This window comes from Betta splendens, chromosome 10 (assembly GCF_900634795.4).
Source record: "Betta splendens chromosome 10, fBetSpl5.4, whole genome shotgun sequence".
Classification (NCBI taxonomy): Eukaryota; Metazoa; Chordata; class Actinopteri; order Anabantiformes; family Osphronemidae; genus Betta; species Betta splendens.
In genome coordinates, this window is record NC_040890.2 from 406,721 (window position 1) to 478,809 (window position 72,089).

Below are 72,089 nucleotides of genomic sequence, written 5' to 3' on the forward strand. Positions count from 1 at the left end.
AAGCTAATGACTAACGGCATCGAGCGGCTACAGGCAGGGAGCGGTGGGTCTAGCGTCTGTCCTTTTTCTGTAATCTCATACACCTGCGGGGAACAGCTCATCGTTATCGCCCTTCCAGCGGCGACAGACAGGAAGCAGTGGATCTAGCTCGCTGTAGTAAGTTTGTGCTTGATACTTGTGATATCTAAATATGTTAGTTGGGTCTGTTTAAAATGCAGTAACCCACGTGTGAGAAAAGCTAATCGCTAGCGTCGCTAACGGCTACAGTGAGTCAACTGAGCCTTTGTCCCTTTCAAATGTGCTACTCTGAGTTGGCACCTGTGTGTGTGTGATGGGCCTTCGATTGGCGACAGGCAGGAAACGGTGGATCAAGCTTTTGTCCTGTTGACGTGCTGCCGCTCCTGTTTGTGTTGCGTTAGCCGTTAGCATGTCTTTAGGCCTTTGCACTTTAGAGCTACAGCTGGTCAATCGCTACAAAAAGAACCTGCAGATGAACGCGGTTGTGTTTGTTATTACCCCGTCCTGTGTCAGAGCCTAAATCAACTTGTGATTTGGGGTTATGTCATTGTTCTATCAAATTCTAACATGATTAGTTGGAATGATTACTGTGTTGTGTTGCAAGCTTAGTTGCTAATTAGTCACATCTCTACAATAACTGCTGCTTATCTGGTCAGTTACCTATAGCTTGTACCATAGCCATTATATTTGTAGGACCAATACAATTTACAGTAAATGTAACAGTCTTTTCTATACTGTAGGGAGCCACATCCCAGTTACCTACATGCAACGAGGCTGTCAAACAGAGAAATCACTGCAGACTGTTGGTACACAGGCATCTGCTGCCCAGCTCAGGAGTAAAGGTATGTAAGTTTGTATGTACCAACAGTAAGATAGGCAATAGAAGATTTTAATTGGTATATACTGTTTAGATTTTATATTTGAATTGTAACAACTGTTTATCTGTTGTTTTAGCACAGACAGGCCTGTCCTCTTGTTTGGTTTAATTTTTTTTCTGGTATTGTGTGTTCTTACATTAGAGAAGGTTTTGACCTACATAATAATGAACATTTCACTAATCTACAATTCTGATTGCAGTACCTTTTTGTTTCGATGAGGTGATGCTGAGGACAGCCACAGCTTCCATCTGGTAGAGGACTGCTTCCGCTCAGTCTTCCAAATAGTGATGAGAACAAGGATCACCACATCTCCCTGTTTACCCTACTTTCATGCATTTCGTCTGCAAGGCCCTGCAAAAGCTTCTGTCCTCAAACCCCCAGACTTCTTAATTAACTCAGTAACCTATACATTGCACATTGGAGTGTGAAGGTAACAGTTTGTTCTAGCTTTGGAGTAGTGGTGCATTTTTTTGGTTTACAATAAAGTTGGCTTTAACTATTATGTATTTCACTGAACTCTGTTTCTGAAGGGAAAACACTTTTATTCAGGAAATCATAGTATTGAAATTACATGTTTTTTCTCTTTCTAATATGGTAAGCTATAAAGTTGAAGCGGCCATAAATAAAAAGCATATAAATTATATATAAATAAAAAATAAAAAAATTCTTTCAGTATTGCACTCACAAAAAACACATTTTTACTCAAATGGTAAAGGAGTTATTCCACAGGTGGTTTACATCCATCATACAATGAGTGTTTTAGTGTTTTATCCATCAGGAAACTCTGCCTTCATCTACAACCCAAGCATGAAGAGATGGCAACTCGGATTCTTCACCCTAGGAATCCTCAGCACCAGCCCACTAGCCTCTGTAGATTAGATACCTGTAACAACTTCAGATACAGAGACATATTACTGTCAGATTTAACAAGAATGACAAAAAACATAATTAAAAGCAGTAAAAATACTTTAGGTCAATATATAATTTGAACCAATGCTTTTTGTTCCCAGGTAGGTCATGCAGTGATTGCTCTAAATATTAATGCACATTTTTAAATAAAATTACGTCAGAGCAGCAGCCCAAGTAAGACAAAAACAGTGAAATGTGTAAATGTAAAATGTATTTATATTATTTCAGCTATGCTCTCAAACTTTTATTTATTTGTATAATGTAAGCTAAAGTAGTGTTTTCTATTAACGAGAGTTTTCCAGGTAAGTCGTGTTGTGAATATTGAAGCTGCACACGCCATTTAGCATACGCATTAGCAACCGCTAGTCACTTTGCAAATTACATAAATCAATTAAATTGAAGTAAATGCGACATTACCAATGAGACACATCTTGCATCAGCCGAAATGTGGCGACTTCAACAGCCTCCTCTTCAGCTTCAGGGTCAGATTCGGGATCGTAGACGTATGGTTCTACTACGCTACGAACTAGCTGGCTGGCTAACGTCGTGCAGTTCTGTAGTGGGTCGTCTTCTTCTGTGGAGGATGGCGGTGGATTGTATTCTCAACGTCGCACTACTGCCACCTATTGTATCCTAACCGTGCGGTGGCTCGTATCCATGGAGCCAAAAAACAACAACAACAAAAAAGGTATGCGCTTCCGCACAGAGGTGTGGTGAGCAGCTTCGCTTGCGACACGCCCAGAAAACACAGCGTTTGCTGATGGGGAGTGAAAACAACATATTGACAGGGGCAGTGTGGACGATCTAAAGAGTTTTATGGAATGAAAATTTACAGAGACCTTACTGAGACATTAAAGTCCAATATTCTTTAGAGTGAAAAGCTGTATGATCAGGGAGCTTTAAAGAAAGGAGAGGTGTCCAGCTGACAGATCCACGGTGGTAGTGTTAGGTCTAGAACAACAACAGACACCATTGGAGCCTTCATAATTTCTTGCAAAGAAACAGATCTTCAAAGGAATAAAAATATAAGTACACCGTAATTTCGGGGCTATAAAGCGCAGCCGAATTGAAGCCGCACCCATTAGATTTTAAATTTTAAAAATTTCATACTCAAACCGCACCTGTCTATAAGCCGCAGGTTTCCACATTGTAACATGAGATATTTACACAAAAAGAGAATACACAAAGATTTTTCTAACTTTTAATTAAATACGGTAAATGTTTTTTTTTTTTTTTTTGCAGTGTCTGTAACACATCGGGTAAAGAAAACTAAAAGGTACAGCAACGTAACACAAAAGTCATTGATCACCATCCATCAGCTGTCACAAAGAGGTCCACACACGACAGTTCTAATTTAAATGTTTATTTAAACACAAGACAAAACCAAACAAAGAGAACTTAACCACAAGTAAATCAGTAATATCAGTAATGTAAAGTGTGCGGTAGTGATGTGTCGTTCGTGAACGATTTGTTCAATATGAACTAATCTTTTTATGACTCGGGAAGAACGAGTCCTGTCAGTAAACGACTGGTTCAGTTCCATGCAGTTCCTTCTCTCGCCACATGGCTGCAACTGCTTAGGCTCAGTCAGCAGGATAGGAAAGTTTGTTTGTGATTCATTCCTATGTATTCTTATGGATCGTTCGTTCGTTCTTTTGTCACGTGACAGCTGTGGCTCAGCTACGGGCAGTGTGGACTGATAAACAAGGTGTCGGGTTTAGGCAGATGTCGGACCCACATGCACAGCGCCAGACAAGATTGTAGTTTAACTGAAGACAGGGTTTATTGATACAAACATGGTCAGGTCAGGAAGGTTCATACACGAGGAAGCTTCAGTGACAGAACAAAGGCAGCGGGCAGGTTCAGGTCCAAAAAACAGGCGAGGTCGTCAACAGGTAAGCACGGGAGAGGTACAGATAAGGATCAGGCGGTCTCAGGTCAAAGGTACGTTACCAGGTTATCTTAGCAGAGGTACAGACAAGGAGTAGGCAGGAATCAGGAGTAACGAGGTTCAGGAACAAGGTCAGGATCAAGGTAAGCTAACACGGCAATGCTGGAAAGAGGTGAGTATACACGCAACAATCTGGCGTTTGACTGCTGGCTGAAGTGGTGCTTAAACACTGGCGGTGATTACTAACTATTGACAGGTGTGCACGGTGAACCGGAGATAACATAGGAAACAGGTGTGATCTGGCTGAAACAGGTAGTCCTTCAAAATAAAACAGGAAATACAAAAACGGCCCCAGGAATCATTACACAAGGAAATGAACGATGTCTGATTTCTGGCGTTTATTTAATTGTCACCTGACAGCCGACTTACATTATTTATTAATGGAATCATAATTAATTAGTGGCCTTTAATTCTTGTAGATGTGTGTAGTTTTATTTTGTGGATATAATGTATGTATAAAGTGTGTTTGTACAGTGAATCAATACTTTCGAACATTAAATCAACATGTTGATTTTGTGGTCCTGTATACTTTGCCACAATCATAAAATATAATAATAATAATAATAATAATAATAATAATAATAATAATAATAATAATAATAATAATAATAATAATAATAATAATAATAATAATAGTATTTAAAAATAAAAAAGTTTAGTTTTTGCTTCTCACTAATTGTGAAATTAAATTTTACTTTCACTTGTTCACTACCAGCCATCACATAAAATGCAGCTTGGGCTGCACAGTTTAGTTCATCGTTCTCAGTTCAGGCTCTGTGGCGAGCCCCAAGTATTACACTTATTTTGGGATTCGTTCATATGGATCGTTCGTTCGTTCGTTCACTTTTCATGTCACAGCCGAGCCGCGCAGGCTCTGTAGCGAGCAGCAAGCGCTCCAGTTCATTCCTGATTCGTTCATAGGGATCTTTACGGATAATTCATTTGCTCGTTCGTTCATTCGTCATGTGACCGCTACTAAGACTGTTGTGCTGTTAAACAACAATGGCAGGCAAGATGTAGGACATAAGTCACTTTAATGTGGTGCGTATTTGCTAGGTTTTCACATGGCTTCAGTTTCTTGTGGCATTTTGTGATTATAATTTGTCAGCTGAAGCGAACCATGCTGTCTTCAGTATATAGTGTTTGAGAACCGTGACCATTTTTACAACGACCTCAGCGCCACCTGCTGTAAATGAAAGAAATGAACAAATGACTCGAAATGATTCGTTCACTTTATTAATCGAGAGTTAAAAATCCGAGTCAGTTAAAAGAACCCAACTTCCTATCTCTACTCTTTTCACAGATTCTGTTACAAACACAGAGCTAGGGCACACTCACAATGAGCGAGGAGGAGTGGCTACTAAGGCCAGGGACAAAATTAAAGCTGCTCTGGCCTGCTCCATTGGGAGCCTAAGACCAGACAACAAACAAAATTGAGGACCCAAATGCACAACCCATGGCCTATGCTGAATTAAACAAATAAATATATACAGTAATTACATAATTGAGAATTAACACAAACAGGACCAAACACAAATTAACTAACTTAAAACCCAGCTTAGCGGGAAAACATATGTGGAACTCAAAATTCACTATGTACATGCAGGGCAAAATAACTTAGAACAAGATAAGAAAGATCTGAACATGTCAGTACACGTATCTCCTTGAGAAAGTCACAGTTGCTATATTAGTCCTGTGTCCTGTGCAGGCGAACTGTGTGGAGTTATGGAGCATGTCTTCAACCTGAGCCTTAAGCTGAGGGTGGTACCACAGCTCTGGAAGACCGTGGTACCAGTGCCTAAGAGACACCGCACGCCAAAGACCCCAGCAGCTTCAGACCAGTGGCTCTGACATCACACCTGATGACGACACTGGATAGACTGGTCCTGGGTCACCTCCGCTCTGCGGTGGGAACCTACCTTGACCCACTGCAGTTCGCCTACCGACACAGCATAGGAGCAGACGACACCGTCATCTTCCTCCTACATCGAGCTCTTTCCCACCTAGAGAAGCCCGGCAGCACTGTGAGGATCATGTTCTTTTACTTCTCCAGTGCCTTCAACACCATCCAGCCGATGCCTCTGAAACACAAACTGGAGGAGGCTGGTGTGGACCTTCATCTGACGGAGTGGATTATGGACTATCTCACAAACAGGCCTCAGTTTGTGAGAGCCAGGGACTGTGTGTCTGACACTCTGACCTGCAGTGTGGGGGCCCCACAGGGGACTGTACTGGCCCCCTTCCTTTTCACCCTCTACACGTCAGACTTCAGACACAACACGGACAGCTGTGTTCTGCAGAAGTTCTCTGATGACTCTGCGATCGTCGGACTGATCACCGATGATGACGATGCAGACTACAGAGGACTCACTCAGAACTTTGTGGACTGGTGCCAGCGGAACCACCTCCTGATCAATGCAGGGAAAACGAAGGAGATGGTGGTGGATTTCCGCAGACAGCAGCCTGCTGTCTTACCACCGATGCACATCCAGGGAAGGGACATTGAGAGAGTGGACTCTTACAAGTACAGAGGCAGCCGGTAAAAGTGTCTACCCCCACCGTGTTTGGGTTTCAAATCTGCCGCGTCAGTGCCGGGTTTGTACTGCGGGATGAGTGTGTTACGTCCTTCTGGCCTGAAGGTGGCGATTGACTCCCACTTTTGGTCCTAAAACATCGTAGTTGCTTACGTCATATAGCCTCTTGTAGAACAACCAATGTTCAGGTCTTGGGTGGCCTAGTGGTTAACATGCATGGCCACAACATTTTTTTTTGTCCGGGGTTCGAGTCTGAGTGGAAGCAGTTTTTTTATTTTAATTATTGGAAAAACAGCGTCTCATCATCATCATGTGATCACGAGATGACAACGTTGTATTACTTAGTGCATGGCTCGCCAAGACAATGAACCGCTGGTCGCGTTATAGTATGAAGTTATGAACGTAAGTAAATTATGGCAAATTATGGCAGTTTAAAACCGAAAATAAGAAGCTGAACGGTGCGCCCTCCCGCGTGCAGCGTTCGATTTATGGCAGACAAGCTACTGTAACCCTGATTTCTCGCTGTTGGTACGGGCAATTTTCTTTACGTGGAATGCTTCTTTAATGCACCACACGGCAAGACAGTACGGCACATGTACACTTTTTTCTTTACGCCGCTCTTATCCAACGCGCGTCACATTTTCCTGTCCCCCGTCAACAAGGACAGGTAGGAACTAATGTTGATGACAAATAAAATCACAGTAGCTGAAATGTCACGTTTCCCAAACATAAAATTAAAAAATAAAAAGGAATACTAACTAAGGTTACACTACTACAATTTAAAAAAGTGAATAAGGATGATCTAGACCAGAGGTCTGCCACCGGTAACACCCACGTTTTAAATGAAAAAAAACAAACACTGGGAGCCGCGGAGGGCGGCAATATTATATTATTTGAGAACATTCAACATTTGTTTTTTAATCCAAAGAAGACATAAAAGTCGGGGCTCAGAGATCTAACCGATGATAAAACATTGTCAAGGCATCGACAAGGACAGCTAACTCGCTTTTCCCTGCTTCAAACAGCTGTTTTAACTGAGAGCAACCCGTGCGGCATCACCGGTCAATCTGTAAATGTATTAATTTTTTTTGTAAATAAAAATAATGTTTGCCCTGTTCAAACCTGCATGGGGAATAAAAAAGATTCTGATTCTGAAAGCGGCTGAGCAACTTCTTAGGAACACATTTCATATGGTAGAGGTGAAAGGGACACTAACAACCCAACGCAGCGAGGCTGTAGCAGGCAGAGAAACGCAGATCTTTGTCCCGCGTGTTGATGCGTGTTCCCCCTTCCCCCAGTGTCCCTGCTCTGGGACGTGATGGCCACGCCCACTTTCATTCACCAGACGGACATGAAAGAGGGAATAACGAAATAAACAGCTGGTTAACTTCGTAGGAACATGGCTGTAGCTCTGCAATGACTTTATGTGGGACAGGTGAAAGGAGTAATAACGAAATAAACAGCTAGTTAACTTCGTAGGAACACCTTGTAGTAGGAACTGGTATATTTAGAAAACCCAGTAGTCCTAGTGTTAAGGTGTGTGAACTGGGGAGGAGACGGCAGCAGCGACTGAAGAGCAACTGAATAGAGTTGATGTCTTCCCCGCTGACAGGCGCATTCATTTGATAATGCACGTACCTTGGTTGACAGTTCAGTTGAAAAACACACTGAATCTTTACAAACCATCCCTGAATAACATCTATGAACTGCAGTTTCTTCCTTGATTATCCATGATTATTATGAAAGAAGCGCAAATCATCGCCAGGCCAAATCGTGCAATTAATACTGTGTTTACAATAAAGGTAATAAATAATAATAATAGTATTTTCATTTTAAAATGCACTGCATATTTTAAACGAATGTCGAAGTGCTACAAATAACTTAGATCAGAAAGCTACAATAAATACATACGTTTATTTTTGCAGAGTAAACGTATGTAGAACAAACTACTTGCTGCATTAATGAGTCTTAGACCTGCAGCTGATCACGCCGCCCGATGCTTCCCAGTCTCCCACGGAGCTTTGTCCTGAAGCTGAAGTATTTCTCACCTGCTGATCGAGTAGCAGCAACACATTAGCATGTCTATGCGCCTCTACGAAGGAGGGGGGAGGGATGAGAGGTTTGCCTTTGCGCCTCTGAGCAAACAGGAGACAAACAAAAGCTTGATCGAACTCAGATCCAAGTCATCTGAGTACGAAACACATCACATATCATTCAATCTCGTGTTTCATTCGAGCGGCAGTCTGGAGCTCTCTGCTAAGACTGCTGCCCCACGACCCGTCCACGGATGAGCTTCGATTAAAAATTAAAAGCAGAGGTTTTTTGTTTTTCGTTTTTCTCTAAACGAAAAAACAGCTTTAAATTCAAGTCCGTGTGTTTTTGTTAAAAATATTTTTGTTCGGTTTATTGGTTTGTAATGCGGTGCTTTTATTCAGGATAGATTGACGGACTGACTGACGGACTGACTGACGGCTGACTGACGGCTGACTGACGGTAAGCGTATCGCGTCACTTCCGGTTACTGAGGTTTGCTGCCGCTGTGTGTGTACAGCGTTACTCTCCGCTCTTTTCTAAATATTATCGTTTTATATCCGATAGCGACTGCTAAAAGTTTCAAAACAAGCTTGTAACACTCAAGCATCTTTTCCTTTCATTAAACGTCCTGCTAATTTACACTGTTATCTAAGTGTTTTCTCCGCTAGCGTAGCTCCTAGCTTACTTTCCTGCTATGGCTTCCCCCTTTTCCTCTCCCTCTCGCTCTGTTCGGTGCTCGGTGTGTCTTATGTTTAGCTTATCGTATCTGTAATAGGTGTACGCTAGTTGCAGGGTTGGAGGCGAGGTTGTTAGACTTAGAGTCTCGGCTTCGCACTTTAGAAAACAGGCCAGCTTGCCAGGTCCCTTTAGCCGGTGCGGAGCCTCCTAGCTTAGCTGCTACCAGTCCCCCGGCAGGTCCCAGGCAGCTGGGCAACGACTGGGTCACGGCTCGTAAGAAACGTAGCTTTAGGCAGGCGCCCACGGTGCACCACCAACCGCTTCACGTTTCAAACAGATTTTCCCACTCAGCGACACACCCGCTGAGAAACCCACTCTGATCATTGGTGACTCCATAGTCCGAAACGTGAAGTTAGAGAATCCAGCGGTCACAGTTAGGTGTTTGCCTGGGGCCAGAGCGGGCGACATTGAGTCTTATCTTAAGCTCCTGTCTAAGGATAAACGTAAGTACGCTAAGATCGTAATACACGCAGGAGCTAATGACGCCCGGTTACGCCAATCGGAAGTCACTAAAACTAACATTGAGTCGGTGTGTTCGTTCGCCAAAACAATGTCGGACTCCGTAGTTTTCTCTGGACCCCTCCCCAATGTGACCAGCGATGACATGTATAGCCGGCTGTCATCGCTCCACCGCTGGTTGTCTAGGTGGTGTCCTGCAAACGATGTGGGCTTTATGGCTAATTGGAGCACTTTTTGGGGAAAACCTGGGCTGATTAGAAGAGACGGCGTCCATCCCACGTTGAACGGAGCCTCTCTGCTTTCTAGTAACATGGCCATGTTGCTTAGTCCCCCCACTCCGTGACAACTCAGAGTGGAGCCCAGGACGCAGAGTCGCAGTCTTACACGCCTCTCTGCATGTTCTCTACAGCCGCGACCCACTCTTAGTCTTAGTTATCGCATAGAGACTGTGTCTGCTTCTCGACCACCTAAACTATACAAGTCACAAACAAATCAAAGAGGAGTGACTTACCAGAATTTAATAAACATCAAAACAGTTCCTCTTACGGAACAAAGTAATAGTAAGCTAATGAAGTGTGGTTTATTAAATATCAGATCTCTCTCATCTAAATCCTTTTTAATAAATGACTTGATAAGTGACCATCACATAGATCTGTTCTGTCTCACTGAAACCTGGCTGCAGCAGGATGAATATGTTACTTTAAATGAGTCGACTCCAATGAGTCACATCAACTATCATGTTCCAAGAAGTACAGGTAGAGGTGGAGGAGTAGCAGCAGTTTATAAATCAGATTTATTAATTACTCCTAAACCTAAACATAGTTATAACTCATTTGAGAGCCTCACTCTGAGCCTTTCTCACCCAGACTCTAAAACTCAGAAACCAGTTGTGTTTTGTATTGTTTACCGTCCTCCTGCTCCATATTCAGAGTTCTTAACTGAATTCTCTGAATTCTTATCTGACTTAGTTCTTAGCACAGATAAAGTCATTGTAGTGGGAGACTTTAACATTCATGTAGATGTTGACAGCAACTGTCTCAGCACTGCTTTTAACTCCTTAATAGACACTATTGGTTTTACACAGCAGGTAAATGAACCCACTCATCGTTTTAACCACACTCTAGATCTTGTCCTGACATATGGAGTTGAAATTGATAATTTAATAGTTCTTCCCCAAAACCCTCTGTTATCTGACCATTTCTTATTAACTTTTGAATTTAGCACAACTGACCCTATAACAGCTGGAAAGAAATGTTACTATAGCAGATGTTTATCTGACAATGCTGTTGCCAGATTCAAGCAGATGATTCCATCATCTTTTGCCTCAATGTCTTGCAGATACACAGAGAACAGTCACCTTAATCCTTATGAACAGGTTGACTGTCTTGTAGATGATGCTGCAGCTTCTCTACGTACAATGTTAGACACAGTGGCTCCTCTGAAGAAGAAGACAGTGAATCAGAGGAGGTTAGCTCCGTGGTATAACTCAGACATCCGCAGTCTAAAGCAAAGGACTAGACAACTAGAAAGACAGTGGCGTTCCAACAAAATAAATGTAAACTGCATTGCATGGAAGGACAGTCTAATGAAATATAAAAAAGCACTTTGTGCTGCTAGAAAAACATATTATTCCTCCCTAATTGAGGAAAACAAAAACAACCCCAGGTTTCTTTTCAGCACTGTAGCCAGGCTGACAAAGAGTCATAGCTGTATTGAGTCTACTATCCCCTTAAATCTCAGCAGCAATGACTTTATGAACTACTTTACTAATAAAATTATTATCATTAGAAAAAACATTCAGCAGCGACTTCTTCCAAATGACAGAAAGCACTGTCTAGATCCATTAACTTTAAATTTATTAAATCCTCTGTCTTACCTAGACAGCTTCTCCCCCATAACTCATATGGAGTTAACCTCAATAATTAACTCTTCCAAGTCGTCCACTTGTCTTTTAGATCCAATCCCAACCAGATTACTCAAAGAAGTTCTACCTTTAATCAGCTCATCCATATTAAATCAAATCAACCAATCTTTACAACTAGGCTATGTACCACAGGCTTTTAAGGTGGCTGTGGTCAAACCTCTATTGAAAAAACCAACCCTTGACCCTGGACAACTAGCCAACTATAGGCCCATTTCAAATTTACCCTTTATTTCCAAGATTCTGGAAAAAATCGTGGCTAAACAATTATCTGACCACCTTAGTGGGAATAACCTGTATGAAGATTTTCAGTCAGGATTTAGAAAACATCATAGCACAGAAACAGCTCTGGTTAGAGTCACTAATGATCTTCTATTAGCTTCGGACAATGGTCTAGTTTCTGTCCTTGTCCTGTTAGATCTTAGTGCTGCATTTGATACAATTGATCATCACATTCTATTACAGACACTAGAACATAGAATCGGGATTAATGGAACAGCATTGGGATGGTTTAAATCCTATTTGTTGAACAGATTCCAGTTTGTTCATGTTAATGATAAATTCTCCACACGCACAAGGATTAGCTATGGAGTTCCACAGGGTTCTGTGCTGGGTCCAATTCTGTTTAGCTTATACATGTCTCCTCTAGGTGAGATTATTAGAAAGCATTCTATTAATTTTCATTTTTACGCAGATGATACTCAGCTATACATGTCCTTGGAACCAAATGAAACAGATCAACTAGTCAAAATTCAGGGTTGTTTAAAAGACATCAAATCCTGGATGTCCCAAAACTTCCTTCAACTAAACTCAGATAAAACCGAGATTCTTATTGTTGGGCCTAAAAATCTGAGAGAGACACTATTGAGTCAGATAGCCACCCTGGATGGCATAACATTAGCTTCAGATTCTACTGTGAGGAACCTTGGTGTCATGTTTGACCAGGATCTCTCTTTTACATCATACATTAAACAAATCTCCAGAACCGCCTACTTCCACCTTAGAAATATAGTTAAAATCAGAAGCATCCTCTCTCAGAGCGATGCAGAGAAACTGATCCATGCATTTGTTACCTCTAGGCTGGACTACTGTAACTCCTTACTCATAGGATGTCCTAACAGCTCCTTAAAAAACCTACAGCTCATTCAAAATGCTGCAGCCAGAGTTCTGACAGGACTTAGAAAGAGAGATCACATTTCTCCTACATTAGCTTCTCTGCACTGGCTGCCTGTGTATGTGAGTAGGAGAATTTTAAATTCTATCCTACATTTTAAAGTACTCAATGATAAAGCACCTTCTTATCTTAAAGACCTTATAGTTCCTTATGCTCCCAGCAGAACACTTCGTTCTTAGAGCGCTGGGCTACTTGCGGTTCCTAGAGTGTTTAAATGTAGAACAGGGGGCAGAGCTTTTAGCTACCAAGCTCCTCTCCTCTGGAACCAGCTCCCTCTTCAGGTTCGAGAAGCTGACACACTCTCCACCTTTAAGATTAGGCTTAAAACCTTCCTTTTTGATAAAGCTTATAGTTAGAGATGGTTCAGGTCACTGGCAATTATTGTTAGTCACAGGAACCATGTCTTAGTTAAGCTGCAATAGACATAGACTGCTGGGGGACTTAATTTATACACTGAGCTCCTCTGTTTCCTTCTACCTCCTCTGTCCCATAACCTCCCATCATTGTCCCATGTTTAACTAACCTTGTCTCTTTCTGTCCAGTAGTTGTGCTTCTCTCCTCTCTCCCCCCCACCCCCACTCTTTCTCCCTCTCTGTCCTCACCCACAGGTATCATTGGACTCAAAGTTTGGTGTCTGTGATGGGCAGCTGCGGATCCAACCATCCTGCCTGCATCCAGTCCCTGGTCCTACCATCCTGCCTGTGCTCTGTTGTTGCTTGTTGTTGCTTGTTGCTGTTGCTGTGCTTTTCTATCTCTCTATCCTCTCACCCCAACCGGTCGAGGCAGATGGCCGCCCACATCCAGTCTGGTTCTGCTGGAGGTTTCTTCCTCGTTAGAGAGGGAGTTTTTCCTCTCCACTGTTGCTGTCAAATTAAATGCTTGCTGTATGTGGGATTTGTTGGGTTTAGTTGTGTGAGGTTTTAAACCTTACTTTGTAAAGTGCCTTGAAATAACTTTGTTGTGATTTGGCGCTATATAAATAAAATTGAATTGAATTGAATTGGATGTGAAATCAAAGTTTTGAAACATACACGGGCCGAATAAGTCACATCAGCCACTCATTCAGTTACAATGACACGCACAGTCAAAACAAATTCTCACTACATCTAGTGCACCAGTCCCCCGTTCCTCTCGTAGCCTGCATTTGCACATCCATACATTTGTGTATTGGTCACTCTCTGTCTGGACACATGACTCCGAAACACGTCACGTGCTTGTGTAAGAGTTTGATGTCTCCACCAAATTATAAGCAGAGGTAACGATAGAACGACTTTTTGTTTTCCGTTTGTCTCTAAACAATAAAAACATATTACCTCCAATTCCGTGTCTTTTTGTAAAAAACAAATATTTTTGCCTGTTTTATTGGTTTGTAAGGCGGTGCTTTGATTAAAATCCGTTTGCAGCTCAACGAAAGACAAACGAAAACGCCGGTGAAAGTGGCTGGATGGACGGATGGGAAATGAAAATGTTGAAACGTACACGGGTCGAATAAGTCTCTCAGCCTCAGTTACAATGACACGCACAGTCAAAACAAGTCAAACTGCAGTCCTGCAGACACAGAGTAAACGCGTAGGAACAAACATGTTGCTGTAATGCGTCACTGTAGATCTGCTGATTTCTGGCGTCCTGTCAAAATTACGATCGACAACTGCTGTAAAACAAATTCCTATGATTATTACGGTTATTTACGTAAAATCTACGACTATTGGAAAACATTCATTAACAAGTCGTGGAAGTTTAAAACCTAAATAAGCGGCTGTAGTCGCAGATGGACTGCGCTCTACGTCTTTACTTGCGCATTCAAATTATATTAATTAAACCGCGACGCATAATCATGGTATTATGTGAAGTCAATGTGTTGTATCAGATGTTAGAGCGGTGGGTGTGTACATATTTTTAAGAGACGCCTTGTATTTAAAGACACGAATAAGCTGAGGAGAATAAAAACAAGAACGTGTTGCTGCTGTGGCGCTGCCTGTTTTAAACCACACAGAACAATTATAACTTTGCAGTGAACATAAAATAAGTAAGCCATCAACAAGTTGCTGCCCTTCATACTCCCCATGTTTTAGCACACAACAGATACTTAATAGTAAAAACTTAATAGTAAAATAGGTGTCTCTGTCCATTGAGACTTGGTGCTCCTTCCTCACAGATAGTTGGACGTCAGCGATGCAGGTGTGAGAATGTAAATATCTTCACACACACGGCGACAGGGAGGAGATGGTGTATGTAATTTGATTGGGTTAGAAAGACATTCCACCCTAGTCGGACAGAGAAGCTAAAAGGCAGAAGCAACTTGAGGATCGTGGGCTCTTTGCATCACACCTTCGTGGTGTGTGCACTGATCTCCCCAGCTGGTTTTTGGTTTGTTGATGTACACAAACAACATCCATGCTTTTTATTTGCTTTCCCCATTATTTGTATTTTCTTTATTATTTCAATAAATCGCACAAAAGGACAACTCTCTCATCTGCTTCTTTATGGAAAATTTCCACCACACTTCCCAACATCATAATTCCACACTTATCCACTTAGGTCTGTGAGATCTGGAGGCTGCTTTCCTGGGGGACCAGTGGATAGGGCCTTTGTTTTGATGGCTCTGTCATATGAACTCTGAACTGGCAGTCTTGCGGAGTTCCTCATACTTTACTGCACATACGCATACATTTAGACCCGAGGGTTGGACTCTTTTACTTGAGCCTAGAGGTGAGGCGATCTGTGGCCTTACCTCCTGATACGTCCTGGTACAGAAGATCACCACTCAGTTTTAACTACACAATAGACATCTAAGGCTGGGAAACACTGTCCAGGAGACCCATCGTCAGCCAGCAGTTGTGCTCCTGGGAATCCCCATCATATTTAATGCACTCTAGTTCCACACACTCACATTCAAGCTGGGCTGCATGGCCCTGGGGTGCCTCTCCCACTGTTCCCCCTGCTTCTCCCTGCTCTGAGAAGGGGGGGCACAGCTCAGGAGGTGCTGCGGTCCCTGCCTGAGGACACATGGGCAGCAGGCCAGAGACCTACCCTCCCCATGAATGAGATTAGGGGAATCGATTGGGTGTGAGCATGTATGCAAGAGTGCATGGGTTCACGTATTATTGAGTAGATGTTTGTGTAAGTGTATGTGGTAGTGTGTGTGTGTGTGTGTGTGTGTGTGTGTGTGTGTGTGTGTGTGTGTGTGTGTGTGTGTGTCTCCGCTCAGGGTGCATGGATCCACTGCCTGGGTGGTCTCTTCTTATGCCGACTGCTCCGGCCTCATGTTTTGGGCCCAACATGGTGAAAGGGGATACAGTCGGGCTGATAAAGGGGGCCCCACTTTGCTCTTGTGTGGGCGGCGGTGGCATCTTTGTGGCTGCGGTGGCTCTGCCTGGGGGGTTCTGTGCGGGCGGCTCGGATTGCGACGCCTGCCCTCCTGATACTGGGGGTATGTGGGCTTCCTGGCTACTAGGATTCTTACCTTTGCTCGTTTGGCTGGATGTGGCAGCTGGGCTTCTCCCATCACTCTGGCTTTCACAAGTGGCATTGTTCATGCACCACTGTCTGTCTCAACCTTTTGGTGAATAATATTGTGTAACAGCTTTACTAATCTTGTACATGGGCACACAAAAATCGATAAACCAACTGCCTAAACTTAGCTGTCATTTACTGTTATCACTATAAATAACACTTGGTGATAGCAGTTGCAATATTATAATTCAATTCAATTCGATTTAATTTGATTTTATTTTTATAGCGCCAAATGACAACAAGGATATCTCAAGGCACTTTACAAGGTAAGGTTTAAGACCTGACACAACTAAATCCACATAGGGCAAGCCTTTAATTTGACAGCAACAGTGGAGAGGAAAAACTCTGTCTCTAACGAGGAAGAAATCTCCAGCAGAACCAGGCTGGATGTGGGTGGTCATATAAAGAGAGAAGAGCACAGGCAGGATGGTTGGACCAGGGACTTGACTAGGCTGTTTGAAGTGACGGATCTCTGAAGAATCTTCTGTTTATGTTGTTCACAAATGTATCTGGTTACATCACATCAGGTAACAGCAGGACTCTGATGCTTTGGGCAGAAGGGGGTGGTGTGAAACCAGTTGGGTGAAACCGGGGACTTTTGCCTCCTCTACGTGCGGGACACATGGGATTCCTGGTCCCCCGTGTGTCTGGAGCCTCTTTCCATCGAGGATGCAGGAATGTATTCATATTTTGGACTTTGATAACCGGGCTACAGGCATGATTGGCTTTGGTGGTGCCCTGCTTTATCTGAAGATTGGAAAGATTGGAAAATCTGCGGCCAGCTCATTGACGTGTCCACCGGCCGTGGAGCTACAAACGCCGATTGGGGCCATGGTTACTCGGCTGACGGGATTACACCAGAGGATGGCCCGGATTGAAGGACTGATAATTAACATCTCAGCTCGTTCGGATGATTTGCATCAGAGGATGACCCGGATGGAGGGACTGATTGGTAACATCTCAGCCCGTTCGGATGCCCGGATTGCAGGACTGACTAATAAGATCTCAGCCCGTTCGGAGGAAGACAAGAGACAGATGGATAACATCTGCAGACAGACTGAACACTTGGTAAATATGGTTTTATATGGTATATATGGTAAATATGGTGCAAAAAATTTACATTTTAACATAGCTAAGTATAATCTGCATAACAATGAAAATGAATAGAATGCTTCCTAATAATATCCCCTAGAGGAGACATGTATAGGCTGAACAGAAATGGACCAAGCACAGAACCCTGTGGTACTCCATAACTAATCCTTGTGCGTGTGGAGAATTTCACTTAACATTAGAGAAAGGATAGGATTCATAGGATTCAAAACATTCCAATGCTGTTCCTTTTCTATGTTCTAGTCTATGATTTTATAATCAATTGTTTCAAATGCAGCACTAAGATCTAACAGGGCAAGGACAGAAACTAGACCATTGTCTGAAGCTAAGAGAAGATCATTAGTGACTCTAACCAGAGCTGTTTCTGTGCTATGATGTTTTCTAAATCCTGACTGAAAATCTTTTTAGTCCTTCAACATAAAACAGGAAGTGAAACTGGAACCAAAAACATGACAACTAAGTCCCTTCACAACAAAAGCGGAAACTAACACAATGAACAGAAACCGGAAGTGTTACAAAATAAAACAGGAAACAAGGGCAAAACCTGACAAATTTAAAGTTGATGGATCTAGACAAATAGATAAGCATAACAATAGAAGCCTCATTTCAGACAGAACGGCCAATATACAGATCTGGTCAGACTGTTTTTTCACCCTCACCTTCTCCCCAAGAGAAGATTCCTACAGTGTTATTGTTACATGAATTGATTTTGATTTAAAATTAAATACACTTCTATTAAAAGGATACATTTGAGAACATTACGTGACTCAAATTAATTGGCAACTCATTACTGAACTATCCATCCATCCATCCATCCATTTTCTTTCGCTTATATGGGGCTGGGTCACGGGGGCAGCAGTCTGAGCAGAGAGTTCCAGACTTCCCTCTCCCTGGACACTTCCTCCAGCTCTTCCCATAGGACCCCAAGGCGTTCCGAGGCCAGCCAAGAGACATAGTCTCTTCAGCATGTTCTGGGGCCTTCTCGGGGCCGGTCTCTACCGGTGGGATATGCCAGGAACACCAGGCGCCGAGGAGGCATCCGAACCAGATGCCCGAGCTACCACAACTGGCTCCTCTTGATGTGGAAGAGCAGCGACTCTACCCAGAGCTGGTGACAGAGCTCCTCACCTTATCTCTAAGGGATCGCCCAGCCACCCTATGGAGGAAGCTGTTGGGGGACCTCATGTGTATAAACGGTTATTAACATAATCAGTATTAAGATCCCACATGCATGCCCCCAAACAAAGGAAATTCTGTGGCCTGCATGTAACTTCTTCACCCTGAAAGTAGTGAGTCAAAACAAAGAGACTTCAAATCTGAGCGCCAAAACCAGGCACCAGCAGAGAAACTTGGACGTTAGCCATCCTGATTGGATCACACAATGGGATGGGCGTGACCAAAAACACGGTTATAAAAGCCACCGTGACCAAAGACTCGCCCCTTGTCTTCTCGCCTTCGAGTCCACTGCAGACCTTTTTTCTCTCTGTCCACAGAGCTTTCCTCTGCCCTCGGCACACCTGGAGCCTCCACCGCAGCCAGCAGCTGAACCAACGTGGACATCGTCACAGAGAACGGGCCTGATCACCCATCTACTTCCAGCCACCCGGCAGGAAACTGCCAGCTTAACCGCCTCACTTGCCGCTGCACCAGCTGATCACGACGCGATCACCGCGACGCACACCTGGACCAGACCGCAACAGCGCAAACACGCACGCAACACAGGATCTTCCCACCAGGATTGCGCAGTAAGGCAGAGGCATTCTTACGTTTGAGCAGAGTAGAACTCTTAGAGGATCAGTAATTGTTTTATTGTTGTGTTATTTCTTTTCCTGCACACGCAATCTGATCACTGTGTATTTCCGTGATCATGTTATTATAGATCTGTGTGAAATTACAGCACATTGAAGTGCTGTAATTTGTGATTGTGCTAGTTTAAGTGCTTTATTGTGGTACTAAGCCGTGCTCTGTTTCTGCTGCGACCACGCCAAGCGCACGTTTCAACCACTGCACGCTTCCGCGATCACGTGACTATATCGCCGACGCGTTTGTGAGACGGCAAGCCTTATTCACGCTAGTCCCACTTCACATTCCTTTACACACTTCTTTCCCTGTGAGCGCCAGGCACGCGCGCTCCATTCAAAGGGCTCACCGGCACACGCGCGCAGCTGTTCCACCTCACCACGCCCCTAAAGGGGGCGCTCTCCCTCCTCTTTTCTCCTTTCTCTCTCTCTCTCTCTCTCTCTCTCTCTCTCTCTCTCTCTCTCACACACACACACACACACACACACACACACAGACACACACACAGACACACACACACACACACACACACACACACACACACACAGACACACACACAGACACACACACACACACACACACACACACAGACACACACACAGACACACACACACACACACACACACACACACACACACACACACACCTTGTATCTCAGGTAACGCGCATACACATACAGTACGTCCAGATGAACACACCATAAGATTAAGTTTTGATTTGCTGAGTTATTCAAGGCAGTGTTGACATCAGAGTTAATATTGTTTAATAAAGCGTTCATAATTTAATTGATCGTTGTCTGTGATTATTTGTAGATGGTTTTACAGCACTGGTGAATTGAGTCGGCTATGGTACGGAGCTCATCATTCAACCAACTTAAATACAATTGAGACTGTATTGGCTATTCCAAATTGGTTATTGGTCCCAGGCAACAGGGTGGTGCCCCGTAAATTTAGTAATTATTAATTCCATTAATAATTTTTTAATCAATAATAGTTAAGTGTTTCACTAACCAAACTATAGACTTTTGTCATATAGTTATATATGTTGTGTCCGCACCAGCGCACAACAGAACAACATCATCTGCAAAATCAGAGATGCTACCTGTGGTCCCCAACCTAGGAATTATGTCCATAAAAATATTGAACAGAATCGGTGACAAAGGGCAGCCCTGGCGAAGTCCAACATGCATGGAACAGGTCTGACTTACTGCTGGCAATGTGAACCAAGCTCTTGCTCCGGTTGTACAGAGACCAAACAGCCCTTTGCAAAGAGCCTTGGACTCCATACTCCCGGAGCACCCCCCACAGGATGTCACAAGGGACGCAGTTAAATGCTTTCTACAGGTCCACAAAACACATGTAGAACTGGTTGGGCAAACTCCCACAAACCCTCAAGCACCCTGCTATGGCTATAAAGCTGGTCCAGCGTTCCACGACCAGGCCGAAAACCATATTGTTCCTCCTGCATCCGAGGTTGGACTATCAGCCGAATTTGAATCCCAATTTTGTTGGAACACACTCTCCTGTCCCCCTTTTTGTGAAGAGGGACAACCACCCTTTCCAAAGGAAATATTCCTCTTGTCCACGCAATGTTGTAGAGGCGTGTCACCCAAGACAGCCCCTTACTGAACTAATTTGTATATCATTTTTAACCAAAACAACAATTTAGAATAATTTCTAATCATTCAAGTAATATTACATGCTTTATGTCACGTTCCGTGTCATGTCCTGTTTTATTTTGTAGTACTTCCTGTTCCTCAGTTCGGTTCCCAGATCACTCAGCACACCTGTTATCAGTTAGTAATCAGCACCAGTATATAGCCCCACCGTTCACAGACTCAAGTTGCCAGATTGTCGAGTTTCCTGAGTCATAGCACTTCTGCCCAGCGTTTCGTGTATTGCTTCTCGTGTCTTGATCTTGTTTTTCCCTGATTACCGAATCCTGCCTGAACCCTGCTTGCACCGTTACCTGGATAAGTACCCTGCTCGAACAACTGACCGTGAGTGTTGCCTAGCCCTTGTCTGTACCGTCACCGTGATCTTTTGTGCACCGAACCTTGCCTGTATACTGGACCTGAGATTGCCTGTTCCCTTCTGTACCTCGTTACCAAGCTCTCCGTGTATGACCTGGACCGTCTGACTCTGCTTACCGAAATAAAGCCTGTATTAATCCTTACCCTGTCTTTGTGCTGTGCATGTGGGTCCGACGCCTGCCCAAGTCTGACAGGACAATCTGGCCAAACTTGGACCCTGCCAGCACTCAGTCGCCGTTCAGGTCAGTGACTGTTTGTTTCCTGTTTTTTTTGCGGCGAGCCTCATTCACCTGGGGTGAAAATATGGAGTTTACATGCGCCGAGCTACCCAGCGACCTACGCAACTATTTTAAAATCCTCGCGGAGGATTACCGAAGGGCGCCCAACCCGGAAATCCAGCGCAGCGCCGTGGAGGTGGCGGTATGGACTTTGGAGGACGAGGACAGCGTGCTAGAGCGCCCCAGTGTTCGTCGCCTCTATGAGCGATTGTGTGCACGACTCGGAGAGTTAAGCAGCGCGCTCCGTACCACACCAGCCCCCACGCCGTTTGCTCGGATTACGCCAGCCCCGGTCGCACCGCCGATGGTTTCGGTTTCCTCCTCCCAGCCCCGTCGGACCGTCGTGTCTGCACCAACCTGCCCAGCTCCACGTTTGCTCCGCTGGACTTCCTGCACTCATGTGGTCCCCCGTCTCCGTGCTCTGTTCAGTCTCCAGTCCAGCAGTGCTCTGTTCAGTCTCCAGTCCAGCCGTGTCCTGTTCAGTCTCCAGTCCAGCCGTGCTCTGTTCAGTCTCCAGTCCAGCCGTGTTCTGTTCAGTCTCCAGCCCAGCCGTGTTCTGTTCAGTCTCCAGCCCAGCCGTGTTCTGTTCAGTCTCCAGCCCAGCCGTGTTCTGTTCAGTCTCTAGTCCAGCCGTGTTCTGTTCAGTCTCCAGCCCAGCCGTGTTCTGCTCAGGTCTCAGTCCAGCCGTGTTCTGCTCAGGTCTCAGCCCAGCCGTGTTCTGCTCTGGTCTTAGCCCAGCCGTGTTCTGTTCGGGGTCCAGCCCCAGTTCGGCCGGGCCCTGCTCTGTGCCCAGCCCCAGTTCAGCCATGCTCCGTTCAGACTCCAGTCGCAGCTCAGCCTCGACACTCTCAGGTTCCAGTGCAGCCCTGTCACGCTCAGGCTCCAGTGCAGCCCTGTCTCGCTCAGGTTCCAGCCCCAGTCCAGTGAAGCCCAGCCCAGGGCCCAGTCCAGTCGAGCCCAGCCCAGGTTCCAGTCCCGGTGAGTCTAGTCCAGGTTCCAGTCCAGTCGAGTCTAGTCCAGGTTCCAGCCCAGTCGAGTCTAGTCCAGGTTCCAGCCCAGTCGGGTCTAGTCCAGGTTCCAGTCCAGTCGAGTCTAGTCCAGGTTCTAGCCCAGTCGAGTCTGGTCCAGGTTCCAGCCCCGTCGAGTCACGTTCCAGCCCAGTCGAGTCTAGTCCAGGTTCCAGCCCAGTCGAGTCACGTTCCAGCCCAGTCGAGTCACGTTCCAGCCCAGTCGAGTCACGTCCAGGCCCCAGTTCAGTCGAGTCACGTCCCAGTCCAGTCCGGTCACTCTCCAGCCCAGTCCGGTCACGCTCAGGTCCAGTCGAGTCACGTTCAGGTCCCAGTCCAGTCGAGTCATGTTCATGTTCCAGTCCAGTCGAGTCACGTTCCTGTCCCAGTCCAGTCCAGTCCAGTCACGTTCAGGCCTTGTCCCAGCCAGAGGGCACCATCCGTTTGACGAGTGTTAGTCACACCCAATCAGGCCCGACGTCTACTCCGTCGAGCTCGGCAGCTGCAAGCAGTCATGCCGGCTCCGGAGAGGACGCCGTCCCGTTCCTGTCGGCCATGTTGCGGCCGTTCCTGTCGGCCATGTTGCGGCCGTTCCTGTCCCTGTTCCTGTCGGCCCTGTAGCGGCCGTTCCAGTCCCTGTTCCTGTCGGCCTTGTAGCGGCCGTTCCAGTCCCTGTTCCTGTCGGCCAAGTAGCGACCGTTCCAGTCCCTGTTCCTGTCGGCCACGTAGAGGTTGTTCTAGCCCCGTTCCTGTCAGCCTCGAAGTGGCATTTCCCGCCGACCTCCAGGCGGAGATCGTGCCAGCTGGAGTTGCTGCCGCGGTCCACGCCGACCTCCAGGAGGAGGTCGCGCCAGCTGGAGTTGCTGCCGCGGTTCCCGCCGACCTCCAGCAGGAGGTCGCGCCAGCTGGAGTTGCTGCCGCGGTTCCTGCCGACCTCCAGTCGAGTCACGTCCAGGCCCCAGTTCAGTCGAGTCACGTCCCAGTCCAGTTCGGTCGCGCCAGCTGGAGTTGCTGCCGCAGTCCACGCCGACCTCCAGGAGGAGGTCGCGCCAGCTGGAGTTGCTGCCGCGGTTCCCGCCGACCTCCAGGAGGAGGTCGCGCCAGCTGGAGTTGCTGCCGCGGTTCCCACCGACCTCCAGGAGGAGGTCGCGCCAGCTGGAGTTGCTGCCGCGGTTCCCGCCGACCTCCTAGAGGAAGTCGCGCCAGCTGGAGTTGCTGCCGCGGTCCCCGCCGACCTGGAGGTCGCCCCTGTCGTAGTTCCAGCCGACCTCCGAGAGGGGGTCGCTCCTGTCGTAGTTCCAGCAGGCCTCCAGGAGGAGGTCGCCCCTGTCGTAGTTCCAGCCGACCTCCGGGAGGAGGTCGCCCCTGTCATAGTTCCAGCCGACCTCCAAGGGGAGGTCGCACCTGTCGTAGTTCCAGCCGACCTCCAGGAGGAGGTCGCACCTGTCGTAGTTCCAGCCGACCTCCAGGAGGAGGGGCTCTGGCCGCACCTGCATCTGTTCCTGGCGGCTCGGCTCTGGCCGCACCTGCATCTGTTCCTGGCGGCTCGGCCCCGGCCGCATCTGCGTCGGTTCCTGGTGGCCCGGCCCCGGCCGCATCTGCATCGGTTCCTGGCGGCCCGGCTCCGGCCGCGTCTCCACGTCTGTCTTCTTCTCTGGTTCCTGCCTCGTCTCTGTCTCTGCTGCCGGACTGGTGGCCTCGCCCTCGGCGCATCCGGCTGTTTGGATGGCGCTGCCTCCTGCGGCGACGTCCGCCTCGACTCCTCAGCCTCCTGGATCGGCGTCCGCCTGGAGGGCATCGCCGTTCGGGGTGGTCCCTGGGGACGTTGGCCCAGCTCAAGGGCACTAAGGGTGCCACCCTGCCTCAGCGGCGGCTGAGCAGGATCTTGCCGCGCCTCCACCCTCCGTGAGGGAATCACTGGACTCTGTGTCTTTTTCCTGGTCGTGGACTTGGTTTCTGTCTTGTGAACTCCTGCTTTGACCCTTGCTTTGACACAGCCCGTTTGAAAACGTGTGAATTAAGCTCTCATCCACAACGCTCTGTTTTCGGAGTGTATCGCAAGCGATGTTGATCGGCACACCCCTTTGAGGAAGCGCATAGCCGTGATCCGTCGCGGGGATCAAAAGTCACAGTCACTGAATCCATTGTAACAATGAAACTGCTACCTCGTCGTAGTGGAGTTCAACCATACGTTTGATCCAAAATCTGACTCTGAAGTCGAATGGGAGGCTGTTGAAGTGGTTACACCTAGACTGGCGCAAGATACGTCTAACTGGCAATTTCAAATTCTATTTAATTTACTGATTTATATAATACGCAACTTGATTAGCGTATGCTAACGCTAATACTAATGGTTGCCAATAAGCAGCGTGAATTATTACAACAGAATATTCATAACACGACTACAGCCTGTTTGGGAGCATAGCTCGATAAGCTAATATAAAGTCATTTTTAAACGCTTTTGTCTTTCTTGTGCTGCTGCTGTGTCAAAATAATTTCTCCATAATGGAGTCTTTAGCTGCAGCTTAAATTTTGCCGTATTTGTCTGTAAATAAGTGCCAATGTAGGAACAGTGAATGCCTAGAGGCATGGCGTGACAGCAACTGTTGCTGTCATAATGTTGCATGTGTTTATTACTTTTATTAATTAATTAAACTAAAATTTTGATAAATCTTACCTTAAGACGCCTGAACCAGTTGCCAAACCTACTGTCATGTATGGTTGATGATCCAGGACTGAAGCCAGTATGATTGAATGTGTATTCATTACAGAATACATTTAATATACAGTATATCAGACAATTACACATGCATGGAATAAATCAGTATCTCCGAAATTAGACAATTTTAGAACATTTTACTATTTACAGATTAATTGTAACGTACCTGGTAACTCTGGTTTACAAACATAGTTTTTGTTCCAAATACATATTGACCTAATATATTTTTAATTGCTTTTAGTAAGGTGTATGATATATAAAGTGCTAATATATAACTAATAGAAATGTAGTTATTGTTTTTTTCTTCATAAATTTGACAGTACTATGTCTGTGTGTATCTCAAGTCGTTGCAGGTACTGTATCTAGTCTAGAGAAGTCTTGTCAGCTGGTGCTGGGGACGTCTAGGGTGAAGAGTCCAAGTTGTCATCCCATTTTCACTGGTCTGGATCAGGGCAGTGTTTCCGGAGGGACAAGGCACCAATGTTGGACTCAGGCCACCTGTGAAACACCTAAATTATTGTTTTCGTGGCAATAGATTAACTGTGAGTAGTGCTTCTAGTTTGATACCATGCAATCACAGATGTACGGTATGCTTTCCAACAGTTGTTAAGGTTTACAGGCAGAGGAACACGACACCAACACTCAATTAATAGTGGAAATAGTTGTGTCTAAAGTAAGAGTAAATTTTTTTTACTAAAAACTTTGTTTTTTAGAGTCCTTTTTTAAATTGAGTTGTTACTTAAACTTGAATTAGGTAGTTTACAAGCCTCATCTCATCTATGTGCCTGGATCAGACATCACTGCTCCACCTGGTGGATTAATGCGTTATGCTAGCAGAGAAAACACTAGATAACATAACAAGATTAGCAGGACGTTTATTGAAAAGAAAGCATGCTTGAGTATTCCAAGCTTGTTTTGTAACTCTTAGCAGTCGCTGCCAGATAAGGCGATAATATTTAGAAATGAGCGGAGAGTAACATCGTACAAACACAGCAAACCTAAGTAACCGGAAGTGACGCCATACGCTTACCGCCAGTCAGCCAATCAAACCAGCATCAGCCAATCATACCAGACATTGTATGCCGCAGCTATTAAGTATTATGTGATCAAGTGTTATAATATATATATGCAGAGGTGTAGGTATATTAATGTATTTATATATTGGTGTATGCACACACCTTAAAATCATTACTATTCATATCTTGTTGTTTTGCCTCATTTTTACATGCACAAACTCAACCTCTCCACCAATTCTGTTAAATCCCAATACTTAGGATGGACTAATAAAAACAAACAAAAAAACATCAATCAAGAGGAATTCATTACTTATATACTCCTCCTGAAAAAGCAAAACTATCATGAACACTTGATGAATATGGTGACAGCCTTGTCTGACAGGCTTGAGGAGATGTCATGGGTACCCCATGGTCCCACAAGAGGCGATGAAGCCCTGAGTTCTGACCGATTGGACTACTGATTTAGACAAATGAATCATGGATTGTTAAAATGTACTAGAATTGGCTGTGTATTATTCTGTCCTTTATTCCTCACCCCTCCCTTCCCGGGTCCAATCTAGTTCAACAGCTGTGCCTCTATGTTCTTTCCCTTATTGTGCCTCTTACTGTGTCTTCAAGGACAACTGTTGGACTGGCTTGTAAAAATCTTGGTCGGCATACATCTATGAACAACACTTAGCTATACTGATGCAGATACCCCCCTCCCCCTAATCTTACCTTCTGCTCTCCGGCCTTTAAAATTCCAGCAATTTTCCACTTGTACTGTGCCTACTCCTGTATTGTATTGTTTTGTTTTTGTATCGTACTGATTGTATTGTAACTTGCTTAACTTGCTTCAGGAATGACAGCGCGCACAGTTGCAGAAGCCCCTTGGCAATTCCTTGTTTGTCCTGTGCAACCTTGGCGAATAAACTGATTCTGAAACTGATTCTGATTTCAATCTGATATCGGAAAATAAGTTATTTGTTTTAGTTTCCTTGTTGTTTCATTGTTTTACTCTTAGAGTTTCCACTTGATCTTTCTGGATTCAAAGTGAAATTAGAAGTGAAATTAATTTGAATTTAGTTCACTAATCATAAAAGACTATAATATATAACATTCTTCAAACTTTGATTGACAGCTGTCAAACTGTCACCCTCTTCCCACCCTTTTCTGCCATAATTCTGACCCAGAATATTTTTCATAAAGGCCAATACAGTTAAACTCTGAACCTGAATTCAGCGAAAAAAGAAGAGGCAACCTGCTCTGTTGGCCCCACTCTGGCCTTCCCTCGTACTCAGTAATGATGTTAATGTGAAAACCCGTAAGCGCAAAAATGTGGAATCTTCACCTCCTCATTGGTTTGTTTTGTAAATAAAAAACAAGTGAAAAAGAGTTTATTGAACCATATTTTTAAAGAACAAACATTCATACAATCATCGGCATGATCAGTTATTCATTCATGATATCTTTCTGCAAAGTCTGATACAACAAGATAATTTCTGACAACATTGGAGTGGTACAATCTTAATACACTTTGAATGAATAAGCTGCGAGCCCTGTTAAACAAATAATATATGCAATGCTGACCACATACTACAGACAAAGGATGTTGCAGCTGTTTATTATTATAATATATGATCCTATATATAAGATCTTTTCTGCAGAAAATGTAAGATTGAGCGTACGTTCTACTGTCCCTCCTGGGGGACACCTGAGGGCATCATGCGAGTTATGACTGTGTACAATCAAGCTGCTAAACCTCAGCGACACAAGCTGCACACCGTTGGAAAGCTTAGACTTTCGTCTTTCCGACCATATAAACCATTTCCAGCTACAACCACCACAGCGCAGTCATCAAATGTTTAAAAAACAATAACCATAAATTTATAAATTTTCCATAACTTACTTTTGACGACTTCTGAGCTTCAAATCGCACTCAATCACGTCGTGTGTGGTCTCTTTACGTTCGTTACGATCCAGAGAATGTAATCCAATAAAGCGTTTCGGTCCAAAACACACGGTACATCCACATTGGTCCAAAAACTACAAGTGTTCTGCTCCAACTCGTGAGCGAAAAATATTTTTTTCCAACTTCTGTGAGCCATAACTCGCTAAATTCAAAAGCGAAAGTAAGGGGAACTTTTCAAGATGGAGGCTGCCGGGCTTCGGCTTTGGCCCCACCATGGCAACCCCTAGCACACGTGGTCCACCCCCCCCCCTCCCTCCCTCCCTCCACTCACAGGCCTCTAGAGTTAACCTCGTAAATGCTGGAACAAAACGGACACTGCAGCCGTGTAGCAGAGAAAGCGCTGATTCCGTAGATATACGATGAGTGGGGGAGGGGCGCTCAGCCTGCCGTAACCAGCCAGGTCAAAGGCCCAAAAAGTGAAGCCTGCTCTTTCCTAACTAGGATTTTTTGACCCAGATTGTTACATATATTATATTAGGTTATAGTGAACGCAAATATAGCATTATAGGATATTTTTACAGCCTGTAAGCTTTTATTTGAGCCCTCCCTGGTGTCTCTGGGTTGATCCAGGCCAGAGATGTGACCTATTAGGGTTACCTGAGCCAGGCGGAATTTGGTGTGGAGGGGGAGTATTTAATTAATCATAAAAGTAATTAAAAAATGTCCCATTTACTGGTTTTTAACATTATTTGATTTATTTCTTCATTTATAAATGCGAAAGGCTTCATTCTTTTATATCCCTTTTGTTTTGTTTTTTCCTGAGACCAGTCACCAGGGAGATATTTGCTTATATCTATAATGGGAAAAATCCAGGCGAGGGCTTATCAAAAAATTATTTAAAAAATATTTCAGTTTTGTGTTTCTTTTATTGTTCTCCTGTATAACTTTAACTGTAACTGTGTAACTGTAACTGTAAGCTTTCATTTGAGCCCTCCCTGGTGTCTGTAGGTTGATCCAGGCCAGAGATGTGACCTATTAGGGGTACCTGGGCCAGGCCGATTTTGGGGGAGGGGGGGAATAATTAATTAATCATAAAAGTAATAAATAAATGTCTCATATACTGTTTTTCTAACACTATTTAATTTATATCTTCATATATAAATGCACAAGGCTTCATTCTTTTAGATCCCTTTTGGTTTTTTGTCATGAGACCATTCACCAGGGAGATATTTGCTTATATCTATAAGGGAAGAATCAAGGCGAGGGCTAATCAAAAAATTATTTCAGGTTTGTGTTTCTTTTGTTTTTCCTCCTATATAACTGTAACAAATTATGTTTCTTTCTTTGAAAATTAGAAGAAGTGTCCTTTCCAATGACACCAAGCTCAATATTGTAGCCCTTACCATTGAGGAACCACAACCATTTTAATTGGAATATGCCCAATCGAATCCTAATTAATTAATAGGGTTTAAATGGGGGCTTTCAAGAATAGATTTGTAAAAAAAAACAATAAACAATAAGGTCTTCCTTAAAGTCATAGTGTGACTTTAAGGAAGCCTGAATCTCATTTTCAAGCCTTAGACAGCCTGATTTGACAGGAGACAGAGCCACCCCCTTTTCATCAGGTGGTAAATTGATGGCAAACAAAGTGTAGACACCCTCAAAGTCTTGTCTATTGAAGCACGGCGGTTGCTCTTTTACATGACGCCCTGTGGCTGTGATTAAATTGTAATATTCTCTGATGGACAAATTGTTTTCAAAACATGGCTGAAACAGCTTAGAGTGAATCTGTGGCCCGTCCTGGCAAAATGCCAGAAACTCCAAGTTGGCCTGGGTAAAATTACAACTAGGAGTACTGACTTTTCTAAAAAATGACTATAAAACTGGCCGGGTGTTCAAGTGATCGGCTCGCTGTAGCTGACTTCCTGAGTCATGTGTGATCGGCTGCTTTTGTTACATGAATTAGGCAATTGACAGAACTGTCCATGCGACTAGAGAGTCAGCTGGGTGAGTACGATTCCTGCGGGCTTTCTGTTCAGGTAGCACATTGTCTCAACAATCTCTGTTGAGACAAAAGCGGATAGAATGAAGCTAAATAAGATTATAAAGGTTTTAGTTTTATAAACCTCACAGAACTAGTCACCTCAAAAGAACTAAAACAGAGCTGAACCAAAAAACAAATAGAACATGACCTGGTGCCTCATGTTGGATGGAAGCAGTTTTAGCACACATGGGTTTTTCCCTTGGTTAAGATTTATTCATAAAATAGTACAAAACTCTTTTTCACATATTGTAAATGTATGTTCACATGTAAATAATGATAAAAAGTGATTGAGTTCATTTAAGCACGGTCATAGTATCTCCCTTCTGCATTTGCCACATAAAAAAGATGGCACTATGGTGGGCTTGAACCTGAAATCTTCTGCAAGCCTCTCACAGGAAAAGATATTGGTGTGGAGGGGCTCTAGGACATGAACCTCTCTGCACCGAATGCAGCCCGCACTGTTAAGCCAAGATTCGCTCCATCATTGCACCGGCAGTGTCTTGGTAGAAAAACCCCACGCTGAATTGGGACTTTAAGGCTTCTGGTGAATAATTTAATAGAGTCTCAATCATAGCCCTGTACACGTGAGTCACGCTGGACTGTGAAATTAATCTACTGTATCTCCCAAAGTAACATCACACAGGAAATGTACTCACCTAGCTGAATCTCTAGCAGCATGGACAATTCTGTCAAGTGGCCTCACTTGAGCTGGTGCCTTCTTGGTGCTGCTGTGATAACTATTACTGTAACTCCGGACAATCATTCTTAACAATATCTAGGGTGTTTTTCCTTGTAAAGTGATATAGTGATATAATTTATGTTTCAGCATTGTGTGCTGCATGTAACGTGTGGGCCACTGTCCCTTGATGGAGCTGTGCCGATTACCTTGATTAGGTGTGTCAGTTGTCTTTCCAACCTTGTCACTGACTGAACACACCTGGTCAAGGTAATCAGTAGGCATTAGGGCAGAGAGAATTGGAAAACCAGCGGGGATAGCAGCCTTTGGTGGAACCAGTTTGAGACCCCGCCCTAGGATCTATGACCAGATTCTAAGTCTTACTGTTCAGTTGGAGGTGGTTCTGTTCACGCCAGTTCAGAAAGCTGTCCACCACTCCCTGGTACTCTGTGACGCTGAGTACATCAGCGGATAGATCCTACAATAGCAGAGTCATCAGAGAACTGAGAATGACAGGACTCTGAGTTGTACCTGAAGTTTAAGGTATACAGGGTGAAGAGGAAGGAAGACAGAACTGTCCCCTGTGGAGCACCTATGCTGTAGACCACTGTGTTATACACATAGTTCTGCAGGCGGACGTACTGGGGGCAATTGGTGAGGTAGTCCATGATCCATGAGATCGGGGGGGGGGGCTTCACCAGCATGTCCTTCAGTTTCTCCCCCAGCAGCTGGATGGAGTTAAATGCACTGGAGAGATCAAAGAACACAATCCTTACTAAGGCACCAGGCTTGTCCAGGTGTTTGTAGGTGCAATGGAGCAAATGTATGATGGCGTCATCCACTCCTAGATGGGGTTGATATGCAAACTGGAGGGGGTCGACAGAGGTTTTTTGTCCAGAGAAGAAGGTAGTCTAGGATCAGTCTCTCAAAAGCCCGTATTCACTGGCACAATGCGTGACTTTTTCCATCCAAGAGGAACTCTCTCCAGCTGCAGGCCTAGGTTGATTATGTGTTGGAGGACACCACATAGCTGAGGAGCAGATCACACATTTGTGAAGCACTCAATTGACCAGAGCTTTGCCTCCCAAAATCCACAAACCAGCAGCCCTGATGGCACCTTCTGTCAGATGGCGACCTTGGTGTTTCACTTGCTCGTGGTAATAACGTGTGAGCAGCACAGAGATGTGGTTGCGCTTTGGCAGGATTATTGGGTTCTTTTCCACAGATGTGAGGCCTGAATATTTAAGGCGTCCTCCTACAACAAGAAGACCATTATCCAGGATTGGATTGAGTGTCCTTAACCCTCACGCAGCCTTCGAGGGGGTCAGTCTGACCCCACGAGACAAACTATGAAACTTTTGATTCTTTTTACGTTTTTGGCCACAAGGCACCTACGCGTCGCAGGATCCGCTGCGGCTCGGTCACCGCTCTCTTCTTCTTCGTCACAGGCCCGTCCCGCATCCTCCCGGGGTCCGGCGCGACCCCGGCCCACGGAACCTCCCCGTCGGGCGTCCTGCCGGGGTCCGGCGCGACCCCAGCTCCCTGTACCTCCCCGTCAGGCGTCCTCCCGGGGTCAGGCGCGACCCCAGCCCCATGTACCTCCCCGTCCCGCATCCTCCCGGGGTCAGGCGCGACCCCAGCTCCCTGTACCTCCCCGTCAGGCGTCCTCCCGGGGTCCGGCGCGACCCCGGCCCACGGAACCTCCCCGTCGGGCGTCCTGCCGGGGTCCGGCGCGACCCCAGCTCCCTGTACCTCCCCGTCAGGCGTCCTCCCGGGGTCAGGCGCGACCCCAGCCCCATGTACCTCCCCGTCCCGCATCCTCCCGGGGTCAGGCGCGACCCCAGCTCCCTGTACCTCCCCGTCAGGCGTCCTCCCGGGGTCCGGCGCGACCCCGGCCCACGGAACCTCCCCGTCGGGCGTCCTGCCGGGGTCAGGCGTCCTGCCGGGGTCCGGCGCGACCCCAGCTCCCTGTACCTCCCCGTCAGGCGTCCTCCCGGGGTCAGGCGCGACCCCGGCCCACGGAACCTCCCCGTCAAGCGTCCTGCCGGGGTCTTGGCGCCGCGTTAGAAACCCATTCTTTCGTAGCTCTCATTGTGGCGTTCGTGTGCAGCCTTGTTCATTGTGGCCATTTGCTAAATTTTCGTGCCCAGAGCGAGTTGCTGCGTGTGAAGAGCCAGTGGCATCGATGTTTCCACAGCGAGTCACTGATCAGCGCGCTGCTGTTGGCAGGTTTAGTTGAGGTTAGGGTGGTCTGTCGAGGAGCTCCCGCCCCCTGCGACTTGTCCACCGGTCTGCGGGGGAGTTGAGCCTGGTTGTAAACCTCCACACGGTTCTCAGAGTAATGGCTGTCTACAAGAAGACGGTAAGAAAAGCGTTTCAGTGAAATAATACCTTCTGTTTTAAAATGTTTGTTAAAAGAAAACGAGAGAGAGAGATGCTTTGGCTTTTTGGTTTTTTCCTTTTCAGCTGCAGACCATCGCAGTCATTTGATCAGAGCGGAGGGCAGCCAAAGGCCTCAGTATCTTGAGGATCACAACACAAAAAGGCACAGTGTGACTGTTCCCTATGAGCCGCCCCAGGTATCACTGCCTCTCACTTCTGACCTTTCCCCTAACGTAGCAATTAAATGTTATCATTCTGTTGTGCCTCTCGTTCCGCTTTCACGGTTTGTCATCCCTGAAATTACCCGTGCACTAAACGACTACTATCCTGCATGTGTTTCAGCCGGGCTCAGAGATCACCACAATCCTGTTCAACTTCATGTGCAACAGCTCCTGCATGGGAGGCATGAACCGCAGACCCATCCTCACCACATCCTGACCCTTGAGACTTCAGAGTACGTATGGTTTCATCTACCAGGATTGGTGTGAGCTGAAATGTATTTGCTGGCTGTCTACAAGAAGACGGTAAGAAAAGCGTTTCAGTGAAATAATACCTTCTGTTTTAAAATGTTTGTTAAAAGAAAACGAGAGAGAGAGATGCTTTGGCTTTTTGGTTTTTCCTTTTCAGCTGCAGACCATCGCAGTCATTTGATCAGAGCGGAGGGCAGCCAAAGGCCTCAGTATCTTGAGGATTACAACACAAAAAGGCACAGTGTGACTGTTCCCTATGAGCCGCCCCAGGTATCACTGCCTCTCACTTCTGACCTTTCCCCTAACGTAGCAATTAAATGTTATCATTCTGTTGTGCCTCTCGTTCCGCTTTCACGGTTTGTCATCCCTGAAATTACCCGTGCACTAAACGACTACTATCCTGCATGTGTTTCAGCCGGGCTCAGAGATCACCACAATCCTGTTCAACTTCATGTGCAACAGCTCCTGCATGGTAGGCATGAACCGCAGACCCATCCTCACCACATCCTGACCCTTGAGACTTCAGAGTACGTATGGTTTCATCTACCAGGATTGGTGTGAGCTGAAATGTATTTGCTGGATAAAGAGTAGTGTTACATGGAAACCGAGGGTGGACGTGGTGTAACTTGATCTCCTGCTTTATGTATTTGCCTGTTTTATGTTTATTTTGTTTCTAAATGTAACTTGAAGTTGAAGTTGTGCATCACTGTTATCCCACCTCAAAGATAGCTTTTGCAGCCTTAGTAAATGTTTTTCTACTGTCTTTTAGCGGACAACTTTTGGGCCGAAGATGCTTCGAGGTGCGTGTCTGCGCGTGTCCCGGCAGGGATCGTAAAACAGAGGAGGCAAATAGTGCCAAACTTCAGACAGGGGCCAAACAAGTGAAGAAAAGAAGTATGTGTTTGTTTATTAATGCTGGGTTTGTCTTTGCACCTTGGCTGTCTTCTATCTTACGGATCACGTTTTGCTTTTCTAGAAAGTGCCCCAGCAACAGATCCTGATATGTGCAAAAGGAAGTCTGGCTCAAGCACAGACGAGGAGGAAGTACTTATGTTGCCAGTTAGTACACACACAAAGTATTTAAAAAAAACTAGTGTTGTCACAGAATTGCTGCTCTCAATTTAAATCCTTTTTTTTTTTCTGCAGGTTAAAGGCCGTGAGCGCTATAACATGTTAAAAAAGATAAATGATGCATTAGAACTGGCTGAAAAAGAGGCGTAAGTATCTTTAAACTACAAGACACACACACACACACACACACAGAAACTGTGATCGGATGTCACTTTGATAAACATTAGCTGCTACGGAACAGCTGCATGAGACTTTCAGCATTGCATAGCTGTAGTGTTAAATACTTTTTCCCTTAAACCAGACGTGTCCCATCTCTGTTCTGCATGGTCACTGTTTGTTTCCTCTTTCCACAGTAAAAACAAAACCAGGGCTTCTAAGGAACTGCTGCCGTCCAGTAGAAAGCGCGTCTTGCAAAAAGCAGAACGAAGCGACAGCGACTAGTTGCAATCTGCCTTATTTTAACCGCCATGTACGAGTACGAACATCTACGATCATGACTATGAATCATTGTTTACCTCCCTTTGATGTTTCTACATTAATTCCTGCCATCAGTCTGAGGGCATACGTTGAGCAGTAACGTATTAACGATTCAGTGGGGCTTTACTGTTTTTAACTACAAAGCCCTTTAAATAGTTTTTTTTTTTTTTTTTTTATCTCCTGCAGGTTATGTTCAGTGTTGCTTCCTGGCCAACATCCCTCAGCAGGAGGCTGCACGATCATCGAGTTCAGATGAACTGCGCGACCCCAGCCCCCTGTACCTCCCCGTCCCTCGTCCTGCCGGGGTCCGGCGCGACCCCAGCCCCCTGTACCTCCCCGTCCCGCATCCTCCCGGGGTCAGGCGCTACCCCAGCCCCCTGTACCTCCCCGTCAGGCGTCTTGCCGGGGTCCGGCGCGACCCCATTTTTTTTGTTTTTTATTTTTCCTTCTCCTTTCCTCCCCTTTACCTCCACCCGTGCCACAGGCCCACTGATGATGAACATGATGATGATGACGAACATGATGATGATGATGATGATGATGATGATGATGATGATGATGATGATGCAAGCAGACAGCTGCGTGCAAGGGCTGACCATTTTAAACGAAAAATAAAACAGACCAAACAGGCAAAAACATTTGATTAAATGCCAAAAGTTTATTTAATAATATAAAACAGTTATGAAATAAAGGAGTACAAGGCGCATTCCGTACAGTATAATTTAATCGGTACGCGTAAAGCAACAGAGGCAGGCGTAGAAAGAAATTGAATACGGCCCTTTTTTTGTTTTTTTTTTTAATCTTCATCAACGGGATTCTCGGCTCATCAAAACTTGACGCGAAGCAACTTTCGCAGCAGCGCCAGCATCAGTATCCCGCAGCGTTGGTTGTGGCTCTCGCTCCGCCGCGAGCCGCACACGACGCAGGGCATATCGTAGCCAAAGCCGACATGGCCTTCCACGGCCTCCTTCAGCATCAACTCGGGGAACGCCACGTAGCCCCTTCTGTAACGCTCCTTGCCTATCATTGCTTTCCGGACGCTTTCTCTGCCAGAGAACTTTTTCGCCAGGAAGTCGCACTCCTCCACTCCGGCAACGTGCACGTGATACACATGCTCTCTCAGCATGTTGTCACCCGCTACGAAACGGGAAAGCCTGACGCCGCACGCATCACACACGTGAGTGTCTACGGTGTCCAGCTCATACGACATGCCCTCACGGCTGCCCAGCTCCCTGAACAGGTTGTCCGCAGTGCGAGGGCCGACCACGCTCCTCTCGCTCAGCCTTTTCGTGTACAGCAGAGGCTTGCGCCCGTAGTCGTCGTCCAGCTGGGTGTCGGTCAGGTACGCCGTGAATCTCTCGCAAACTTCTTTGCATCTGTCGCGGTGTCGTCTCCCCGCGCCGGCACAGATGACGCATCGCTTTACGTTTAGCAGGTAACATTTGCCACCGCTGGGGGCGTCCGGAAACGCCACCATGCCGTGGGCGAACCTGAGTTCGCCCAGGTCCAAGGCCAATTGATCCGGTGGCAGGTGGCGGTGTCTGTAATGAGCCTTGACGCGAGCACACCGTCCGTCGCTGGCCAGGATGTGTTTGTCCAACAAGTCCCTCAAGGCACCCTCAGAGGCCAGAGCGTTCCCACACAAACAGTCGCACTCCAGACCTCCGCCTAGGCCTCCTTCCGGGTCTGGGAATCCGCTATGATCCAACGGGCACGGGGTTCCCTCTTCTTCTACGCGAAGGCGCAGACAGTCTGTGGTCCGCTCGAGCCGCGGCTCGAACACCGCGCAGCCGTCGGTTTGCAGGTCACCTTCTTCTTGAGAGGCCATAGCGTTGGAACCTTTCGACGAGACTGTGGATAAACGCTCGTTCCAAGCTTGTCAGGTGAAGTGGTACTGCGACGTATTCTCTCTGCGACTTTTAAGGTTTGCCGCACCCCCCCCCCCCCCCGCAAACAGGCACCCAACCCAAAATCTGAACCGGCGAGGCATCCTCCAACCGGCTCATCGTCATCTCACCGCCAGACAACTCCTCCTGAACCGTCCTCCACTTTGTCCAACGTGAAAAAGTCCTCCGACCGGGGCAATTTATTCCCACCAGGAGGATCCTCCAACTCGGAAAAATCCTGGGAAACCTGGGAAATCGAGGGAAAACTTGTGTAAACTTGTGTAAAAATTGGAAATGAGGCGGCGACTGGTCAATGGGTTCCGCCGCAGCGCTCCTCACATTGAGACTGGTGGAATAGCGTTGACACAATAGCGCAGGCCTCAGTGCCCGCAGCAGCCACGCTCCCCATACATGTAAAATAAAAAAGAAAAACACACACACACACACACACACACACACACACACACACACACACACACACACACACACACACACACACACACACACACACACACACACACACACACACACACATTATTTGAATATTATCATATTATGAGGGAGAAAATAAAGACCAAATAAGCAAAACTTTTGATTAAATACTAAATATTTATTAAATATAAAACAGTAATCAAAGAAAGGGGTACACAATGCATTCATATGCACTCATATTCATATTCATATTAAAACCTCAGAGAGACCGAAATCATCTCACCACCAGAGAACTCGGGAACCGTTCTCCACTTTATCCAACGTGAAAAATCCTCCAACGTGGCAGGTTATCCCACCGGAGGGATTCCTCCAACGCAGTGAAGATTCCTCCAACGTGGAAACTCGGTGTTTGTGTGTGTGTGTGTGCTTTCACCTGCAAATTATTTCACCACGACCCTCACATTCCGCATCCTCCCTAGGTCCAACACGACCCCATGCTCCGCGCGCACACACACACACACACACACACACACACACACACACACACACACACACACACACACACACACACACACTGATTGATATATTATATTATATATATATTATATTATATATTGAGGGAGAAAATAAAGACCAAATAAGCAAAACTTTTGATTAAATGCTAAATATTTATTGAATATAAAACAGTAATCAAAGAAAGGGGTACACAATGCATTCATATGCACTCATATTCATATTCATATTAGAATTCACATCACACGTATTCCAAATAATCCAAAGGTGTCCGGACACCTTAATCGGCACACGTAACGACAGAGGCTGGCGGGGCGGGGAGAAGCTCGATACAGCCGGCGATGTGAGCCAAGAGTTCAGAGACAGACTTGAACGGGACTCTCCTAGAGCCATTCACGAGCACGTATTGGAAACCGCGCGGGGTCGAACAAAACAAAAAGCTCCGAGTACACTCGTCGGTAGCGATGTCAAACAGGTATCCCGCGTCGTAGCCGCCCATATAACAAAAGACTATCCCCGCGTTCGGCTTCACCTCGGGCAGCTTTTCCGGATAGGCGTACAGCCCCCACCAGGTGTCGCCCAGTGTCGTTATCGCGCCGCGCACCTCACTCAGCAACCTCGTGGCAGACAGATCCTCAAAGCGCACTCCGTCTTCCTGGGGGGGACTCAGAAGCCTGGCGCGGTCCTCGGCGATAACTTTGCCGATCAGCCTCAAGGGGTCCAACGCCGTCCCGTAAGGGTCGGACCAATATGGGGCGGTGGTGTCCATGACCGTGTCGTCGCGAGCCACCGGCTCGAAGAGGATCTTGTAGACTCCATTGTAAACCACCAGAGAGAAAAATTTCAGACCCCTCACGGTCTTGATTGCACCCCAAAGAACAACGCCGTCCCCGACTCTTTCCGGGGACTGGGGTTGCAGTCGGCCAGCAAAACTATTCCCTCGCACGGTGTAACGCGCGCGCGACACAGATGCACCAGCCCCTTGCCGGGCGAGGCCCAGATCTTCCCCGTTAGGACCTCCATTTCCTCCCATGTGGCGTTCAGGAGCGCCCAATTTCCCACGGGTCTGCGTTGCGAGACGTGAGGATGCGCGTCTCGCCAGACAGCGAACTTGTCATTGTCTCTGGCTTTTCCAGTGCCTTTAGAGAAGGTCTCTAAGATCTGAGCGACGGCGACGAGCTCCGGTCCGTTAGAGAAGTTAGAGGTCTCTGCGTCCATGTCGGTGAGCTCTGTTCAGTTTAGAGGGACGGGAAGAGTAGCCATCCTCTTCTGTCTTCTGTGGGGTTTATATGACGCCGACCGTGGGAAGGTGGCAGGTCTGACCGGGGGTCCGATCCCCGACCCTAACCTTGTTTTTGTTTTGTTTTTTTGTTTTTTTTTCGTATTCTCTGGCACCACATCTCCATCGCTGCCAGAGGCATCAAACCAAAATCATCTCACCACGAAAGAACTCGGAGCCGTTCTCCACTTTATCCAACGTGAAAAATCCTCCAAGCTCCTCCAAGTTTATCCTACCAGAAGGATTTCTCCAACAAAAAAAAACATCTAACCTGGGGGGGGGGGGGGGGGGGGGGGGACTTATTTCACCACCACTCTCACGTCCCTCAACAAGACCCCACACGCACGCACGCACACACACACGCACACACCTTCTCCACTTTATCCAACATGAAAAATCCTCCAACGTGGCAGTTTATCCCACCAGAAGGATTCCTCCAGCGTGGTGGGAAAAAATCATCTAACCTGGGTTCGTCCAACGTGAAAAATCCTCCAACGCAGCAGTTTATCCCACCAGAAGGATTCCTCCAACGTGGTGGAGATTCCTCCAACTTGGAAACAAAACCCCACAAGCACACACACACACACACACACTCACACACACACACACACACACACACTTTCTCCACTTTATCCAACTTGAAAAATCCTCCAACCTGGCAGTTTATCCCACCAGAAGGATGCCTCCAACGTGGTGGAGATTCCTCCAACTTGGAAACAAGACCCCACACACACACACACACACACACACACACACACACACATTTTCTCCACTTTATCCAACGTGAAAAATCCTCCAACACGGCAGTTTATCCCACCAGAAGGATTCCTCCAGCGTGGTGGGAAAAAAGCATCTAACCTGGGTTTGTCCAACGTGAAAAATCCTCTAACGTGGCAGTTTATCCCACCAGAAGGATTCCTCCAGCGTGGTGGGAAAAAATCATCTAACCTGGGTTTGTCCAACGTCAAAAATCCTCCAACGCGGCAGTTTATCCCACCAGAAGGATTCCTCCAGCGTGGTGGGAAAAAATCATCTAACCTGGGTTTGTCCAACGTGAAAATCCTCCAACGTGGCAGTTTATCCCACCAGAAGGATTCCTCCAGCGTGGTGGGAAAAAATCATCTAACCTGGGTTTGTCCAACGTCAAAAATCCCCCAACGCGGCAGTTCATCCCACCAGAAGGATTCCTCCAACGTGGTAGAGATTCCTCCAACTTGGAAACTTGTGTTTGTGTGTGCTTTCACCTGCAAATTATTTCACCACCCTCACGTAGCTTGGACTAAAAACAAACAAAAAAAGAGAAAACTGGTCTTACTTATGAGTTGGTGTTAGGGAGACGCTTGCGTGCCCGCGTTTCCTGCATGCTTGCGTGCCTGACCCCCTGCTCATTGGCCTGCCTGCCTGCCAGCCTGCCAGCTTGTCTGCCAGCTTTGCGCTCTCTCTTCATGGCCGCTGCTCGTTTCACCGCCGCACAGGTTCTAGAGCAGATTTTTTTAAGCCAATCTAATGACGACTCTGAACCAGAAGAGGAATCTGAGGAAGACGTGTCAAGTGAAGAAGAGAAAGAAAAAGGAGAAGCAGAAGAAGCAGATACAGCAGGACCAGAAACAGATGAAGGACAAAAAGACAGCGAGGGATGTGATCTAAGGCTGGACACTTCAGATGAAGAAGTTGATGATGAAGAATATAATGATGATGATGATGATGATGATGATGATGATGATGATGATGATGTTGATGATGAAGATGATGATGAAATAATAGAAAATGTGCAAAGACTGGAGCAAATAGAACTCGAGGATGAGGATGAAGAAGAAGAAAAAGAAGAAGAAGAAGATAAAACTTTTATCTCTAAAGACGGGAAAATAAAATGGTCCTCCGCTGTGTTTCGCAACGGCGAGGAAGCGAGGAACGTCCCTCTTAGTCCTCTTTCTGCCCAGGGACCCACAGAGTACGCGGCGGCTCAGGCGGTCGACTTTGAATCGACCTTCCGCATGTTTGTGACCCCGGCGGTGGAAAGGATCGTCCTGGAGAACACCAACCTGGAGGGCTCTCGAAAGCTCGGGAGCGCCTGGAAGGGCATGGACGAGGTCGACCTGCGAGCCTACTTGGGCCTCCTGATTTTGTCCGGCGTCTACAGGTCCCGAGGGGAGGCCGTGGCCAGCCTGTGGGACGCCGAGAGCGGCAGGGCCATTTTTCGCGCCACGATGTCGCTCAAGGTGTTTCACGCTTACTCGAAGCTGTTGCGTTTCGACGATCGCCAAACTAGACCCGCCAGGCGAGCGACGGACAAACTGGCAGCCGTGAGAGAGGTCTGGGACGCGTGGGTGGAGCGGCTGCCCAGCCTCTACGACCCGGGTCCTAACGTGACGGTGGACGAGCAACTGGTACCTTTCAGAGGTAAAGCAAAAAAAAAAAAAAACATGCAGACACAGACACAGACATACAAACACAGACAGACACACACACACACACACAGACATGCAGACACAGGCACAGACACACACACATACACACACAGGCACATAGACACGCACACACACACACACACACACACACACACACACACACACACACACACACACACACACACACACACACACACACACAGACAGACACACGCAGACATGCAGAAAACACGTAGCAAGCAGGCTTTCTTTTTTTACCTCTGTAAAAAAAATATATTTGTAAAAATCTCACCTTTATTTTTTGTAGGTCGTTGCTCTTTCAGACAGTACATGCCTAGCAAGCAAGCAAAATACGGCCTCAAGTTTTGGGTGGCGCGCGACGCCAAGTCCAGCTACGCTTGGAAGATGCAGCTTTACACAGGCAAGCCAGGAGGAGGAGGAGGAGGAGGAGAAAAGAGAGCTTCTGAAAAAAAGCAGGGCCAGCGGGTCGTGCTGGACGTCACAGAAGGGCTCGCCGGGCCTCGCAACGTGACGTGCGACAACTTTTTCACTTCCTACGAACTGGGCCAGCGGCTCCTGCGCAGGGAGCTCACCATGCTCGGTACGGTTCGCAAGAACAAGCCGGAATTGCCGCCGGCGCTCCTCTCGGTCAAGGGCAGGAGCGCCTTCTCCTCCGCGTTTGCCTTCACTCCCAGCACCGTCCTGGTGTCCTACGTGCCCAAGAAAAACAAAAACGTGATCCTGATGAGCACGCTACACTCGGCCGCCACGGCCGCCGACGACGTCCTCCTCGTCGACGCAGGACGGCGGGACAAAAAGCCCTTTGCCGTCCTAGACTACAACGCCACCAAGGGAGGCGTAGACAACCTGGACAAGGTGATAGGAACCTACAGCTGCAGGAGAAAGACGGCGCGCTGGCCCGTGGCGGTGTTTCACAACGTCCTAGACGTGTCTTGTTACAACGCTTTCGTCGTGTGGCGGGAGGCCCACCCGGACTGGATGCCCGGCAACCGCAGCAAGAGGAGGGTGTTTCTAGAGCAGCTGGGCAAGGCGCTCGTGACTCCTCTCACGAGGACGCTTCAGAAGGGGGTTCGGGGTGCGGGTCCTCCTCCCGCTCCCTGTCCTGCTCTTCCGGACTCGGGGCAGCAGCAGCGGCAGGAGCAGCAGGAGCAGGAGCAGCAGGAGCAGGAGCAGCAGCAGCAGCAGCAGCAGCAGCAGCAGCAGCAGCAGCAGCAGCACCAGCAGCGGCGGCAGCGGCAGCAGGCCCTCACCGCAGACCTCGTCTGGGGTGACGACGGGGACGATGAGGGTGACGGAGGAGAACACGACGGCCTCGGTTCCGCCGCTAGCGACCGGGCGCAAAAGGGCAAGAGGAAAAGGTGTCAAATTTGTCCGCGCGCGAGGGACCGCAAAACAAACAACGTTTGCCATCGGTGCGAGAGATACATCTGCCACAGACATTTGCTCTTCTGCTGTTCAGACTGCGCCCCTCGCTCCTGAAGATAATTTGTTTGTTCATTAGCAAATGAAATAATAATAATAATAATAATAATAATAATAATAATAATAATAATAATAATAATAATAATAATATTCCGTGTGTTTTATACTATTGTTGATGTTTTTGTTGTTGTCAGTGTAGTAACACTATTTACAAACAAAGTGTAATATGTAAAAGAAAAATAATTAATAAAATAAAGCAAAAGCATTTGAATTAGGGTATTTTGTTTTTTTTTTTTTCTCCAACCTGGGAAGTTTCCAACTTGGAAACACACAACGTCACGGCCCTCCTTGTATTCCCACACACACACACACACACACACACACACACACACACACACACACACACACACACACACACACACACACACACACACACACACACACACACACAAATTCTCCAGACAGAGATTCTCCATCCTCCAACCTGTGGATCCTCCTAACCTGCACGTTCGCTTTCCTCCTGGGGTCCGGCGTGACCCCCACCTCCCTCCTCCTAACCTGCACGTTCGCTTTCCTCCTGGGGTCCGGCGTGACCCCCACCTCTCTCCTCCCAACCTGCACGTTCGCTTTCCTCCTGGGGTCCGGCGTGACCCCCACCTCTCTCCTCCTAACCTGCACTTTCTGTGTCCTCGTGGGGTCGAGCGTGACCCCCCCCTCTCTCCTCCTAACCTGCACTTTCTGTGTCCTCGAGGGGTCCGGCGTGACCCCCAGCTACCTCCTCTTAACCTGCACCTTCTGTGCACTCGTGGGGTCTGGCGTGACCCCCACCTCCCTCCTCCTAACCTGCACGTTCGCTTTCCTCCTGGGGTCCGGCGTGACCCCCACCTCCCTCCTCCTAATCTGCACGTTCGCTTTCCTCCTGGGGTCTGGCGTGACCCCCTCCTCTCTCCTCCTAACCTGCACTTTCTGTGTCCTCGTGGGGTCGAGCGTGACCCCCCCTCTCTCCTCCTAACCTGCACTTTCTGTGTCCTCGTGGGGTCCGGCGTGACCCCCACCTCCCTCCTCCTAACCTGCACGTTCGCTTTCCTCCTGGGGTCCGGCGTGACCCCCACCTCTCTCCTCCTAACCTGCACTTTCTGTGTCCTCGTGGGGTCCGGCGTGACCCCCAGCTACCTCCTCCTAACCTGCACTTTCTGTGCACTCGTGGGGTCTTGCGTGACCCCCACCTCCCTCCTCCTAACCTGCACTTTCTGTGTCCTCGTGGGGTCCGGCGTGACCCCCACCTCTCTCCTCCTAACCTGCACTTTCTGTGTCCTCGTGGGGTCCGGCGTGACCCCCACCTCACTCCTCCCAACCTGCACGTTCGCTTTCCTCCTGGGGTCCGGCGTGACCCCCTCCTCCCTCCTCCTAACCTGCACGTTCTGTGTCCTCGTGGGGTCTGGCGTGACCCCCTCCTCCCTCCTCCTAACCTGCACGTTCGCTTTCCTCCTGGGGTCTGGCGTGACCCCCACCTCCCTCCTCCCAACCTGCACGTTCGCTTTCCTCCTGGGGTCCGGCGTGACCCCCTCCTCCCTCCTCCTAACCTGCACGTTCTGTGTCCTCGTGGGGTCTGGCGTGACCCCCTCCTCCCTCCTCCTAACCTGCACGTTCGCTTTCCTCCTGGGGTCTGGCGTGACCCCCACCTCCCTCCTCCCAACCTGCACGTTCGCTTTCCTCCTGGGGTCCGGCGTGACCCCCACCTCCCTCCTCCCAACCTGCACGTTCGCTTTCCTCCTGGGGTCCGGCGTGACCCCCTCCTCCCTCCTCCTAACCTGCACGTTCTGTGTCCTCGTGGGGTCTGGCGTGACCCCCTCCTCCCTCCTCCTAACCTGCACGTTCGCTTTCCTCCTGGGGTCTGGCGTGACCCCCACCTCTCTCCTTCTAACCTGCACGTTCTGTGTCCTCGTGGGGTCCGGCGTGACCCCCTCCTCCCTCCTCCTAACCTGCACGTTCGCTTTCCTCCTGGGGTCTGGCGTGACCCCCACCTCCCTCCTCCCAACCTGCACGTTCGCTTTCCTCCTGGGGTCCGGCGTGACCCCCTCCTCCCTCCTCCTAACCTGCACGTTCTGTGTCCTCGTGGGGTCTGGCGTGACCCCCTCCTCCCTCCTCCTAACCTGCACGTTCGCTTTCCTCCTGGGGTCTGGCGTGACCCCCACCTCTCTCCTTCTAACCTGCACGTTCTGTGTCCTCGTGGGGTCCGGCGTGACCCCCTCCTCCCTCCTCCTAACCTGCACGTTCGCTTTCCTCCTGGGGTCTGGCGTGACCCCCACCTCCCTCCTCCCAACCTGCACGTTCGCTTTCCTCCTGGGGTCTGGCGTGACCCCCACCTCCCTCCTCCCAACCTGCACGTTCGCTTTCCTCCTGGGGTCCGGCGTGACCCCCTCCTCCCTCCACCTAACCTGCACGTTCTGTGTCCTCGTGGGGTCCGGCGTGACCCCCTCCTCCCTCCTCCCAACCTGCACGTTCGCTTTCCTCCTGGGGTCTGGCGTGACCCCCACCTCCCTCCTCCCAACCTGCACGTTCGCTTTCCTCCTGGGGTCCGGCGTGACCCCGACCACCACCCCCCACTGCACATCCTCACCCACTTGTGGGGTCAGATGTAAAACCCTCCTCCGTTGCCCTCGTGGGGTCTAAAAATGAGAGCTGCGTGAGGGTTAAACAGCTGTTGGTAGGTGTCATTTTGTTGGTTTGCAAGGCTGCACGTTCCTTGGCAAAAGCTGAAATTTGCGTTGCTTTGAAGATAACGTCCTTGGCTTAGTCACGTTCCTCTTGAGTGTGCGGTAAGTTACATATGTGCCACCCCTTGCATTTGCTGTTTTGAACTGAGTGATTGTATGATTTGGCAATGTGGATAAGTGATGCTATACTTCTTACCAATGAGGTAAAGGTAGAGAATCGCTGGAAGCGTTCAGATGTTAGCACTTTGCTGTCCAGAAAAGTAGCACAGGTTCGTATTTCTGGTCGAATTTCCGCATCCGTTTCTGGTTCGATTAACTCAAATGATGGACTGGGTTGTGTTTCTTCCACAGGTGTCTTACAAAGGAAGTCTGGTCCTGTAAACCATGAGGTCTGAGCAAGATGAGATGCAGGCACGGATCTTGAAGCATGGTCAGCAGGGTTCTTCTCTATATGGACGTAGTTCCATTGTTCTGGCCTTGATGACATGCGAATTCGCTGGACTCTATTATGGACGTACAAATAGAATTGTTTTGATTCATTACAGATGTAACCAAGAACCACTTTGCTGTCTGTGTAAAACTTGACAGCATCCAGTTCCAGGTCCAGCTCGTCTTGTATGAGATCAGCTATTTCAACTGCTAAGACGGCTGCACACAGCTCAAGTCTTGGGACTGTTGGGACAGATTGTGGTGCCAGCTTCGCCTTACCCATGATGAATCCCACCTCGACATGGCCATGTTTTTGAACTGTTCTTAAGTATGCTACTGCACCTATAGCTTTGACTGACGCATCTGAGAACACACACAGTTCTTTGTATGTTGTTTCACTAGGTGAAGCTGCAGTATAAATACGTGGGACATGAAGCTGCTTTAGATCTTGAAGTGAATTTCTCCAAGCCTCCCATTGGTTTAGCCTATCTGCAGGCAGTGGTGTGTCCCAGTCAGACTGCTCGGAGGTAAGTTCTCTTAGACTTGCTCTTCCCTGGATTGTAACAGGAGCAATCAGGCCCAGAGGATCGAAAATGCTACTCACAGTAGACAGAACACCTCGCCAAGTGAATAGGTTGTTATTTGGTGGCACTGAGAAGTTGGATGTGTCCGTTCTGATTTCCCACAGAAGACCCAAACTTCGCTGTGTGGGTGTGTCTTTTCCACTCAAATCCAAGTTCTTCACCACTGCACAGTCTTCTGGTGAGAAGGCCTCTGTGACTGCCTGACGGTTTGAGCTTGTGCAAACGCAGGTTAGACTCTGCGAGTGAAGCCTGTGTTCGTTTCAGAAGATCAATTGCCTCAGCTTCAGTTGACACTGATATTAGGCCATCATCGACATAAAAGTGTCTTTCCACAAACTTAACAGTGTCGTCGCCGTACCTTTGTGCACCTTCCTTTATGGCTCTTCGCAGCCCATAAAGAAGCACATTGTTGATTGAGGTGCCAGACCACTGTGCACTAGAATCAAAAAACACTCTGATCTGGTTGGGTTTCTGTGGGTGATAAACTCCACATGTTGGGAGATACCAGCATTCCTCATTTTCTTTCAGTTGAGGTGCCACCTCAGCATGTCCATTGGCGAATATCCTTCCCATGAACTCCACATACTGTTGCTGCATTTCTGGTTTCCTTTTCATTGTTGGTTTCAGGGAAGTTTCAGGGAAGTGAATCGACTCATTCTGTACTCGACAACCTCCTTGTTTATGTCATTATCCTTGTGCCAAAGAAATCATAAGAAGTTTCTGTGCTCTTCATGTACTAGGAAACAGTGAAACATTTGCTGGATGTCAGCAAGAACTGCAACCTTCTCTTTCCTGAACCGCAACAGAACACCTAGGAGACTGTTATTTAGATCAGGACCTTTAAGAAGCACATCGTTGAGTGAGGTGCCAGACCACTGTGCACTAGAATCAAAAAACACTCTGATCTGGTTGGGTTTCTGTGGGTGATAAACTCCACATGTTGGGAGATACCAGCATTCCTCATTTTCTTTCAGTTGAGGTGCCACCTCAGCATGTCCATTGGCGAATATCCTTCCCATGAACTCCACATACTGTTGCTGCATTTCTGGTTTCCTTTTCATTGTTGGTTTCAGGGAAGTGAATCGACTAATTGCTTGCTCTTTGTTATTTGGCAAACGCTGTCTGGGTTCTCTGAAAGGCAATGGCGCAACCCAACTGTTATCTTCGTCTCTGTAGACCTTTGCATCCATTTGTTTTAGGAATACTTTGTCTTCCACTGATGGAGCAGGCTTGTTGTCATGTTCTGTTTGGATGAACACAGACTGTCCTAGCATTTTCTCATTAACACTGCATCGCTGGTCATAATCATGCCGTGCTTCTCTGGCGTGTATGAAGCTTGTGCAAGGCTGAAATATTGAAGGTTGGCCGTTCTCTAGCACGTTGGTTTTGAAGGTCTTTACCAAGGGTTTGTGCGCGTTCCCAAAACACACATCTCCAACAACCACCCAGCCAAGGTCCAGGCGTTGTGCAAAAGGTGCGTTGTGTGGGTTCATTATTCTGCTCTCTGACTTTATGTGCTCTAATGACATCTCTTCCCAGTAGCCGTAGTATTTTTGCATTTGGATCTATGTCTGGGACGTGTTTAGCAATGTCTCCTAAATGGGGTTGGTGCATGATTGCACTTGGAGTTGGAATCTCTGAACGGTTGTTCAGGATGTCGTTGCATTCTAGGAGTGGAAGGAGACAGATGACGACTTTGCCATCGAGTGACTCTAGCTGGAATCCCTCAGCCTTTCTGCCTGATGTTTCTGTGACTCCAGAACAAGTTTTGAGGTAGTAGAGGCATGGACTGCTCTCTATATTAAACAGTTTGAAGAACTCTGACCTAGCTAGTGAGCGATTACTTTGATCATCCAATATTACATAAGCTTTAATGGCTTTGTCCTGAGCGCCTTTTGAATAAATCTTAGTAAGACATATCTTTGAGCATGAGCGGTTCCACTGACCTGGGCCGCAGACTTCTGTGCAGCTTGTGTTGATAGCATCCGTTTGCTCTTCTCCCTCCCCGCCGTCTTCTTGAGCCGTTGAGGGAGCCTTGATTGTTTGGTATGATGAGTCAGGATGCATTGCTGCATCGTGATAGCTACTACTGCATTCCGAACACTTCACAGCTGACATGCAGGCTTTGGCTAAATGGGAAGTAGAAGAGCAACATTTGAAACATATTCCTTTCTCTTTGAGAATTGTCTTCCTCTCACTGTAGGGTTTGTTCCAGAACATTCTGCATTTCTTGAGTGGATGAGGTTTGTTATGTAGTGGACAGTTCTTGTTAGGATCAGTATTGGTGATGGAAACATTTGTTTTGTGCACAGAGACTGGTTTGTTTGGGATGAAATGGTTTGAAGTGTACTTAGCTGGTTTGGAATGAGTTGTGGGGCTGGACTGACACATGAAACTGGGGTCATTTCTCTTCTTTGCTTCATGGCACACAAACTTGCAAAAGTGCTCAAAGGGTGGAAAGCGACCAAAGTTCTCTTCTTTGTAAAAGGAAACAATAGAGACCCACCTCTCTCTAAGACCGAATGGAAGTTTTTCCACAATTGGTGCGATTCCCCGTGGAGTGTCCAAGTATGTCAGGCCTGTGAGGTAGCCATCTTCTTTAGCACCTTCAATTTGCTGCAGCAAATCTCCTAATTCTCCTAACTTTGTTGTCTTTAGCAGCAATCTTGGGAAACCTCTCTAATCACTGAAACAGTGAGTTTTCTAGGATTTCTGGAGCTGCATAAGACTCTTGTAGCCTCTCCCATGCTTTAATTAAGGCTAATCTGGGGTTATTAACATGGACTGAGCGAATGCGTTTTACCAGTTCACTGGAGTCTTTTCCTAGCCACTTAGTCATGAGGTCCAGTTCCTGGGCAGATGTGAGCTGGAGACCGTTGACAGCACCGGAGAATGAAGAGTACCAGGCACGATAATTTTCAGCCTCTCTGCTTTCTAGTTACATGGCCATGTTGCTTAGCCTCCCCACTCCATGACAACTCAGAGTGGAGCCCAGGACGCAGATTTGCAGTCCTACACGCCTCTCTGCACGTTCTCTACAGCCGCCACCCACTCTTAGTCTTAGTTATCGCATGGAGACTGTGTCTGCTTCTCGACCACCTAAACTATACAAGTCACAAACAAATCAAAGAGGAGTGACTTACCAAAATTTAATAAACATCAAAACAGTTCCTCTTACAGAACAAAGTAACAGTAAGTTAATAAAGTGTGGTTTATTAAATATCAGATCTCTCTCATCTAAATCCTCGTTAATAAATGACTTGATAAGTGACCATCACATAGATCTGTTCTGTCTCACTGAAACCTGGCTGCAGAAGGATGAATATGTTACTTTAAATGAGTCAACTCCAATGAGTCACATCAACTATCATGTTCCTAAAAGTACAGGTAGAGGTGGAGGAGTAGCAGCAATTTATAACTCAGATTTATTAATTACTCCTAAACCTAAACATAGTTATAACTCATTTGAGAGCCTCACTCTGAGCCTTTCTCACCCAGACTCTAAAACTCAGAAGCCAGTTGTGTTTTGTATTGTTTACCGTTCTCCTGCTCCATATTCGGAGTTTTTAACTGAATTCTCTGAATTCTTAATTGAGTTAGCACAGATAAAGTCATTGTAGTGGGAGGCTTTAACATTCATGTAGATGTTGACAGTAACTGTCTCAGCACTGCTTTTAAGTCCTTAATAGACACCATTGGTTTTACGCAGCAGGTAAATGAACCCACTCATCGTTTTAACCACACCCTCGATCTTGTCATGACATATGGGGTTGAAATTGATAATTTAATAGTTCTTCCCCAAAACCCTCTGTTATCTGACCATTTCTTATTACCTTTTGAATTTAGCATAATTGACCTTACAATAGCTGGAAAGAAATGTTACTATAGCAGATGTTTATCTGACAACGCTGTTGCCAGATTCAAGCAGATAATTCCATCATGTTTTCCACAATTTCTTGTAGATACACAGAGAACAGTCACCTTAATCCTTATGAACAGGTTGACTGTCTTGTAGATGATGCTGCAGCTTCTCTACGTACACTGTTAGACACAGTGGCTCCTCTGAAGAAGAAGGCAGTGAATCAGAGGAGGTTAGCTCTATGGTATAACTCAGAGATCTGCAGCTTAAAGCACAGGACCAGACAACTAGAAAGACAGTGGCGTTCCAACAAAATAAATGTAAACTGCATTGCATGGAAAGACAGTCTAATAATATATAAAAAAGCACTTTGTGCTGCTAGAAAAACATATTATTCCTCCCTAATTGAGGAAAACAAAAACAACCCCAGGTTTCTTTTCAGCACTGTAACCAGGCTGACTACAGTAGTGCTGCATTTGATACAATTGATCATAACATTCTAGTACAGACACTAGAACATAGAATCGGGATTAAAGGAACAGCATTGGGATGGTTTAAATCCTATTTGTTCAACAGATTCCAGTTTGTTCATGTTAATGATGAATTCTCCACATGCACAAGGATTAGCTATGGAGTACCACAGGGTTCTGTGCTGGGTCCAATTCTGTTTAGCCTATACATGTCTCCTCTAGGTGAGATTATTAGAAAGCATTCTATTAATTTTCATTTTTACGCAGATGATACTCAGCTATACCTGTCCTTGGAACCAAACGAAACTGATCAACTACTCAAAATTCAGGGTTGTTTAAAAGACATCAAATCCTGGATGTCCCAAAACTTCCTTCAATTAAATTCAGATAAAACTGAAATTCTTATTGTTGGGCCTGAGACCTGAAAATCTGAGAGAGACACTATTGAGTCAGATAGCCACCCTGGATGGCATAACATTAGCTTCAGATTCTGCTGTGAGGGACCTTGGTGTCATCTTTAACCAGGATCTCTCTTTTACATCATACATTAAACAAATCTCCAGAACCGCCTACTTTCATCTTAGAAACATACCTAAAATCAGAAGCATCCTCTCTCAGAGCGATGCAGAGAAACTGATCCATGCATTTGTTACCTCTAGGCTGGACTACTGTAAATGCTTACTAATAGGATGTCCTATCAGCTCCTTAAAAGCCTACAGCTTATTTAAAATGCTGCAGCCAGAGTTCTGACAGGACTTAGAAAGAGAGATCACATTTTTCCTACATTAGCTTCTCTGCACTGGCTGCCTGTAAAATGTAGGATAGAATTTTAAATTCTCCTACTCACATACAAAGTACTCAATGATAAAGCTCCTTCTTATCTTAAAGACCTCATAGTTCCTTATGCTCCCAGCAGAACGCTTCATTCTCAAAGCGCTGGGCTACTTGTGGTTCCTAGAGTCTTTAAATGTAGAACAGGGGGCAGAGCTTTTAGCTACCAAGTTCCTCTCCTCTGGAACCAGCTGCCTCTTCAGGTTCGAGAAGCTGACACACTCTCCACCTTTTAAGATTAGGCTTAAAACCTTCCTTTTTGATAAAGCTTATAGTTAGAGATGAATCAGGTCACTGGCAATGATTGTTAGTCACAGGAACCATCTCTTAATTAAGCTGCAATAGACATAGACTGCTGGGGGACTTAATTTATACACTGAGCTCTTCTGTTTCCTTCTACCTCTTCTGTCCAATAACCTCCCATCATTGTTCATGTTCAACTAACCTTGTCTCTTTCTCTCCAGTAGTTGTGCTTCTGTCCTGCTCTCTCTCCTCCACTCTGTCCTCACCTACAGGTATCATTGAACTCAAAGTTTGGTGTCTGTGACGGGCAGCTGTGGATCAAACCATCCTGCCTGTATCCAGTCCCTGGTCCAACCGTCCTCTGTTGTTGCTTGTTCTTGTTGCTCTGCTTTTCTCTCACTCTCTCCCTCACCCCAATCGGTCGAGGCAGATGGCCGAGAGTTTTTCCTCTCCAATGTTGCTGTCAAATTAAATGCTTGCTGTATGTGGGATTTCTTGGGTTTAGTTGTGTGAGGTCTTAAACCTTACTTTGTAAATTGCCTTGAGATAACTTTGTTGTGATTTGGCGCTATATAAATAAAAATAAATAGAATTGGATTGAATTACACCGGTAGAGATCCAAACTAGAAATATGTTCACTAATTGTGCTACAGTATATTCTATGGAGACTATTAGTTGCTGAAGCCTATATTTACAGAAATACTCATCCCGAAAGTGTATTTTTTTTTCAGACAGAACTGAAGAATTAAATTTTTTTGTTATTCATAAATGCCGCATCAGTAATACTTACACAAATTTTTACACCTCATACAGTGGCAGCGGTTCAAAGTGACTAGCGTTTTCACTGCAGAGACTAGTGTTTTCTCTGCAGTACCGTTGCGTCACCAGGGTGCAGTGGGTGCGTCGCTGACTAAAGGTTTTTAATCTTGCAGCCGGCTGAAAAAATTCAAGACGCTAGTCTTGTTTTACCCACCAGGTGGCGCAGCGTTGATTAGAAGCCTCCAAAGCACTACAGCGTAACTGAGGTCCGACTGTACACACCCACCGCTCTAACATCTTCTACAACATTTTAGCTTCACATAATTCTGTGATTATGGGTCGCGGTTTATATAAATATAATTTGAATGCGCATGGCCAAGTAAAGACGTAGAGCGCAGTCCATCTGCGACTACATCCGCTTATTTAGGTTTTAAACTTCCACAACTTGTTAATGAATGTTTTCCAATAGTCGTAGATTTTACCTAAATAACCGTAATAATCATAGGAATTTGTTTTACAGCAGTTGTCGATCGTAACTTTGACAGGACGCCAGAACTCAGCAGATCTACAGCGACGCATTACAACAACATGTTTGTTAGTACGTGTTTACTCTGTGTCTGCAGAACTGCAGTTTGACTTGTTTTGACTGTGCGTGTCATTGTAACTGAGTGGCTGAGATCACTTATTCGACCCGTGTACGTTTGAACATTTTCATTTCCCATCCGTCCATCCAGCAACTTTCACCAGCGTTTTCGTTTCTTTCGATGAGCGGCAAACAGATTTTAATCAAAGCACCGACTTACAAACCAATAAAACAGGCAAAAATGCAGCAAGTAGTTTGTTCTACATACGTTTACTCTGCAAAAATAAACGTATGTATTTATCGTAGCTTTCTGGTCTAATTTATTTGTAGCACTTGGACATTCGTTTTTACTTATTCCGCCCGTGTACATTTCAACATTTTCATTTCCCATCCGTCCATCCAGCCACTTTTATCGGCTTTCTCGTTTCTCTTGCTATGGGCGGCAAAGCACCGCCTTACAAACCAATAAACCAGGCAAAATATTAGTTTTTTACAAAAAGTTACCTGTGCTTATAATTTGTTTTGGCCTTAAAAGTTATACAAACATGTGACGTGTTTCGGAGTCATGTGTCCAGACAGAGAGTGACCAATACACAAATATATGGATGTGCAAATGCAGGCTACGAGAGAAACGGAGGAGTGGTGCACTAGATGTAGCGGGAATTTGTTTTGACTGTGCGTGTCATTGTTACTGGATGAGTGGCTGATGTGCGGCCAGTGTACGTTTCAAAACTTTGATTTCCCATTCGCCCGTCCATCCACCTTCACCGGCTTTCTCGTTTCTCTTGCTATGGGTGCCAGACAGATTTGAATAAAAGCACCGGGCGGCATGATCAGCTGCAGGTCTAAGACTCATTAATGCAACAAGGAGTTTGTTCTATATGTTTACTCTGCAAGAGTAAACCTATGTATTTATCGTAGCTTTCTGGTCTAATTTATTTGTAGCACTTCGACATTTGTTTAAAATATGCAGTGCATTTTAAATTGAAAATAATATTATTATCATTATTACCTTTATTGTAAACACAGTATTAATTGCACAATTTGGACTGGCGATGATTTGCGCTTCTTCCATAATAATCATGGATAATCAAGAAGGAAACTGCAGTTCATAAATGTTATTCAGGGACGGTTTGTAAAGATTCAGTGTGTTTTTCAACTGAACTGTCAGCCAAGATACGTGCATTATCAAATGAATGCACCTGTCAGTGGGGAAGACATAAACTCTATTCAGTCGCTCTTCAGTCGCTGCTGCCGTCTCCTCCCCACTTCACACACCTTAAAGCATCCGAACCAATGAAGATTGAATTGTCAATCTTCATTGGTTCAATCCGGATTGACTGGTGATGCCGCACGGGTTTCTCTCAGCTACAGCAGCTGTTTGTAGCAGGGAAAAGCGAATTAACTGTCCTTGTCGATGCTTTGACAATGTTTTATCGTCTGTAAATGATCTGAACAGTTTTTATGGTTTTACAAGGCGTAATATGACGCTTACATTTGATCGTTGCTCGTATTCCATATAAAAGAGAACGAGGACTGAATAGGTATGCTGGTAATTGCTACGATCTTCTGTCAATAAAATATAAAATGTTAAACCTCTGAGCCCTGACTTTTATGTCTTCTTTGGATTAAAAAACAAATGTTGAATGTTCTTAAATAATATAATATTGCCGCCCTCCGCGGCTCCAAGTGTTTGTTTTTTTTATTGAAAACGTGGGTGTTACCGGTGCCCGACTTCTGGTCTAGATCATCCTTATTCAGTTTTTTAAATTGTAGTCGTGTAACCTTAGTTAGTATTCCTTTTTATTTTTTTTATTTTATGTTTAGGAATCGTGGAATAAAAAGTGTACATGTGCCGTACTGTCTTGCCGTGTGGTGCATTAAAGAAGAATACCATTTAAATAAAATTGTAGCCTGTACCAAGAGCGAGAAATCAGGGTTACAGTCACATCGTGTGCCACAAATCGAACGCTGCACACGGGAGGGCGCACCATTGAGCTTCTTATTTTCGGCTGTAAACTGCCTTAATTTGCCAACTTACTTGTTGGAGAAAATATATTTTCTCTATAATTAATCTCATTTATCTTTGGTGTTTATTCTATATCATTTAACCCATATAATCATGTATATTCATTTCATTTATATTCGAGCCGGAGCTCAACAGTCCACGTCGTGGGAGGAAGGTGACGGAACACAGAAGTCTGACGTCAGCCGGACATCTACTCGTCTGACACAAAATCCTGGGGCGTGAATTCGTCGCTGGGTCGGTGGCATAGATCCTGATCTTCCCTCCGACGGCGTTGATGACGAGTTCCAGGAGACGAGCAATACAGCACCAATAAGTGAGTGTCCTTAATGCCATGATTGGGGTTGACTGGGCCCGGAATGCCAGGATAAATAACTAAAGGTTGACTGGAGCCGTAATTCCAGCGTACTTGTTATGACGTTAACAAAACGTGTGATTGATTGTATGAATGGGTCTATGTAGAGTGGAAACCTAACGGTGCTAACACAAACTCTACGCTTGACCATTGTCCCTAAGCGCATTTAACTCCTTAGTGGGAGTCGCAGGGATTGTCCTGTTTGTCTTGTTTGTTCGACGTGGGTTTGGATCAAACTTGAGAGGTTGGTTTGTTGGGACAGCTACATCCGCAGAAAACTAGTTTCTGTAGAAGCCTGGTGTAGTCGATGATCCCTGCAGACATTGTGACCGATCGTTGATCCTGACCAGAAAAGAGTTTACACTTGAATAACAAAAAAGATTGTTCACAATGGGTAGCGGGAAAAGCAAACCTGCCACCATGGAGGGTGACTCCAAGTACATGGAGAAATTTTCACCTGGCAGTACTAGATTTTTGAAACTGTGGAAAAAGAAGTACGGCTTTGAGGGCAAACTGATTTACGGTCCGTGTGAGAAACTTGTTGAGAGATTAAAGGTTGAAGCTCTTAACACTCGCAGAGCCCAAAACAAAGAAAAACACCTGCAATTGTTGGAGGCTGTGAAGTTGTGAGAGCAAGCGTTTAAGCAGAGACAGGATATTCAGAAAAAATTAGATATGAAGCGTAAACGGCTTGCCCTGGAGGCAGCTGTTGTGGTGAAGCCAGACGAGGAAACTGTCTGTGCTAGTGAAGGTGCGAGAATTAGTGAAGAGAGAAGACAGAGAGCAGGTCGGAAATCTGAAATTGAAGAAAAAGTGCTTGAATGCCAGAGAGCAGTAGAAAAACTGGACATTAATGAACGTGCAGCTGCTAGAGCTGACCCCATAGCCAAACATACCAGAACAGCTCACAAAGGTGAACTTCACTCCTTACTGTTAGGAGAACCAACACATTATCCTGATCTGAAACCCCTCAAACAACAATATAACATAGTTGACAGAAATTATGATTGTCCTGCTCCCAATCCACCCACCCCAGGGGGAGCAAACGGAGAATTCTACCCCCTCGTAGAGGTTGCAAATCCGCATTTTGGGGCAACGACAGCCTCAGGTGCTTATGATGACAGAGAGACAATCTATGTCTTCCGGCCCTGGACCGAAGCAGACTGCACCGAAGTGTGCAAAAGCTTAGGTGATCCAAAATTAGATGTAGATGCCTGGGTTGATAAACATCGCCAGCTGATTGATTCGTTTGGACTCAATGGCTGGGAAGTTGATCAAACTTTCAGAAAGTCTCTGACCTTCAATTGGGGCAGAGTGAAGGGTGACTTTACTGGAAAATATGTACGTGACACAAATCTTCCAGCTAAAAGCAGTGCATTGAAACACCAAGTAGAGATGGTGCATGAAAACATCCACAGCTGTGGAAAAAAAAAACAGACTATGCTAAAATTGCGCAATGCAGACAAAAAGAAGGTGAAGATGTGTTTGAGTACAGAGCGCGGTTAGAGGAAGCGTTCCAAAACCACAGCGGTCTAACCGAGGACACCGCTGATGACTCACCTTATCAGCAGCAGCTCAAACAAGCTCTGATGGCGGGTTTTCACCACATCATAGCTGATTTCATCCGAAAGCATGATGTAAACCACCGCACAGCTAATGTACCCAATACAATGAGCTATGCTCATGTAGCATGTGAACAGTACTTAGAAATTATGTCTAAGTTAATGGGCAAGGCTAAGGATGTCCATCCTCGAAGCCTCAAGAGAACCCAAAAGTCATCTTTGACATCCTTATGCAGCACTTTGGTGAAGTGACTTATTCATGTATGCCTATGGCCAATTTCTATAGCACAGTTCCAGTGCCAGGAGAGACCCCTGTAGAGTATTGGGTTAGACTCAATAAGGCAGTTGACGCAGCAGGGGAGGGCTTAAAGAGGCTAGAAGGACATCTAGAGGACCCATGTCAAGAGGCTGCAATGATGTTTGTCAAGTACTGTCCAGATCCCACACTTGCTGCCATTCTCAAGTTTAAGGCACCAGATAAATGGGCAGCCAGTGAAATTCAGGAGCATGTTGATCGCTATCAAATGGAAATGAAAGAGCGGGTGACTTACAGATCAAAAAGCATCAGATCAGCTACAGTTCAAGCTCAGACTCTTGCACCTGATGATTCTCTCATGACACACCACACAGTTGAGGCACCCACACAGACGGAGACAAATGCAACAGTCAAACCCCCTTGTAATGATGACTGCATGAAGATGCTTATTAACCTCTTTGACCGTGCAGTGTCACACAACAATCAGGCTGTAGGCAACTTGATTCCTCCCGCTCAGCTCCACATTAGATCGTGTAGAGTCTGCCAGTCTTCAGAGCACTCCACCCATGCACACTGCAGGCAGAAACACCTATGCCTGGAGTGCTTTAAGCCAAACCACATCAAAAAGAACTGTCCCAACCGCCAGCTTTCTCAAAGTCAGCATGTTTCCCAGCCTTTAAACTAGCTGGCCCGCATTGGACAAGGGGATGTGTGGGCACAGATGGAAAAACCCTCAGCAGTGATGATATGAAGAAGCACTATGTGAAGGCGTGTTCAGCAGCACCAGTTGGCGCTAAAGTAATAGTTCAGAACACACAGAAAGTTGATCCGTTTGATGAACTGTTCTACACTTCTATCACTGTCAACAACAAATTCCAGGTACGGGGGATGCTTGACTCGGGTTCCATGGCCTGCACTCTCAGTGAGAAAGCAGAGCAAAAGATGTTGAGTGACAATCTACTCACAGCACCCATTTCCCTGGCTCAGGAGATTGTGTTGGTAGGCTGTGGTGGTACACAGAGTAAAGCAAAGTGTATGTATGAGGTGGAGATGAAAATCTATGGCGAATCTATGGGTTCCCATGAAAATTGCTAACCTGTCAGATAAGCCCATTATCCTCAGGAGAAACTGTAAATTGGCAGATGTGTCTCCTTGTCTGGCTGTTGAGGAATTTGAGGTTTTCCAAGGCATCAACCAACCTGAGGACCTCAAACAGGAGATGCAGCATGAACATGTCAAACCTGTGGACCTTAAACAGCGGCTCCAACAGGTTGGACTTCAAGATGTGGACATTGACCTTTGTTGTGCTAACATGGAGGGGAAGGAAAGGTTGGTTGGTTTGCTTGAGAAGTACAACGATATATTTTCCAAAAGTACCCTGGACTGCGGCGAGGCAAAAGGTTTCATGCATCGCATCCACCTTACTGATGAAAAGCCATTTCGCCTCCCTTACTGTAGAGTACCACCAGCACATTACCAGAAACTGCGACAGGTGTTGTCTGAAATGGAAGAGCAGGAAATAATAAGGAAGTCTGTGAGTGACTATGCATCTCCACTTGTGCTAGTGTGGAAAAAGGATGGTAGTTTGAGGATCTGCACTGACTTCAGGTGGCTTAATGTGAGGACTGTCAAGGATGCACACCCACTGCCCCATCAGTCAGACTGTTTGGCCGCCCTGGGTGGAAACACCTACTTCAGCACCATGGACTTGACATCAGGATTCTATAATATCCCAATGGCAGAGGAAGATAAGAGATACACTGCATTCACAACTCCCATGGGATTGTATGAGTACAATAGGATGCCACAAGGTCTATGCAACAGCCCTGCCGCATTCATGCGAATGATGCTCAGCATATTTGGGGATTTGAATTTCAGTAGCCTCTTGTGCTACCTTGATGATCTGCTTGTGTTTGCCTCGACGGAAGAGGAAGCTTTGGAGAGGTTGGAAATCGTGTTTCAGCGGCTGCGGTTACATAATCTCAAGCTCAGCCCCAAAAAGTGCCATCTGATGCGATCCTCAGTCAAGTTTCTAGGTCACGTTATAGATAGCAATGGAGTGGCTGTGGATCCAGCGAAAATTGAAGTAATATCGAAGATGTCAAAGACGGATCTCATGGAGGATGATGGTTATACACCATCAGTAAGGAGGATAAAATCTTTCCTGGGGATGGTATTTTACTACCAACACTTCATCCCACATTGTTCCTCCATAGCCAATGAATGTGATGAATGTGAGGCTGCTCTTTCGAACCTGAAAGACAGTCTTTTGAACTGTGTTGTCCTCAAACACCCAGATTTCTCTCAGCCTATGATACTGTCTGTTGATGCGTCTCTAGATGGGCTTGGTGCTGTACTATCTCAGATACCAGCTGGAGAACAAAAGGCACGTCCCATTGCTTTTGCTAGTAAGACCTTGAACAACTCGCAAAAAAAATACCCAGCCCACAGACTTGAGTTTCTAGCCCTGAAATGGAGTGTGTGTGAGAAATTTAGCCATTGGTTAAAAGGCCATCCTTTCACAGTATGGACAGACAACAACCCTCTCACATATATCATGACAAAACCCAAGCTTGACGCGTGTGAGCAGCGCTGGGTGTCCAAACTTGCCCCTTATACATTTGACTTGAAACACATACCTGGTACAAAGAACATTGTGGCTGATGCTCTCAGTAGAGACCCCTTTACAAACACAGTTGGTCACCGACTCATCACAGAGCAGTATGGTCACCTTCTAGTTGAAGCCGAGGGTGTTAGCCAGGGTGGGATCCAAGACTCCTTTCGCTTAAAGGTCCAGTGTCAGCGAGTGAAGAAGTCAAACTCTCAAGCTGCCAAGTCTCAGGCTGATCATGTTAGGTATTGTTGTGATCCTGTGGATATTAAAGCAGTCTTTGATGCCCATGACCAGTGGGATGAGGCTGCTGAGGTGAGAGCTGTGAAGTTAATCCAGTCTGTCCAGGACCTGTTGCCGCCAGGGCAAGACTCACTCTCTACATTCACTTTAGAAGAGCTACAACGAAGCCAAGAACTTGACCCAGTCATTTCCAAAATCTTGCCTTATGTAATTTGAAGGAGACGGCCTTCCAGGCGTGAGAGAACAGGATTTAATGGCAAGGTCATGGTGCTAGTTAAACAGTGGGAGAGGCTCAAGATCCAGAATGGAGTTCTCTATCGGATCATCAAAGACCCTTTTAGTAAACAAAAGAGGCACCAGTTTGTTCTGCCAGAGAGTCTGAGGGAAAAGGCACTGCACGGCATCCATGATATTGCTGGACATCAGGGACAGGCGAGGACCTTGCATCTGGCGAGGCAAAGGTTCTTTTGGCCTAAGATGGATTCAGATGTGAAAGATTATGTCAAGTGCTGTCAAAGGTGCATCCTTGCAAAAACACCTGACCCCTCTGCTCGAGCACCACTTGAGAGCATCAGAACTTCTGCACCCATGCAGTTGGTGTGTTTGGATTTCTGGAGTGCAGAAGATAGTAAGCGTTCAGTAGATGTGCTCGTCATAACAGACCACTTTACTAAGTTAGCCCATGCTTTCCCATGCACAAATCAGACTGCTAAACAAGTGGCTAAAAAGCTGTGGGATCACGTCTTCTGTGTGTATGGGTTCCCTGAACGTATCCACTCTGATCAGGGGGCTAACTTTGAAAGTGAACTCATAGCGGAACTGCTCAAACTGTCAGGAGTCTCTAAGTCACACACAACACCATACCATCCCATGGGGAATGGAGGGACTGAGAGATTTAATCGGACACTTGGCAGTATGCTCAGGTCTTTGCCCCTCAGAGAGAAACACAAGTGGCCCCAACAGATTCAGACTCTGACTTTTGCATACAATGCAACAGTGCATGAAACCACGGGATATGCGCCATTCCAGCTTATGTTTGGCAGGACTCCTAGGCTCCCTGTTGATGTGATGTTCAAGCAGGTGCTTCATGACCCAGTGGTTGTTGATCATAAGAGTTACGTTAAGACACTCATGTCACATCTCAACAAAGCAGCCAGAATTGCCCAAAAACATGCTGTAAAGGAACAGGACAAGCAAGCACAAGGTTACAACAGAAAAGTGAAAGGCACTCACCTGAACATAGGAGACAGAGTTCTCCTTGCCAATAAAGGAGAAAGGGGTAAGAAGAAACTGGCAGACAAATGGGATTCGACAGTATACATAGTGAAGGACAGGAATCTGCAAACCCACACATATAAGTTGCAGGACGGCAAAGGCAACATGAAAACAGTGCATCGCAACTTGGTCCTTGACATTAGCTTTCTGCCTGTGGTAATGACTGGAGAGGACCTGTGTGATTCTGATTCAGAGGAAACATCCTGTGCTTCTGACCCCTTGGATTCCTTGGAGGAGGAGGATACAGAGGATAGAACAAGTGCTTGGGTAGTTGGTGGCTCAGTATGTGATGGCAGTCAGGAGCTTCAGAGTGAGTCAGATCAGGCAGACACGCAGTCGGAGTTAGTCCAGATGGATCAGGACACTCCAGAGGTAGACAGTGTAGAGTTAGCCGACTGTGATCTGACACAGAGCTCTTCAGGAGAACAACACAATTCAGGCAAAGACAGTGACCGAGGTAGTTTGAGGGTTGGATGTGGGTCAGACCCACCCACTGTAACAGACACTCAACCAAGGCATGAAGAGACAAAGTCCCTTACGGAAATCTCAGAGCATGGTACTGATAACCAGTTATGTCCAACAGCTGTAGAACATGAGAACAGCAGACGAGCACACACTCCAGAGAATGTAGAGCTTGTTGTTAGGACACGAGCAGGAAGGATCAGTAAAAAGGTCAATCGGCTCATTGAGTCCATGGTTCAAAAGCCTTTCAATTTCCAGAATCTAGCTAGCTCGGTTAGCAAAAGATCTCAGTCACTCCTTACACTGTTTTAGGGGGACAGGTATTTCCTAGGTTGGTAGGGGGTATATTTTTTTGTTATGAAAAAAGGACAATGTCATTGTGGATAAAGTTTCATATATAATGTCTTATGTATTGTGAAAATGACGGAGAAATTGTGTGATGTAAAAGGCATCATTTTGGTCTAAGAAGGACTCAGGATTGATCAACCTCGTGTTCTTTCTGAACCTATTCAGTAGGTAGCTGTACAGCTGAGAGTAAAGCTTAGAGTTTTCAGTGAATCCATGTCAGGTTTTCACTGCAGACATTGGCTGTCCTTATGTTTTTGTTGAATCGTTGAACGATATGGCCTGGATTTTGGCGAAATCTAGGAGGGGTGGATGTAGCATGTGAACTACGATGTTTTATATTTCACCAATTATCCATCCATTGTTTTTTTGTTTTATGTCATATTTTTGTATTATGTGCATGGTTTATGTGATTTTTATTTTGAGGGAATTTTTATTTATTTATTATTTTTTGAATTTATTTTCTTTGTGACCTCTGCCCTTTTGGCTATGTAATTTCCGGTCAAGTCGCGCTTCTTTCCTCAGTCGGCTTCGAGCCTCGTTGAGGTAAGGCGAATTTATGCGGATGCTCCTGTATATATGTTAACACATGTCGTTGATAAACGAAAAATTCTAAACTTGCATTTCGAAGTTAATTCAATTATTTTCGTTTTAAACGTCAGTATTTATTTATGTATTTTGTAAGACTGTACAGCACTGAAATGAAATGCTAAAGTTAGCTGTTCGTAAGCTAGGTTTGGGGAGCATGTGGTCGGTCTTTCATGCGGTGATTCTGTGTTTTTTTTGAAGGGTGTGTATGTGAGAGACCGGTTGATGGAGTCGCTGTACTGTTTATTTTATTTTACACAGATTTGCAAATAAACCAGTCGGCAAGGCAGCAGTCGTCCTGTTCTCAATATAAGAAAACACAACGCAGAAGATCTTTTCGGCCAAGACTAAGAGTCAGGATAGGCCGGCTACACTCACCATGCATCTGAAATCATTAAAAGAAAGAAACAGAAAGCCAAAGCAGCCGTGTTTGGGTTGTTTGGGAGGTCAGATGAAGGTGAAGAGTTCAACTCTTTCTTTTAGTACCCCTCATGTGTCAGTAACCAAAAGCTCCACTGCAGAAGTGGAATGACATTGGGGACTTCGTCTTTAGCGCAGCACAAATCCCCTGTTGGAAGGACATCGGGGATGGTTGGCTGATTGACGAACCGACACACTCCATCTATATGAGACCTTTAGGATGGGAGGTAACTACCTCTCCCCGTGTCTATTTGGATGTCCCACATGAGGCGGGAGAATGACTTGCTTCGTGCACACTGCCTGATCCCCTTTTATCACAGGTTCCAGATTCTTTTTGGTCGAAAGGGAAAGTCAATATCCATTGAAACCAGATGCATTAACCGGTATAAGACCAGTCATTGATGATATGATAAAAGCAGGCATTATTATAGAATCCCCAGATGCTCAGTGTAACACTCCGATTTTTCCTGTTAAGAAAGCAGAATCAGGGGCATGGAGAATGGTTCAAGATCTAAGACCAGTGAACCAAGCAGTTGAGAGCCGTGCTCCGTCTGTGCCCGATCCCCACACATTACTTAACCAGCTAAAACCAGATAAGCAATGGTTCACAGTTGTGGATCTGAGCAATGCATTCTTTTCCATACCATTAGCTAAAGAAGCACAGGGATGGTTTGGGTTCACTTATCAGGAAAAAAAATACACCTACACCAGGTTACCACAGGGATATTGTGACAGCCCAACCATCTTTTCTACAGAAATAAAGAATTGTCTTTCAGACTTTGAAATGCCAGGCCATAGTCAGTTGTTAGTTTACGTGGATGACATTTTATTTGCTTCTGATACTAAGCAAAACAACGAGATTGCTGCACTTGCATAATTCCGTCATTTAGCAAAGACGGGAAACAAAGCTTCGCTTTCAAAGTTGCAGTGGGTCAAACAGACAGTGACCTTTTTAGGACATGAACTGTCACCTTGCGGTCGCAGCTTGATGGTCGACAGAAAAGCGTCTATTTTAAATCCTCCTAAACCGCAAACGAAACAGCAGATGATGCAGTTTCTAGGGTTATGCAACTACTGCAGACTATGGTTGCCGAGCTATGCACAAATAACACAACCGTTGTTAGATGTGATCTACTCCCAACCCATGTCCATGAAACAGAATATAGAGTGGACTTCAGAAGCTGAAGAAGCTTTCACTTCACTGAAACAAGCTCTTACTGGTGCTACAGTATTATACAGTATTATAATATATACAGTTTACCAGACTATTCAAAACCGTTTGTTCAAACAGTTGATTGTAAAGGCCATTTCATGACTTCTATGTTGGCCCAACAAACAGGAGGCCGCTACAAGCCTGTAGCTTATTATTCCAAGCGTTTAGACACTGTTGCATGCGCTTTACCATCCTGTGTACGAGCAGTGTGTGCAGCTGCCCTTGCAGTGCACTGCTAAGCGGAAGTGGTGTTGTTTCACACCTTCGAGCTGCTAGTACCACACACTGTAGACATGCTGTTGACGCAGACCAAGATGTCCTTCCTGTCACCTGCACGACACCTTTCGATTTTGTCAACACTTATGTCACAGTCGCATATCACCATCAAGCGGTGTAACACACTAAACCCTTCTACACTAATTCCAACACAAGAGGAAGGGGAACAACACAGCTGCACAGAAACCACTGAACAGCAGTGTAAACCACGGGCAGACCTGAGAGACACAGTTTTGACATCGGGTGAGGTCTGGTTCGTTGATGGTTCGTGTTCATGGACATCTACTGGACAGACTCAGACAGGTTTCTCAGTTGTGACCCAAGACAGTGTGATTCACGCAGGAAAGCTTCCGTCACATTTTTCAGCTCAAGCTGCTGAGATAGTAGCTTTGACTGAAGCATGCAAAGCAGGCCGAGATGTTGATGTAACAATTTATACTGACAGCCAATATGCATTTTCCACACTCCACTATTTCGCAGCTCAATGGGCCCGTAGAGGGATGATGACCTCTACTGGCAAGCCAGTGGAGCATGCGGATTTGTTGAAAGACTTGCTACAAGCCGTGTTATTACCTAAGTCTACTGCTGTGTGCAAATGGGCTGCACACACCAAACGGAAAGACCCTGTTTCACAGGGCAATGCTTTTGCTGACAAAATAGCTAAATAGGCTGCGGAAGGCAAACATGGTGTTTTGACCTTAACGGCTATTTCACAAAGTCCTAAAGAACCTTTAGACATCCAGGTGATTAAGGATATGCAATGCCAATCACCGACTTCTGAAAAGAAACGATGGATTAAGCTGGGCGCAGCTTTAATTGATGGAATTTACAAAGTAAATTCCAAACCGGTTTTACCACGAAACCTGTTCCACACCGTTGCCGTGCTGAGCCATGGCCCTTGCCACGTCTCGACAGGGGGAATGATGAGAATGGTGGAACAGCACTTTTTCACACATGGGTTTAATTCCTATGCCAAACAGTTTTGCAGAGCGTGTTTAACATGTTTTAAACATAATGCACAAGGGAATGAGAGGCCTAAGAGAGGACAGTTTCCTGAGGCGTCTCACCCTTTTCAGTTCCTGCATATGGACTTCATTGAGTTGAACAAGTGCAACAACTACAAATACTGCCTTGTGTTGATATGTCCGTTTTCCAAGTGGGTTGAGATCGTGCCAAGCAAGAATGCTGATGCACTGACAGTTGCTAAAGCATTGTGCAAAATCATTATTCCTGTACATGGCATTACACAGGTCATCTACAGTGATAATGGGCCTCTGGGCTCATGGGCTTCTCCAGAAGATGTTTCAGAGAACGTATAAGTACAACTTTACAAGTTGTACTGAACTGATGTTTCTTGTGCTGATGTTCCAGTGTCTTCACTGAACTGGACTCAGAAAGGACCTGTTGCCAGTGACAAAGTGATCATCCCTCGAGCCTTACCTAGTTGTGCACACGGCCCTGGTACCGGCCTCCCTTGGTGCTTAGAGAAGCGAGCGAGGAGGGGGGCTGAACCCATAGGGATTTTACCTGTTAACATGTGTTGTGTTGTTCTCATAGCTCTCGACGAGGGAAAAAGCAATCCTTTTGTCGTAGTCGATGGAGGCTGGTGGCTCTGCGGCACTAAGGTTTACATGTCACTGCCACGGCGTTGGTCAGGTCGATGTGCGCCAGTTAAAGTGTCTGACCACACCTTTTTTGCAGAGGCCCACAAGATTCCAGCTAAAGTGCGTGCTAGATGAAGCATCTTCCCAACCTTTAAACCACATGACGATAAGACGGGTTCGGACGTTCCGCAAGAATTCAAACATTGGAACACCGCTTCCAAGATTGCTCTTTGTCTTGTCCCACACACTGGTGTGGGTAAGAATATGCTAAGGTTAGAAACCGTTGATTACCGTTTCCAGGTTTGGGTTAACGCATCTATCAACGTGAATGAGGGACAGAACTGTGAGATCGATGCTCTGAGAATTGTTGCCATGCAGAATAGGATGGTGTTAGATTTGCTCACAGCTGGTGAGGGAGGTGTGTGTGTGAAGATTGGTACTGCATGTTGCACTTATATTCCAGACGAAGTTAACACCAATGTTACAGCAGCCATGGAAGTGATGAAGAATCTGAGGAAGGCCATGTCACAGGATGCACATCCGGAATCTTGTGATCCCGACTGGTTGAATTGGCTCCTTTCAGGAGAATGGTGGCATAAATTGTTGATGGTTTTCGCATTGATAATTGGTATATTCTCCCTTTTCTTCCTTTTTCTGATCTGCTGCATTCTATGCCTGAGAGCGATGGTCTCTTCAGTTGTCTCAGACAGGATGTATGCAAATTCAACTGCTATGACTGAACTCGACTTTGACTTTGAATTTGATTCTAGACTTTAAAGGTTTTTACAAAAGCTCTTACAAGGTTGATACAATGTTTTGACGTTCACATTAAAAACTGTTTCAGAGAGATGTAATACTGATGTTTAATTGTCCTTGTAATGACAAACAGGGGGGAATGTTGGAGAAAATATATTTTCTCTATAATTAATCTCATTTATCTTTGGTGTTTATTCTAAATCATTTAACCCATATAATCATGTATATTCATTTCATTTATATTCATTTATGTATCATTTACCTTTTTCCATTTATGGTTTGCATTTGCTGTGCCTTATAACCCCATTGACAGGTGCACAGACTTCTAACTACAGGTTTTCAAGTATTGTCATATACGAAGAACAATTTTGTCACATTTGCCATTTGCTCTGTGCTCCTACGCAGGCGTAGGGGTTCAAAACCACAAGAGGGGTTGGAGGAGTACTGCTATGCCTAATGTGTGTGTTTCTGCATGTTCAGCAATGATGTGATGATGTGATGATGGAGGCGTGTACAAGCTTCAATAAAATGTTGTGCTTTGGGGAAGTTCGTTGGAGTTGGTTGGTCTCTGAGTGAAGCGCTTACAACGCTAAGATCTCAGGCGAGCTCCCCTTGGCCAAGTAAAATCTCTGGTTGGCTCTCAGTGTGCTATATTGTTCTCGTCTCTGTGTGTATCAGTGCTGTTGTGGTATTTTCAGACCCACTTACCCACACTCAGACTTACGTACATAATTATACTAAATACTATAATTGCCCGCCACAGGCGACTAGCGGTTCGTAGTCTTGTGGATCCATGGCCTAAATATTACGACGATGTTATATCGTGGGTCAAATTATAATGATGAGACGCTGTTTTACCAATAATTAAAATTGAAAGAGTGCTCCCACTGAGATTCGAACCTGGGACGAAAAACTTTACAGTCACGCTTTTTAACCACTAGGCCAGCTGACACTTGAAAAGTGGCTGTTCTACATGTACATATATGACATACATCTACACTCATAATTGAAGTTTGAAGGAGAGAGAGAACGCGATGCTGTGAGAGAACGCGAGACTCTGCGAGAACAGCACGAGAAATTCAACAAGGCGGCGCGACACCGGTAGTAAACAACAGCGCGACAAACTATCCGCCAATTTAAATAAATAAATAACTATCTTATTTTACGGAAAATAATCAACCACCCTACCATTCTGGATAACGCAGAAGAAAGTTTCGAGTACATCGACGAGTGCTTTGAGCGTCTGGTAATGGGGAAAAAGGAGACGGCTCCCAACAAGCGTTCCCGTCCGTCTGACTCACCTGAGTCACCTGGAGCTAGCTCGGCGGATAAAAACATCACTGACATCCTGGAGTCAATAGAGAAAAAAATATCAAGCTTCGACGCGCGTCTGGCACTAGTGAAACTTCTGCACAAAGAGTTTATGGCCCTCCGCGACTCCCTGGAATTTAGCCAGCAGCAGGTGATTTCTCTCGCCACCGAGAACAAGGCCCTGAAAGGAACAGTGCAGTCCCTGACGGAGGATGTGGCTCAGCTAGCAGCCAAAAATAAAAAAATAAAAGAAGGCATCATCGATCTGCAGGCCCGCAGCATGAGGGACAACCTGGTGTTCTCAGGGATTCCAGAACAGGCGGAGGAAAACACGAAAACACAATTAAAAACTTCCATAAACAACAGATGAAGATTCCAGCGGACGCAGTGGACAAGATGGCGTTCCACCGTTCGCATAGACTCGGAGGAAGACGGATGGCCAGCGCCCTCGACCCATCGTTGCCAAGTTTCATGACTTTAAGCAGAAGGAACTGGTTAAGAGCCGGGGCAGACAGCTGAAGGGAACCGACTACAGCGTCAACGACCAGTTCCCCAAGGAGATCCTCGACCGCCGCCGCCGACTGTTCCCCATCCGTAAGAGGTTCATGGCAGAAGGCTGCAGGGCTGTCATCAGCGTCGACAAACTGTACGTCAACGGAGAGCTCTACCGGGACCGGGAAGCAACTCCGTGGCTCTACTAGCAGGTGATATGTAACAACAATGGTTTAATATAAAAGGTTTGTTAAAAAAATAATAGATGCAATGCAACTATGTGTTATAACTTTACATCCAGTATTCAAACTCGTTCTCTCGCAGATGTTTCATGTAAATGTTTATTGTCAATCTAATGTCACTCACTCACTCACTTTGCAAAGCGCTCACCATACGTAATCACTCACTTTCCTTTCACTTTAATTTTCCTTCCCTTTACTCTTTTTCCTTCACCTACTTTCACTCCACACTGTCTACATCCTTTTCTCTATTCTTCTTCCACATAGTCAGCCAGCTATGTAGCCCTCAAGCAGCCAAACACAAACATCTACTGCACAGGGGAAACACGTGCACATACATAGATAAGACACAACTCAGAATACAAAGGTACTTAAGTTTAGCCTCACACCTAAAGTCTGTCACACTACATACACACAAGAATAGTGATCCACAGCAGTCAGGTAAGTTATGACACCACTGAAGATTGTCACTTGGAATGTACGTGGAATCAATAAGAAGGAGAAACGATTTAAAATATTTAACCATTTGAAAACCCTACAAGCAGACATTGTTTTACTAAAGGACACTCATATTCCCAAAATTATAAATTACACTCTTGCATCAGCAGAGTTCCCACATGCTTACTTAGCCGGTTACAATTCTAAACAAAGAGGGGTCGCCATCCTGATAAATAAAAAGATTAACTTTACGCATAACGATACCATTGTAGATCCAGAAGGGAGATATATAATCATTAATATCTTGATAGGAAACATTGAATATTGCATAGCTAATGTGTATGGCCCTAATGCTGACGACTGCTCTTTCTTTCACAGCTTCTTCACATCACTGTCTGCTCACTAAAATTAAATATATATTTATATTATTAAATTAAATAATATAATTGATTGCAAAACTCAGTTTCAGATAGACCAATTACGCTGGGAGAACTTTGACCATGCTAACAAATGTAGTAAATTTCTAGCTAACCAATTAAAAAATAATAAAGAGAAACAAATCATCCATTCAATAACTAATAAGGAAGGCAACATTACTCGTGATCCCCATGAAATAAATGATACCTTTAAAAACTTTTACCAAGACTTATATACGTCCCAAATAGATCCACCCACCTCAGCCATAGAGGCGTTTCTGAATAAACTAGAACTGCCAAAGCTAAATGAAGAACAATCTACAACTCTAGACTCAGCTCTGCAGGAGATGCCCAATAAAAAAGCTCCAGGACCAGATGGATTCCCAACTGAATTTTATAAAGAGTTCTGGTCCATGCTGGCACCCAGCTTTTACAAAATGGTAGCTGAAATTAAACAACAACATTCATTACCCACAAATATGAATTCTGCCTTCATAAGCCTGCTCCAAAAACCAGGAAAAGACCCTACACTCCCATCGAGTTATAGACCAATTTCACTAATAAATGTAGATCTAAAAATAGTGTGTAAAGCACTTGCTAGAAGATTAGAAAAAATCACTCCATATATAATTCACTCTGATCAAACAGGCTTCATTAAAGGTAGACAGTCAACAAACAATATGAACAGACTAATTAATTTAATTGATTATGTCACCATCCATAAACTAGAGTCAGCCATCGTCTCCTTAGATGCAGAAAAAGCTTTCGATAGAGTAAACTGGAAGTTTCTTTTAGCCACTCTGCACAAATTCGGCATTGGGGAAACATTCATAGACTGGATCCAAATATTATACAACTCAGCAAACGCTGCAGTCAGAACAAACAACCAGATCTCACCAAGGTTTAATCTGCATAGAGGGACAAGACAGGGCTGCCCACTTTCCCCATCACTATTTGCAATATTTATTGAACCTCTAGCCGCCGCAATAAGACAGCATGAAGGAATTACTGGAATATCGACCAAATCAGTAAATCATAAAATAAGTTTATATGCTGACGATGTGTTACTGTTTCTCCTGGAGCCACAGACGTCTCTTCCTACAACTATCAGCCTCATAGATGAATTCTCAGGACTTTCAGAGTACTCTATTAACTGGACCAAATCTATAGTGCTACCACTTAACCTTAAGGTGACTAACATCTCCTCTACCACACTCCATTCAGGGAACATTAAATACTTGGGCATTGAATTGTCGTCTAGGCTATCAGAGCTTATTGAACTAAACTACAATCCATTATTAAAACAAATAGGAGCCAACCTCAAAAGATGGCAGTCCTTACCCATTTCACTTATGGGAAGAATTGCCACCATAAAAATGATGATCCTGCCAAAAATTAATTACATATTCTCAATGATTCCAACTCAGCCAGCCCAGGCGTGGTTTAAGACATTAGACTCCTACATCTCACAGTTTTTGTGGAAAACCAAGCCACCACGAATTAGTTTAAAAATTCTTCAAAAATCCAGACGCTGTGGCGGCCTAGAACTACGTAACTTCCACCACTATTTTCTTGCCAATAGACTGAACCATGTCCACAAATGGATAAAACCCATGCCAGCAGACTCCTCCTGGATAGGCATTGAACAAACATTTTGTGGAAAT

At 45.8% G+C, this 72,089-nt stretch overlaps 1 protein-coding gene, 1 long non-coding RNA gene and 1 pseudogene across 2 annotated transcripts; 2 read left to right on the forward strand and 1 right to left on the reverse strand.

Annotated features, from left to right (window-relative positions):
* The first annotated feature begins 375 nt into the window (after positions 1-375).
* LOC129604785 (uncharacterized) lies at positions 376-1,398 on the forward strand. Its single transcript, XR_008695991.1, has 2 exons — positions 376-860; positions 1,096-1,398. It is a non-coding gene; the product is annotated as an uncharacterized LOC129604785 (long non-coding RNA).
* Positions 1,399-22,714: 21,316 nt separating this feature from the next.
* Positions 22,715-28,243, reverse strand: LOC129604784 (putative per-hexamer repeat protein 5). Its single transcript, XM_055512584.1, has 2 exons — positions 27,979-28,243; positions 22,715-25,572 (listed from the first exon to the last, which is right to left on the reverse strand). The coding sequence occupies exon 2, from the start codon at positions 24,151-24,153 to the stop codon at positions 22,837-22,839; it is 1,317 nt and encodes a 438-aa protein (XP_055368559.1). The 5' UTR covers positions 24,154-25,572; positions 27,979-28,243; the 3' UTR covers positions 22,715-22,836.
* Positions 28,244-33,076: 4,833 nt separating this feature from the next.
* On the forward strand, positions 33,077-35,737 carry LOC129604769 (cellular tumor antigen p53-like; annotated as a pseudogene).
* Positions 35,738-72,089: the final 36,352 nt, after the last annotated feature.

What these genes read in the sequence shown, in the direction of transcription:
- LOC129604784 (XM_055512584.1), bottom strand. Translation starts at nt 24,153, where the DNA reads ATGCCCTCCAGGCGGACGCCGATCCAGGAGGCTGAGGAGTCGAGGCGG.